The 72,089-nt window shown below is 33.3% G+C and overlaps 1 protein-coding gene across 1 annotated transcript; it reads left to right on the top strand.

The window, feature by feature from the left end:
• Nucleotides 1-38,434: 38,434 nt before the first annotated feature.
• Nucleotides 38,435-70,552, top strand: EPYC (epiphycan; the record flags this gene model as incomplete). Its single annotated transcript, XM_081310934.1, has 6 exons — nt 38,435-38,599; nt 59,378-59,552; nt 63,415-63,573; nt 64,631-64,833; nt 65,359-65,454; nt 70,382-70,552. The coding sequence occupies 6 exons, from the start codon at nt 38,435-38,437 to the stop codon at nt 70,550-70,552; spliced, it is 969 nt and encodes a 322-aa protein (XP_081167060.1).
• Between the last annotated feature and the right edge of the window lie 1,537 nt (nt 70,553-72,089).

Below are 72,089 nucleotides of genomic sequence, written 5' to 3'. Positions count from 1 at the left end.
ACTGCCCGCATCCATAAATGTTTTAGGAGATCTATGTCAGGACCTAGGGGCTTATATACATATGGGGGAAAGTGCCCTCAAATTTTAAATACATGTCTATTTATATAATAAGATATATATGAGATAAATATTTATTTTAAACCATAATATGGATATGGGATTGATGGATAAATAGATAGATATGAAAAATTTAAGGATTATCAGAGCCCTGCATTGGCTAGGAGGAGGGTAGTAAAGTTTATTTTTTAAAGGATCCATTTTTTTTCAGGTAACTGCATCATAGAGAATGTGTAACTGCCAAACTAATACAAGGAAAAAAAAGAGTGACAGAGTGTTTATGGAATTCCAAAGAAGGAAAGAACAGAAAGCACAATGACAAAAAAAAAAAAAGTTGAAAGTGTACAAAAAATAGTACATTTGGAGCCATGTACAAAGGTAATGATCTATCTTGAAAAAACACACCAAGTTCCACATCCAGTCTTTGCCATTTATTAACTGTTTGCTCTTTAATAAATGTCTTAATATTTCTAAGCATTAAATTTTCATCTGTAAAGCTGGGTATAATATTATCTATCCCACAGAGTGGCTGTGAGGATTAAGGAGATAACAGATGCACAGTTTTTATCATCAGACACACAGAAAGTATTCAATAAATGGCAGATCAGAATTTTATGTTTAGCAGGTACTGCAAAACAGGGTTTTTTTTCCCCCTACCAGACCATTTTACAAATAATGAGAAATAAATAAAGAACATACCAAAATTGAAGGTCTTAAATTTTGGTGTAATGGAAGGGTAAACAGTCAAGTGAACAGAGTGAAGGAATGGGGCTGGTGAAACACGAAGTTGTATAGGAAAAGAAATGGAATCAGCAGGGGTAAGTAATTGGGAGGAAAAGACAGAAGAAGACTTGGTGGAATGAAGAACAGGTGGCAGGACAATTAGGGTATACATGAGCTGGAAGGAAAAATGATCTGAGCTTGGGAAATTATAGTTTAAGATGTCTTAAGTGGTTCAATGCTGAGAAATGAGGAGCTTCTGTGTGGGATCATGGAAAGGAAATGCAAAAAGGGAATAAAAGTCACCAAGGCCAAGGGTCCAAAGAATCCCATTTTTGCAAGAATCTTCTATTCAAATGCTCACAATTTATTTTAGCAAGCTGGAGAGACAGTGCAAAATTAAGAAATTTGAACAATATAACTTGTTCAAATATTTTAACAAATACCAATTGTTCAGATATCTTGTACAGTGTCACATAGCTGTTGAAGGGCAGATACAGTATTCAAAATCAAATAGCCTGGTTTTCGATTTCTTCTTCTTTTTTTTTTTTTTTTTTTTACCATGGTGTTATTACTCTTTTGATTAAAATTTACCATTATTATTTCTTAAAAGCTACAAAATGATTTGAAAATTGCACACACACACACACACACACACAACAATTACTTATTAAAAAACCAGTTTTAAGTGAATGTATTTTATTGAATAGTATTTTGTATAATATTGGAAGCATTGCACATATTCAATGTAATTTATGACTTAGCCAATCAGTAAAATGTCATCCTTCCCCAAAACTCTAAGAAAACTTTTTAAATTTTTACATCAGAAACAAAGATATATTGCTGAGAATATTTTTATGTCAGGAAAATTAAAAAATATATACATCCATATTATAGTATTCAATACTTTCAAGCAAATCTGAAACATAATTTGCAAAATCATAAGATTATTTTCTATAAATTCGTATTTATTGTTCTACCTTTGGAAAAAATATCAGTTTCCTGTGAAATTTAGCTTGCTGAACAATTCTAGTGAAGAAAGACTCATTGAGTTCTTAAAAGTTTCTGAGGACAAGTTAAAAATGTCCTGGAAAAAGATCAGAACAGTAATATGACTTGCAGGACTGTTATTTTGCAAAATCCATCAGAAAAGTTATCCGTTGTGTATGTTACAGTGCCAGGTTTGTATTCTAGGGGACAAAAGCCCTGCCATGTTTTTCATTCTCTGGCCTATTGCTCGGATTATAAATGATATAACAAAGCTGTTGCTTAGTGAGAGCATAAACCTAGGACATTACTCAGATTCAGAGGGAGAGATACTGCCTTTAGAGAAATAGAAAGAAATGGAAGAAACATTGTTTCTACATTAATACAAGCTCCTTCTGCAAATTTATTTTATATACAAAGTCTTCATGTAGTTAGGGAGAAAGAAACAGAAAATGATTTGAGTGACTTTAGTACCACCAATGCATTAAAGTCAAGAATGGTGTAGTATAATTAGGAAGAGAGCAGAGAATACAGACATACCTATATAAGATACAGATATACCTATCAAAAATATTTAAATGAAATTTTTTTGATAGAAATTTCTGGTGTTTACCTATACCATTTTTCTCTTTCACAGGCAATTAGAGGAAGAGACCACCATCCTCTAGAAGGAAAGCAAAGAAACCATAATATAAGCTCTGGCCATTTTGCAATGAGCATTGCATGGGCGTGGCTCTCTTTTCCCTTTCACTGCTGTGGGACAGAGAGACCTGCGTTTTCCAAGTTCAGGAAGGTAGTCAGTCTGCTATTCTATCAATCCAGCTCTCTGGAAGATTATATGGGGGAGAGAATTTTGGTTTTCCTATTAAGCCAATGAATTTGTCTTATTGTTATTATAGCATCATAGACTATCCTGAATGGTTCATTCATACCTTTTATCAGCAACACAAATTAATAAATTCAAAACATTTATACAATCAGCATATCATTTGTAATTTAATTTTAAATTTCTATCTAAATCGTACATGGGCTTGGTAAAAATCGAATAGCTAGGAGAAGCTCCCAGTGAGAATAATGATTTAGTACATCAGTTTTTCTATCTGAATCTAACTGTCTGGAAAGAGTCTCTTTCAATATTTACTGCTTTAAATTTTTTTGTAGTTTTCTCTTATATGGCAAACACTATGTTTTTTTAAAGTATTTTTTAGCTGTCGATGGACCTTTATTTTTGTTTATTTGTATGCAGTGCTGAGAATCAACCCCAGTGTGCCTCACATATGCTAGGCAAGCCCTCTACCATTGAACTCTAACCCCAGCAAACAATGTTTTTATCTCTCTTGGCTTGCAATTTTAAGTAACTTATATTGAACTCTATTACAGAAGATATATATATATATATATATATATATATATATATATATATATATATATATATCTTGTGTTTTGGTAGCAAATACCTTATTACCTCTATTTTTTAACTTAGTTAATAAACATTGAGAAGTGAAACCTTTTTATTTGTTGAAATTTCATGAGGTTGCCTCAGCTTTTCTCTATGTGTTGATGATGTCATTAACATTCTACCTCTTTATGAGGACCTCTCAACTTTTCTCTGTGTGTGATGAGGTCATTAATATTCTACTTCTTCCTTCTACCTTGTCATTTTCTTTTATCAGATACAACTTTAGTTTCATGGTCAAATTTGCTCCACTGTATACTATCTTAAATCATGTTGAAATGTATACCAGTTCATACTATCTTATACCATGAATTATGTTTTCCAGGCATTTTATGTAAACCAATCTTAAATACAAAAGTCAACAAAAGGACAGTTTATGGTATGATGAGTCTATCAATATTATCCCCATCCCAGGTTCAAATAAGAGACAGTCTTCACCTTTTCTATATCCAATCTATAGCAAATATTGAAGTGAAACCTTGTCCTGATTCACCGCTGAAATCTTGTTTCTGTCATCCTGAAGAAAGGGCGTGAAATCTGTCATCCACAGTTGATGTCATTCTCAATTCTTTTTGCTGTTCCTATTTATTCGTTTTCAAAATTTTTCAAATGACCTCAGCAGGATACTAGGAGAAATCATACATGGACTCGGTAAAAATCAAATAGCTAGGATAAGCTAAAAATTTAATGTCCTATAGGTGTTAGAAATCTTCCACTGGAGTACCTACTTGGGGCCTGGATGAGGAGGGAGAATGTGTGGGGAAGTGTTAAGCAGTGGAGAGTTGAGAATGGAGGTATGTGGGTTATCCAACAGAACTGCTGCATGAAGGGAAAGGTGTCATTTAGGGTCCTCTGGGCCACTTGACTGAGAAGACTAAAACTAAATGATTTTTAACTACATTTAGATTTGCATATGTAGAGGTAGGCATTCATTTTATGTTTCAAAGATCAATATCCTTTAGTGAATATTGCTTTTATGCTTTTAGTAACATCTCATTACTTCACCTGGTCTATATGAGCAACACTGCTGGAATGTCCCATTGATGATACTCTATGAACACTCCTGTACCTCCTCTCCCTATGCTTTTATTCTCTATATGCCTAATCACTCTTCTTCCCTTTAATTACAAGATTGTGTTCTTCAAGTAAATATTAAATTTACCTTGTTGTTCCCTCCTCTTTTTCCTTCAAATCGTCAATGCCAAGCAATATATACTCAATTATCATCATTTTCCAAATTTCCAAATTTCCAAATGTGGAATTTTTATTTTTTTCTATTTTCAATACAAATTTCTATTTTCAGAATACAAATTTCTTTGATATGATGGGTGCATTAGTTTAATCTGGTTGCCATGAAACAATAACACAAGTTGGGTGTCTTAAAAAACACAAGTTTATTTATTTATTTTAATTTTAATATTTATTTTTTTAGTTTTCGGCGGACACAACATCTTTGTTTGTATGTGGTGCTGAGGATCGAACCCAGGCCGCACGCATGCCAGGCGAGCGCGCTACCGCTTGAGCCACATCCCCACCCCCACAAGTTTATTTTTTCACACTGCTGGAGATCCGGAAACCTAAGGTCAAGTGCAGTTTCTTCGGAGGCCACTCTCCACAGCTTGTGTGTAGCTGCCTTCTCACTGTTTTTTCCCAAGGCCTTTCCTCTGTGTGCACCATGGAGTCTCTCAGCAGTAACATTTCATCTTCTTATAAGGATGCCTGTCAGGCTGGATTAGGCCCTACCCTAAAGAACTACTTTCAACTTAACATAGAAGATTGAACTTCAACATATGAATTTTAGGTATGCAGTTCATCCCATAACAGTAGCCATGTTTGAATATGTCCCACCCAAAATTTAGGTTCTGAAACTTAATGGTCAACTGATAGCATTAAGAGAGGAGATTAGGCCACAAGGACTCTTCCCTAGTGAAGAGGATTATGATCCTCATAAAAGAAGCTGCACACAGCTAAACAGTCAGCCAAGTTTCAGCTTTTGGCATGTTGAGGACACAATGTTCCTCCCCTCAGGGGATGCAGCCAGAGGACTCCAGTTAGCAGCAGAAAGAATGGGACCTCACCAGCTGGCATCTTGTTCTTGGACATCTGGCCTCCAGAACTGTGAGAATGAAGTCCTGTTCTTTGTAAATTATCCAATCTTAGGTTATAGCAGCACAAATGGACTAAATAGCATTTGAAATATGAGATTCCCCTTTCTTACTTGATTAAGTATATTATTGGGAAATTAGTAAAAATATATGATAATAGATTATACATGTGGCTTCCTCACATTTTGCAGGACAATCTGCAGCACTAATTGCTATATCTTTAGGAGTGAGCCAATTGGTTCTTTAAAAATGGCTTAAATGTGAGACATCTCAAATAAAGGAAACCACCATAACTACTAGGTTCAAGCCCCAGTTATTAGCCTTACAAAATATATCAAACTGTAAGTATAAACATGCATAATTTCTGCTAGAAATGAGACTGAGTGAAGTGTTGTATAAAACTGGTTCATTGCCCATGAAAATAGAAGCTTTTTTTTTGCTGTGGACCTCAGAAATAAGCCTTACAAAGAATGAGTGATCAGATAAATTCTCAGCAATACAAAATGACCAAGATAGCTCAACAACTTCTAAATTATTTGACAGAATCATTTGGTTCCAAAGAATAATTCCAAATGTTCAGTAAAAGATCTCAACAGAATAAAATGAGAATTGCCACATCAAAGCTTCTATGTTTGTAAAAGAAACAGCTGTGACTAAGAGGCCTGAGGGCAATGTATTAATATTCAAAATCATTATTCTGAAATGGAGTTAAGAATTTGAATATGTTTGCAAAAATATAATAAGCTCACTCCTATTTGAAATGATCTTTACAGATGCCATGTAAATATGTACCAATCAGCTTTGCAATTAAACACCACATAATTAATTCAGCAACTTCATGCCAAAAGTATGTTGTAATTCCACTTGGTTTAAATTGTGCACCGTGGTAAATGAGAATGAATATTTCAGAATATTAACCCATTTAGCATGTTCTCTTATTTGAGTGTGCTTGCACATGTGTGTGCACGTGTACACACACACACACACACACACAGAATAAAACAATGTGAATCTGGAAAAAATTATACCATCTCTTTATTGGCAAGCCCAAAGAAAAAGATCAGGAGAAAAATAGTTTTACATTTAGTTTCTCTTATGCACACAAGAAAAAAAATGTTGGCAAAAATTGTTTCTTTGTATCATTTGTTACAAGCCTAAAATTGCTTACTCTACAATAATATGGCAGAGATGTCCAAATGTTATTCCTCTCTCTGTTATACTAAATACAAGCATTTTGATTCCAGATGGTACATATTATGTAATATCATTTATCAAATGTCACATGACTCCAGGCACCTAAAACTCTTTTGCAGAGAAACATCAAGGCTCTGGGGTTTCTTTTTCTCTTTTCTCCCCCTATCTTTTTTGGGGGTGTTGGAAATGGTATTCATTTCTGGCAGTGAACAAATTCCATTAAAAGTGTCCTTGAAAATAATAAATATTCAAAGACAATTAATCTTTTCTTCCTAGGTGGAAAGTCAGCCCCTTTACTCACAATTCTTTCACTAAGCATTTATTGATCTATAAACTTTCTCTAGATCAATGTGAAAGGCTTTGAAACATAGTAGCTAAAATAATCACCAATATGCCAAGGATAGTAAAGAAAGAAGTTGATCTAATTTGAATAGAAATTAGTATATCAAAAATTTGATGTCATATCTATATGAAATTTTAAAAAATAAAAATTATAACTTGAAGTGTTACTAGAGTTCTAGATCCTAATAGATCAATTTCATGTAATCAATCAGCTTGTTGTCTGAGAGGATGATTTAGTCACTGAGGTTATAAATAAGATCAAGAAGAAAAATACTTTTAAAGAAAAAGTGTGGGGTTTTTAATCACCTAATGTAAATTATACAGTATATAGATAATATTGTATGTATGTGTGTGTATATATATATATATATATATGTATATATATATATATATATTTATATATATAATACAAATTGATCAGAAAATAGTAGTAGTAGTTTTAACTTCATAAATAGCCCAATAAAATATTTATAAGTAGGACATTAAATATTGTTTCTAGTGTGAAAACAGACATAGAGATTGAAGAGTAAGCTAAGGCAAAGAGGTTTCAGACACTTGAACATCTAGCTTATTTCACCTCCAGGGGACATGCTATAGTTGGTACCAATACAGCCACATCACTGATCTCTTACACAATTCCAGGCTACTGGATTTTAATTTTCTCATTTTAAAAATGTGATTAATAATCAGTTCTTTAGAGGAAATGGTCATTTGACTATATCCAAAATTATTCTCCAGTTGCATTTTAAATTTCTCACTTCTCTATAGAGACTGCAAAGGCTAACTCCTTATTTTCAAATTCTGCCTTTGTCCTAATTCTATTATCCATAAATCAGATTTTGAGACAATTATTTGGGTGTGAGTAATTCATGGAAGTTATCCCAGAAAAAAAAAAAAAACTGAAAAGTAAGTGAGGCAGGAAAGCCAATACATGATGTGGTAATGAACAAATTCCATTGTGGGCAACTGGGAATGAATTGCCATGGGGAATGTAAGAGAGTACAAGGTATATCTCATGGTAATTCTCAGGGAGGGGTGAGGAAGCTGAGGTTTCTATATAACTCCTCCCACTTCTACAATTTAATGTTTCTTCTCTATAAAATGGGCAACTGAGCATTACTGCATCACAACCATTGGAGATAAAGGCATTGCTTGAAAATGTTGTGTTAAAATATGTCCTTATACAGTACTGTGATCTTTTTTTTTTTTTTGTATCAGGAATTGAACTCAGGAGCACTTAACCACTGAGCCACATCCCCAGATCAATTTTGTATTTTATTAGAGACAGGGTCTCACTGAGTTGCTTAGCACCTCGCTGTTGTTGAGGCCGGCTTTGAACTCTCAATCCTCCCATCTCAGCCTCCCAAATTTAACCTTGTATTAAAAAAAACTAGATTGGAAGATTTTTATCTCATCCTGGCCTTACTAAGAGCTAATAGCAAAATGGAATAGTCTCTCTATCTTAGACTTAGAGTTTTGTCATTTGAGAAAGCTTGAATCATTGAAGAATCTAAATATTCTTCCAGTTCTAAGTTCCACGGGTCTTTAATTAAATATAATTTATGAGGTTTATAATAATTATATTCTTATTTTCATTAGATCCTAAGAACTTAATGTCACATTGACTTTTTTTATCATTAAGTAGAAAAGAGAGTGTCTTTCCAAGGTCAGAAAACCATCTGTAAAGTGAATAAATTAACATGGCTAAAATAAAATCTCTCAACGGGAGAAATCAAATGATCTGTTAAAGTGATTGGACAAAGCTCACACATTTTCATGATAGTGTATATAGTACCAGAATATTGCCTCCGGACTGGCAAAGAGGTTTGTCAATGCTTCTTTTTAAAAGAGAGAGAGTTGAAGGAAGGAATGACACCATGTGTAAGTAATAAAAATGCAATCCCAAACAAACCAGATCCTCAAAAACCTTATGATCAAAATTGCTTCCCGAACTACCCTCTTATTGATGCCAGATGTTAATCATGAAAACAGAAGATAAAGAACTTATGCTGAGAGAAAGCCCCCTTTTTAACAGTAAAAAGTTAACTTAGGGAAAGAAAGAGACTGTGTACTTTTGGTTAGGCAATAAACCTTCCTTCGGAACATTTTTCCATTGACGACCATAGTTTATATAGTTAAAATCCATTCTGCAAAATGAAATTCATAATTTTTGGATAAAGTCTTAGACTGATAGCGGTTAGCAGCCATATGATTAAAGAAAAAAGCATTACATTTTAAAAGATCATTTTAAAAGATTTCTGAGAGCTTTTCCCTTTTGCATGTTTTATTTTTCTACTCTGAAATTAGTTCCATCTATGACCTCTAGCTACATTTCTAAATCCTGCCTCTCTCTCATAATCCAAAAGCACATTTTATGGATATTATAATATTTTGACCTAACTGCTACTTTAATACCCAAAGCTAAGTACACCCAAACCTAACTTCCTTTTCCTGAAAATTCTTTCCTCTGTTTTCTTTTAATCATTCCTTCATGAATTTAATCATCTGTTTACTCAATGGACATTTAAGAGTCTAACAGAAGATTGATGTATTGGATTGGAGCTAAAGTAGATACAAAGAAGATAACAACATAGAGCCTGGTCCTGAGGTTTCTAGCAAAGAAATGTCCTTTAGAGTGGGTGAAACACAGTGAAGACATGCTATCATTGGTGTTCATCAAACCCAGAGCTTTTCTCCCACTCCAAAAATTCCCAAGAAGGTGGTTCAAGTACAGTCACATGATTCAAATCCTGAAAATGTGTGAATGGTCCCAGGCCACAAAGTAAAGTCGTAATACAGCACAAGTAAAGTCAGAGATGAAAAAATGGGCGGTGCACCATATCAAACTCTAGATCCATATTTCAGAGTCCATGTTCATTTATCCCCATTCTTTGTAAATTGAATATCTATTGTATTTTAATATATTAGACTACTCAGAAAAATATTATGATTTTACTTTAATGTCAGATATAATTTTAAATAAAGACAATTAAATATTGTTTTCTGCTTATGTCCACATTTATCATTTCTGGGGTTCAACATTTCTTCCTTCACCTTCAAATATTTCTTCATTCTGAAAACTTCTTTCACCACTTCTTACAGTAAGGTTCTACTGATCCCAAAACCCCTTTTGTATTTATTGATATGTTTTTATTTTATCTTTATTTAAAAAATTGTTTTTCTGGACATAAATTTCATAGTAAATATCCTTTCAGCACTTTAAAGATCTCACTTCAACACCAGCTAATCTCTATTGGTATTATGTCAGCTGTTATTTGGATTGCTTAATCCTTATAAGTAATGTATAATTTTTTTCCATCTATATTTTGGATACTTTTTAGCTTTGATTACCAACAGTTTTACTGTGCCCAAACTGTGCTTCTTTTTTGTATTTATCTTGCTTGAAGTTTGCTGAGAATGTCAAATATGTTTGTAGATATCTGTTACCACATTTGGGAAAATTTGGGCCATTTACGTTAACTAGTTTTGGTTTCTTCAAACTTCATATGAAGAAGTTAACTTAGCTCCCAGTATAACTCACTTTGTAGAAAAGGTCTATGGATAATAAAGCTTAAGTGAGGAAATAGCTTTGGATCCTTAATTCAATAGAAGCCAACTCCTAATGAAAGAGAAACCTATATGCATAGAGAAGAGGCCATGTGAGGACAAAGCATGAAGATGGCTTTCCATAGCCCAGAGGAGATGCCTCACCAGAAACCACCCCTGACAGTATCTTGATCTTGGACATCTAGTCTCTAAAATTGTGAGAAAATGAATTTCTGTTGTTTAAACCACCAATCTGGTATTCTGTTAAGGTAGCCCAACAAGTGTAACATACCCTCCAATTGTATAATATATGCCTATTATTTCTATTATTTCTCTTTACCTTTATGGATTCTATTACATATATCTTGGGTTTTTTGATATATTCTCTATGGTCACTGAGAATCTTTCTATTCTAGTTGAATGTTTTCTTTTCATCTGTCCTCAAACTTACTTTACCATATGCAGGGACATTTTAATAGTAAATATTGTTTTTCTCAGTTGTAAAATTTCCATTGAGTCATTTTATTTTTTATTTCAATCCATAACATTTTAGAGTTTTTATTTCTCTACTGAAATTCCTTATCTGTCTATTCACTACGTATATATTTTGCTTTAGATTCCCAAATTTACTTACAAATATTTATCTAAATCCTTATATTCTAATTTCAATATTTTGAGTATTTTATCATAGGTTTTATTAATTTTTCTCTTGACTGTGGGTCACAATTTCTTTTTTTCCCTCATTGCTTACTATTTTATTACATGGTGATTATTGTGAATAACATTGTAGAGCCAACTTTCAATTTTTTTTTTCCTAAAGAGTGTTGATTTGTTATTCTCATAGGAATTAAATTGAATTGATTCAGATTCAAACTTATGGCTCCACTGAAGAGGAAATCAACTGAAACTATGCATCTCTCACAGTCTTCCGGATGTCACTTCTCACTGAGTTCTTTGAAGTTTCTCCTACATAGGAAAAAATTATTTTAATGGTGTTTATGTAGAGATTTGGGGCTCTTCTCTCCACAATTTCCTCTTATAGAATCTCCTTACTATCCCCAACCTTGTAAAATTTTGGCTGTGTACTGACTTGAGAGCAGCACAAAATGAAAAGTAGATGCAGTTTCCTTCCTTGTGGGTTTACTCCATCTAGCTCCTGCCTGCTGTGGTCACTCTGTTTTATCTGAATATTGTATCCAGGGTTTACAAAGTTGTTATCTGCATGAAGGTCAGTAATACACAAGTTACTCTGCCATTACTGGCATTAGGGTTTGTAGGAAGGTTTTTAATAATAGATTACATTGTATTTTTAATAGATATTGGACATATTAGATGCTCTGTTCCTTTCTCTCTCTGCCATCTTTTCTAAGTTGTATTTTGTAAATATGTGTTCATTTCATAGCTTTTTGATACTTATTGGCACAGATCCTGGTCATTTAGTTATACTATTGAGCAACAGATCATAGATAATGGTATCTGTCTTATCTCTGGGCTCTTAGTTGTGAATTCTGTATTACTGTCTTAGCAACTATTTCTTTGTGTCTGAATTTTTTGTATTCCAAAGCCATTTTGATTAAATATTATAAATTTAATGGCTGGTATGAGTTAAATCACTAAGATCCAGTATTTGACATAATTCACTTTTCTTACACATTGCCATCAAATCAATTCTTTCACATAAAAATAGCAATTTCCTTATTTCAAATGTTTCCATAACTAGCATTAATCTATACAGAATTATTCAAGTTATTGCCAAGTAACACGGGAAATAATATCAGGGTATGAATGGATAGAAGGGAAATATGAGCCTAAGACAGGAAACCAGGTCTGAGGAATAATGGAATCCGCTGTAGTACCCAGCCTCACAGAGATGGGAATTCCATTGTAAGCAGCTCTGGGTAGTTCAGTAATGAGCATTTTTAATGTGTTGTTTACTGTCTTCCAAACATCTGCTCTTCAGCCTTTTCCCAATCTATGTTCATAATAGCTTCTGCTTCCTCATAAATTTGCTTTCCTCATGATTCTTCACACCTTTCTTGTGTTATGCACAGCCTCTGTCTTTGTTTATTTTAGGCTTCAGATACCTTTGCCTATTAATACATATACTCTGTTTAACTGAGATTCTGTTAATTACCACTAATAAATATCAAAACAAATTAATGTAAAGAGAAAATATAATTAGCTGATTTACAAAACTGATAATTAAGTTTACTATTGAATTTGGAAATGTTTTTTGCAGGCTTATAATATTTCCCTCCTGCCTCCCTCCCTCTCTCTCTCTCTCTCACTCCCCGTCTCTCCCTGTCTCTCAGACCAGCCTTTTCCAATTATGTGCCATAATGACATTACCAGTTCTCAAGTTACATCTCATCTTAATGGTCTAATTGGAAGATAACATATATTCCAATAGGCTCAACATAATACCTCCAAAGAGGACAGTGATGGTCTTTAATTGGAATAGTTTCATTAAAAGCCCATTTCTACATTAATCTTTGTGTTTTACCTATGGCAGGGACAGTGCCAAGCTTTCTGAACTATGTCTAACAGGTTTTTCATAAATCAGATCATTCTGTTAGTAGGTGAAGTGTGGAAAGAAGTACTGGTTATTAATACAAAGAAAAGTAGATAATTATATTCTGTAGCTCCTGGTTCAGATAATGACAAAGAATATATTGTAATGCAGAGCATCTTCCTCTGAGCATTCTCATCCACTGGTATATATATACTTTTCTGAGATGTAGCATTCAGTCATGGTCTAGCAGTCAGTGTTTATGTATGCTATCACATTGTAAAACCTAACTGTAGAGGGTAGTCCTGTTATAAAAGTGCTCAGTGAAACACTTCCTTAAAAATGTCTCTGGGCTTGGCAGGAGTCATATTTATTACATCTAGCTACATAATTATTATTTCAGAATAAAGTTAGTTGGTTAGATTTCCTATATAAACTGTATATTTGTCATTCTATTTAACATGACAATAAATCTGAGCCTTAACACGTATTACAATGGAAGATAAAAGAGGTTGGTATTTTTGTAATTTGGCAATATCATATATGCCTCTGTTTGATAAGGCTTAATTATTTGGATGGATTGGAGAAGCAAGATGAGAGTTGTAACCAACAAATGTTTCTATAAAGGAACTATTTAAAGCCTTGATTTAACTGTAATTCATTCTTTAAAATTAAACAATTCCAGAAGTTATAAATCATTATTGAAACCAAAGATAATATTTATGTAAGAATCACCACTTAGACATGTAATGTGACAAAATAAATCCCAACCAGAAGGGTGTCTATTTTACTAAAGCCCAATGTGCCCTGAAATTCTGAATGACCTCATAACTGCATATTTTACTGTTTATAAAAAAAGTCAATATTTAAATAAAATTAGCTAATATTTACTGGATCCATAAATATCTTGAGCCTAGTCCTGGGTACCATCACACAGTAGAAGAAAGGCACACAAAGAGTAAAAAGAAAAGGCAATATTTTATTATCTGCTTTTAATATAAGATAAGATACCAAGTGGGTATAATTGTGCTTCATACTTTCAAATACTTTCAGTCCAACAATGGGATAACAGATGACTTGGGTGTGAAGCCATATAAAAAGTAATATTATATTCAGAAAACAAAACACAAAACAGAGTGAATATTTCTTTCTGTCTCTAAGCCCAGGAAAGGCTTAACTTTGAAATCTAAATTCTAAATTATATCTTTAATAATTCTAAATGTTTCCTAGTAAAATTAAAGGAAATTCTTTATCCTTAACTAAAAATCCTTTTGCATTCCTCACGGTAAGAGATATGACTGGACTGATCTACTTACTTATCACAAACACCTGTGTAAACACAGTATATTTCATAAAGTTCATAAAATGTGAACTCTACTTCCCAATCCTGTTCCACATGTTAGAAGTATTCCATGTTTCTTACCTTCCTTGAGAAATAACCACAGAGGAATCAAAGTGTCGCTACAAATATTCTCCATAGTGCTTTTAATTTGGCTGTGTTTAGTACAAGTCTTTTAAAACAGCAGTAGCGCCAATTCTTAAGTATAATATTTGCAAAGTATTCATCTAAATTTTATGTATCATTCCCTTCCACAAATGAGAAATGAATAGTGATTATTGAATGGACCCTGAGGCTCCCAACAGGTGGCCTCTGCTGTATTGGCATACCCAAAGGTAACATCTGTGATATAAATGGTTTTCACTTTAGCCATGATCTTCAACTTCATTTTATTTTATAAGCCTAGTTTTAGAAATTAAGAAATATGAGATCTTCCAAACCTAGGCAGGAATATCTGTGCATACATTAGTTTATATTCACTCATTTTATATTTTATATTTGTGAATGTATAAATGCATTTTTGAGAATTTAGAAAAAAATAATTCAATACTTTATAAACAAATAAAATTAATAAAATATTGCTGGTTCATAAAATTGCGTAGTGTTTAAAGCTCACCCTGTACTTCTGACCCTTTAGCTACTTTTTCCCTTATACTGAGATTTCTTGAATATTTGTTCTTACTACTATGTCACTGCAACTTTTTGCCAGTTATCACCAGGAACATCTTTGTTGCTAGTTTCAGTCATTTACTTAACCCCCACATCCATGTTAATCTTATTCCCAATATCCACAATCTACCTCTGTACTAACAGAATTGCAATTTTCTTTGATGTAGCAATGCCTTAGCCTAAACACACACACACACACACACACACACACACACACACGAAGTGCACACACACGTACACACCAAATTCCCTAGCATTCAAAGAAGCAAAGTTTGTTCTTGTGACATGACTGTCCAGTGAGACATAAATTAAAGATTACAAAAGATTTCAAATCATGTTTAGATTTATCCATATAATCATCGTATCCATCTTATTTTGTTGCCTCTTCTTTCTGTTTGTAAAATCAACAGAGGTGGATAACTTTTTTATTTTCTATATTGACAAGAAGGGATTTTTTAGCATGTCATATGATATAACCAGTCCTTCACTGGTAGGACATCTTTGCTTTATTTATCTTTGATCATGTTATTTTCATTTCTTTAGTTTTGCGACATGTTAATACTCCTCTATTGTTTTCATTCCTCTCTGTTCCTGCTTGCTGTTGGAGTATTTTCTTTTGCAGTGTCTTCATTCATGTACTGATATTATTTTATTTCTATTTTACTGAGCTCTGATGAATCATGTGACAGATTTTCTGTTGTCTGTTTCTTCCTTCAGCACCCATAATTCTGCTTAGCTTTGTGAATTAAGTGGAATTAGGACAAAATACTACATTTTTAATTACTTAATCTCTCTAAGCCTTAGGGTTTTTTAAATTTTTAAAATAGTAATAATGAAATACATTATAAGAGATTTAGAGACAACTAAATATGTGAATACACTTATACAATTGTAGAAGTCAGGTTTTCTAGAGGAACAGAACCAATAGCCTGTACGGGTAATTATAAGATGGGATGTACAAGACTGGTTTACAGGATCACAGAGTGAAGAGACCCACAGTGGTCATCTGCTGGCTGAGAACTGGGGGAACCAGTAGCTGCTTAGTCCAAGAGGCTGGAGCTTCAGATAAAAGGGCACAAATGCCACAGCTGCTGTCTGAGGCTGAAGGTGTGGGAGCTCTCTGCAGAGGTGCTGCTGGTTCTTTGAGTCCCTGTGTTCAAAAGTTGAAGAATCTGATGTCCAATGTTCTGGGCAATGCAATAGCAAAAAATCCCACTCACTTAAGAAGAGATCTTGTGTGGGGGTGAGCTTCAGTCTTCTTCTGTCTGTTCTATGCAGGTCTCCAGAATGGTGGACTGTGTAGCCAAAATTCCTGGTCAGTCTCCCCTACCTGAGTTCCCTGATGTGTATGCAGTTGTCTCTGGAAACACCTTCATGGACACAACTAAAGTGTGCTTTACCAATTTTCCAGGTGTCTCACTCCAGTCATGTTGACAACCAAGGTGCCAACTCAATCAAAATATTAGAAGGACTGGCACAAAATAGGCATTCAGGAAATGATATTTATTAGCACTTTATTAAGCTGATTGCTTCTTTCATATTTTAGATATTTTTATAGAAATATAATCAACGAGAGAAAATAATATAGTGAAGACAAATTAAGACATAAGGTGTCTTCCTAAAGCTCAATTGGAGACAATGCAAGAAAGTTGAGGTAAAAGGGTCAGAGTTGTAACCCAGTCAGTGGATTAATTTCCTGATACAGATTAACTGAGTGATAACTGAAGACAAGTTGTGTGTGGCTGGAAGGGATAGGTCATTGGGGGCATGACTTTGGGGTTCATATTTTGCCCCTGATGAGTAGAGTGTGTTCTCTCTCTCTCTCTCTCTCTCTCTCTCTCTCCTGTTTGTCATGGCCTGAGCTTTTTTCTGTCCTCCACGCTCTTCTGCCATGATGTTCTGCCTCACCTTAGGCCCACAGAAATGGAGTCAGCTGTCTACGGACTGAGACCTTGGAAACCTTGAGTGCCAAATAAACTCTAAAATTGTTCTTGTCAGGTCTTTTTGTCTCACACAACAATGAAAAATCTGACTAAAACAAATCATTTATATGTTTTCTTCAGGTTAAATTGTTTAGTCAGCTAATTTCCCTCTGAATGACTTTATATCCCATGGTTTTAGGCATGAAGTATTTTTCTATAACTGAGCTAAATTCTTTTCCCATTTTCATTTTATTCTTTTTTGATCTATGAGTTATTTAGAAATTTATTTCCTAGTTTCTAATTACCTTATAATATTTTTTATTGACTTGCAGCTTACTTCTTCTGGTCAATAAATATACTCCACACGATTTATCCCTTTAAAATGTGTGGTGATGTATTTACAGCTCAAAAATAATCAATTTCTGTAAACATTACATATGAAATTAAAAATGACATGTATGCTGCTGTTTTGGGGATACTGTATTTGTTCTGCATTTGTTGAGGTTGTGGAAGACTTTGCAACGAGCCCCAATTCTCTGCATCTCCCTTGTTTCCATCTTTGCCATGACCTCATAATGATAGAGTGTATCTTCTCACCCATGTGATTTTCTTTGGTATATAGTACATGTGCATAACTGAGAATGTACAAGTTTGGAGGTTAGGTTTTTAGAAGTTTCCACTGGTTCTGTACACTTTTTCCATTGACATAAGATGAACACAGAGCAGCTAAATTATTAATACCAGGTAAAACAAAGTCACTCTGGAGTTACTCCAGGTAACCACTGTTCCATGAGAATAAATAACTGATTCTAAAAGATCCTGAATTCTTGGTGGACAGCAATTTTGTCCACATCTTCTATATTTCTATTAATATTTATCTTTTTTTTTTCTTCATCAATTTACAAAAATGCATTTAGTCATTACAAAAATTAGCAATTTTTAGTCAATCATTATAGATTTTGTGTTGACCCCCATACTACTTTTTAATTACAAAGAATTCCAGATATACTGAAAAGTTCAAAGAATTTCACACTAAATATTCTTATACTCACCAGAATTATTTTAAAATTAACACTCTAATCTATTTTCAATTGTGAAATATTTATCAAATATACTTTCTAGCCATCCTTCAACCATTTTATTATTTAATACTTCTGAAAATAAATTGCAGATATAGTGTACTGCTATTAATATTTTATTAGTATATACATAATAATTTGTTACATACATAATAATACATATGTGTTATATATATTATAATAGTGTTGCCTAGAGTTCAATTTTTAGTTTTGTCTTTTGGCTAAAATTTCTTTATAGAGAAACACACATATCTGTGCATCAAATTCTTACCAAGATATATAGAATATATTAGTCTAGAAAACTTATTTGTGTACTTCTGAGTCTTTCTTCTCAATCCCTTTTGACTCTCCACTCTTCTGAACCTTTTCAGGATTAATTTGTATTATAGTCTGAATGTGTCCTCCAAATTTAATGTGTGGAAACTTAATCACCAGTGTGGAAGTGCTGAGGTGGGGCCCTCATTGATGGCCCTCATAGATGGGATAAGTGACCTTGTAAAAAGGGATTCGGGTACTAGATGCTACTCTCTACCTCCTCCCATCTTTTTTGCCATGGGACAAAGTGGCATTTGTCCCCCACCCTGGAGGCTAGAAGCCAGAATATACAATACCAAGACCTCATCTTGGAGGAAGTGACCAGAACCTCAGGGAAACCTGGATTTTGGACTTCCAGGCTCTAGACAGTGAGAAATAAATTTTTGTTGTTTATAGATTACCCAGTCTCAAGTATTTTGCTATAGGAGCACAAATAGTAGTTTTCCTCTTCTAAAATCTGATATGAATAAATTCATAGAGTATATATCCTTTCTATAAGGCTTCTTTCATTCAGCATAATGACTTTTAGGTTCATCTACATTTCATATCAATAATTTATTTTAATTATTATGCAGTATTGTCTTTTAAAAATATATCTATTTTGATCACTTCCACATTTGCTTATTATATGTTTAATCCACTAGCAATTTATGGAATGGTCAATATGCTTAGTTTTAGATCTAATCATTTTATTATTTATTTAGTTTTTGCTTCTCTGTTCTTTTTTTATTTTTGTTACTTTAGTATGTTTAAGATTTTTGTTTTAAGTTGAGTGCAGTGGCACATGCCTTTAATCCCAGCAACTCAGGAGGCTGAGGTAGGTAGCAAGGCCCTAAGCAACTCAGCGAGACTCTATCTCTAATAAAATTTAATAAATAAATAAATAAATATATTTTAAAAAATTTCTGTTTTATCTATTTATTTAGTTATATATCTCCTCCTTGCAATGTTTAGGGGTTGCTCCAATGAGTTAGAATATGCAACCTACAATTTTCTTCAATAATTCTGAGTTTATATTATATTTTCTCTATTTCAATAACTCATGTTTGAATTAAATATTTTCAGTTAGCCTAATTATTTGAAAGAGTTTTTTCCAAAGGATGGGCCAATGTTATATTCCAAGTTGGTGGAGAATGTTTTTATACTCTAGATTTCTGTGTGTGAGAAGTTTTTTAGCTCTTACTTCTCCAAAAATATTGAGGTCAGGAACTGGCATGCAACTCACAGTGATGTGAATAGTCTCTCATCTCCCCTTTGACTGATGTGCAATGTGGGTTTTATGTATGATTTTCCATCTTCTTCTCAAAACCAATCCAAACCCAAGGAAGTTCTCTCCTTCTCTATGAAGATTTATTTTTCAAACAACAGCCAGTTGTTTTCGAATCTTAGGATTATGCCACCTACTTAAAAATAAGCAGTGTTTATGGCTTTTTCATTGAACACTCAAATCACAGGTATATTAAATAATAATTTTCCTCATCCATATTAAAATAAATAATTCACTCTTCCAGTAACTCATTTCCTTTTTCTTTACCTATTTCATTTTCTTTATAGGACCAACTTGGAAGTGCACTCAATGACTGCCTCAACTGTGTCTGTACCACAGTGCATAAAACCATTTCTGACACTTTTGACAAGCTTGTTGTGATAATGGGAATTCAGAAAATACCTGTATAAAACTAACATTTTCACCTACATAAAACTAGTTTTTCTTTAAAGTATGTTATGCTTCCAATTGGTTGAATGAGGTATAGGTTTAGACAGCTCACACAGATTTAAATTTTATTTTTAATATGTACACATGTGCACACACAATAACAGCACCCATGATTTCACAGAAATCATTATATGTATATGTATATGTATGTATATATGTGTACATATGTATATACATATATAGTTAAATTTTTAGAATAATCAATTTGCATTTGATTCAATAAAATATTAAGAAGTAGTATGGTTTTATACAGATATGATATAAATCACTAAAATGGTTTGGGTATAATAACAGTTTGTCAAATTCTTCTTTGATTCATATATTTAAGCAAGACATCACTGGGTCACATCAGACTGGGTCTATAAAATAAAATGTTATTATACAAATTGCAAGACTCTGATCTCCTGCCTGCCCAGACATTCCTTTCCCAGCACTTCTCTCCCCAGATATTCCTGATTGAGATCTTTTCCTGCTGTCTTCACTGAATAGGAGCTCATGCATCTCAACCAGGCAGAGCACAACTGTTGAAGTAGCAGGGAACATGCAGGGGAAAGGAGGCAGATGTTCTCAGTACTCTCTTGTTTTAATTGAATTTAGTTTCTTTTTAGTAGGGGTGGCCGGCTTAAGAAAGATAGGCAGAGATGAGATAGATTTTGAATAAATTCTAATTTTCTCTTTTTCCCCTGCTTTTCCTCATCCATAGGTTCTCTTTCCCCTGCTGGAACTGCTCCCAGACAGCTCTGTTAAAGGCATGTAATTAAAGCTCCCCTACACCTTACTCCATATTTCCTCCTCTCCCACTCCAAAAGATAAATTAAGTATATGAATGGTCACATTTCAGAATAAGTGGTATGCTCCAATGACTTATTAATATGCCAGGAGATAGAGTAGTTTATAATGAAGTTGTACTTAAATTCTTACTTCTTAATGTTCCTTGTATGTGAAACTCCCTTAGAAAACCTACCAGGATGAGGAACAGTGGTCAAGATAGAGTGTTAGCATTCCTAGGACATCTACCTAAATAACTCAGAGAGCAACAAAAATTTAAACACAAGTCTTTGTGAATTACAGAATAATAACAATAGCTATCAATGTTAACAAAACTATTATTTGACAAATACTCCCTGTGCATTGGAATCTGTGCTACATACTTTTTTATCCAATAGATCACTCAAATATTCAATCCTCATGTTCATCACAACAAGGGGTATTATTTTGTCTATTTTACAGAAAAAAAAAAGTCTGAGATAAAAAGAAATTAAGTGAACTTTTCAAGATTTCATAATCAGGAACATTGAACTCAGAGGTCACCTAACTTCCTAGCAGAGGTTCTTCACCCTTTGTTAAGAATGATATGCTTTGAAACTTTCAAATGAATAGGAGTTAAAAAGGTTAACTTTATGTGTCAACTTAGTTGGATTGTGGTGCACAGTAGTTTTGACAAGTAAGAGTTCTGATATTGTGGTGAAGGAGTTTTGTAGATGGAATTGACATCTATAGTTAATTGACTTTACATAAAGGAGATTACCTTCAATAATGTAGATAGGGTTTATCCAATCAGCTAATGAAAAACTCTGGTGTGCCAGGGAAAAGAGAATTCTGTCTCAAGACACTAATATAGAATTCTGCTTGAGTTGCCAGCCTGCCAGCCTGCCCGAAACTTTCAGACTTAAAGATGCACCAACTTCTGCCTGAATTTCCAGTTTACTAATCAGATCTAAAATTTTAAACTTGAAGCCCTCACAATTGCATGAGACAATTTCTTAAAGTGAGTTTCTAAAGACTATATACCTACACACATATATTTCATTCGATTTGCTTCCCTGGAGAACAATTACTGGCATAAGGGGGCATTCACAACTACCCTCAGTTACATCATGTACTTAGCTACTTCTAAGGTATTATGTTGGTCATAAAGCTGCTTAAAATAGATTTAGCTGTAACAGAACCTACAAATGTCTTCCTGTGTTACACAGTGACCATGTGGACGATTATAAACTAAATTCTTCACATGCACTTTTCAGAAGTTCTAATTTCTTCTATGATTTAAAACTATACTTATCTTTAAATTTTAAGCAACATCAAGGATATCATCTTACGTTATAAAAGATTAGAACATTTCCCCCAGCCCACTGCTGGTCTCCAAAAGCTCCATGCTCCTGCTCTCAAATTCTCCTTGATAAAGTTAGATTTATTAGCTCTAATGAAAAAACTGCATACACCTTAAGAGGTATTTAGTACTACACATTTTACATTCTTCGTTGAAATGTAAATTCCCTATGACTGTAGAGTTTCCAAGATGCTACGTGCAATCTTGGTAAAATTTGTTGGTGTGCAAAATGATCCACTCTTCTTCTTTCTTGTTCAAATTCTGAATCAATTAGTGTTGGCAGTAAATTCCAAGATGCTCAGTTAACTTAAATGAATAATTCATTAGTGCAAATGTGTCCCAAATATTGCACAGAACATACAATCAAATAAATTGTCATTTATTTGTAGTATGAATTTTACTAGTTATGCTATATTCTATATGCTAAGACTGGAAATACTTAATAGTAATTATTGATAAATACAATTACATTGTATATAAAACAGGAGAGCAGAATATCACATTTGCTATTGATATGGTAGCCAGTAATATGGATGAAATAATTAATTCTTACCAGAGAGTTTTGGTTTTAACACTGATATGAATAGCATAATAAATTCTCATAAAGATGATTTAAGAGCTCTGTTTTCCAGGTGGTACAATTGAATAGATAATTTATTCAGATATAGTGAGGGTTGACAGTCAATAACATTTTTAACTTAAGAACTAAATATTTTTTTAAAATAAAAACTGTATAAAATAAATAAAAATGGTATTACATGTAATTAAAATACTTATAGATGAACATTATTGATATCTGGGTATATTTACTTCCAGCCTTCTTTGTAGTATGTTTGTATATATGTTTACACAGAATGAGATACATATATACATGTGCAGATTGAAGAATTGATATTTTATTCTCTCTGCTGCCTTCTGTCAATCTCTCCAGCTCTGAAGCTTATCATGTTCCTTTATTTTTGACCCCCTAATAATGATCATAACATGCCTGGTATGTCAACATTCAGTAAAATCTTCTTAAGTGAGTGAAAGATGGATTATTATGAAATGATGAGTAGGAGGAAAAGTTAGTTAAACTTACTCACTCACTGAGTGGCTAGAATGGTACTTCATACAACCAAGTGTTCAGCAAATGGTACCAGCTTGAGGACTGACATAAGATGTACTGAATTAAACAATAAAAAATACAGCAGGATACTATGAAGGAAAATAATAGGAAACCTATTTCAATTTTGAGGAGTCATGAAAGCTTCACTGAGACAAATGATTAATGGGAATATTTTTTTTTAAGAAGGAGAAGCAACACATAAAAACAAAGGGAAGGACACAAATGAAGAATGTGAGATGGAAAAGAATTTGTTCATTGGACTGGTGTGACTTGATATGTGTGGGAAATGAAGCATGTGACTGGTCAAGATGGGGTGGGCAGGGCATGAGGCCATCACAGAAACATAACTATGGCTGCATTAAGGAGTTCATGTTTAAGTCTAAGTACAAGAAAGAATCAGTGCTTATTGTAAATGGCCAATGAACACCAATAGAAAACTTAAAAAATAACTATAGTATAAAATTATGCACTTCAGACAATTTAAGGAAGTTAAAACCATATGCAACACATTAAGTAAAAATATAAAATTTTATAATTCTTTTCAGTGAAAAGTTTCCCGGTTGTTATAAACTGAATGTCTAAATTTTCTCACATAAATCAGAAGCACCTTTGATTCCTGAGATGTTTATTTGGTGACATAAATTATAAGAAAAATGAAGTTGGTCTTTATATGTGGTGTCTACATTAACCAAATTCCATACCCTCACTTTTTCAAATATTTTGTTAATTACTAATAAACCTAGTACATAAAATCACTTTCAAACTCCTTTTCTATGGTATATTTGTTTTTAATATGTAACTATAATTTTCATTAACAATTATGAGATGATATGATATTTTTAAAAATTGAAAATTGAAAGATTATTATAAGATTATTTATAAGATAAAATAAGGAGAGACCAAATTTATTAGCAACTTGTAAAAAAATATACTAAATATCATCTCAATTTACAAACTGAGTAAACTTAATAGATGAGGCATACAAAGTGTAAAGTTTAGATGTTTAGAATCTGGAGGTAAATAGTTTATTCACCTCCACCAGCTGTGAACACCATGCTGAAGATGTATCATTTTGTAAGCAAATCAATAAATTAACTTTAAAATTTAGAACAAGTGTTTTAACCAAGTTAGACAGCATAAAGAACCGTCAGTTAAAAGAAGACCAGATATTAATCATAACAGAGCCAACAGACATTGGAGTTAGAAAGTGTGGGAGCAAATCTTTAGGACTGTTGACATTTACATGCATGTATAGACCTTGAAAGTCAGAAGTCAAAGAATATTCTGTAGTAAGAACATCATGAATGTACTCTGTGATACAGTTTTCCTGCTTTGGCACAAACCTCTTTTGATTTAAAATGTTTTCCTTAACAAGAAAAAAAATATTTGCTAAAGGATACAAAATTTATTGGGTTTATGCATAAGGCACACAGTGTGTGGTTATACTTGTAGACTAATGCAGAAACCCTACATTAACCAGAAGTAGTGACAGTGGGAGTCATAGTAACCTTAACAATCACTTCATAGTCTACCCTTAGCCCAGTATAATCCTTTATATATAATCTATGTTCTAACTGTACCCAGAAAGCTTCATGAGGGCTCATGTCTCTAGTACAGTTCCTGTGATAACAGTAGGAACTTAAAAATAAAAGCAAATTCGTGAACAAATGAATACACTCATTTGTGCTTTTGATATAAAGTAATGATACTGAAAAAAATAGAAGTTTTAGACCTAGAAAAAATAAATCAGGTAATACTAAGACCCTCCTGAACATACTTCTCCTATTACTGCCTTGCTTTAGTATGGAACATTTGTTTTAATGAAGGAACCACTGTTACAAAGTCCACTGTTTACGTTTCAATTCACTACTTTTGTTGTATCATTCTATGGGTTTTGACAAGGGCAGAATGTCCTGTATTCACCACTACAATATTATATGTCCGTATCAATGTCTTAAAATCCCCTCTGCTTCACCTATTCATGCACAACCACCCTTTCCAAACCGTTGTTCTGGCAACTGTTGATATTTTACTGCGTCATAATTTTGCTTTTTCATAATATGATATGGTTGGAATCATATAATATGTAGACTTTTCAAAGCTCTAAGTTTCTGACCTATGTCATTCTCTCTCTTTAAAGAACTTTTAAAATTTCTTGCAAGGCAGATCTATTAGGGGCACATTCCATCAATTTACAATTGTTTAAAAAAGTCTTTATTTTTTTCATCACTTTTGAATGATAACATCAGTGAATATATAAGTACATCTTGCCTAGTTTTTCAAACACAAAAAAAATGTTATGCTTAAAGGCAAGAAAAACCACTTTGAGGAGACAAATTAGGCATCAGAATAAGATTCAGGTATGACACATATTTTGAATTATTAAAGAGAGGATGTAAAACAATTATATTTAATTTGTTAAGAATGTTCATGGAAAAGTTGACATCATGCAAGCAGATTGATAATGGAGGGAAATTCTAAAAAAAAAAAAGATATTTCCAGGAATCTAGGATTTGTGCTTCCCCCCAACACCAACAGTTTATATATTTTACTCTCTCCTTGCTTTTGTGTTTTCTATTTAAAAGTTTCATGCAATTCCTATTCTTAATCCTTTAAAGATAGGCTTCTTCACTGTTGAATTTTTTCAAGATCTTTCAAAGATTTTTTTTTTGTCTTTGATTTTGTGCATATAAGATATACCTAGGTATAGACATTTTTGGTATTTATCCTACTTGATTGTCTGAGTTTCCTGGATATGCAGATTGGCATCTGTCAATATTTTTTAAAAAACTGTAATTATTACTTCAAATATTTCTTCTTTTTCTTTCTATATTTCTTATATTTCTGGTATTTTTATTATTTATATGTTACATCTTTTATAATTGTTCTACTGTTTTTGGATAATCTATTCCTTTTTAATTCTTTCCCTCTATATATTTCACTTTTTAAAGTTTCTATTGATGGATCTTCAAGCTTGCTGATTATTTCCTTGGCCATATTCAGTCTACTGATGGGCCCATCAAACATATTTATTTCTACTACAGTGTCTTTGATTTCTAGAATATCCTTTTATTACAAATCTGTTGTTGCATGTTAGATACTTTTTTATTAGTGTTTCCAACATATTAACCATAATTGTTTTAAATTCTCTGATATTTGAAAATATGTGTTTCTGAGTTTTATTGGGATCCTAGTTTGTTTCTTCAAACTGTTCTTGATTTCTACAATGCCTTATAATTTTTTGTTGAATATCAAAAGTTTGGTATGATGTATTTAGTTATAGTCACTGAAATAGTCAAGCTTTCAGTGTAAGGCTTTATGTAAATCTGGTGAGGAGTTGGGCTATGTTTAGTGTTGGGTTTCCCTAAGAATCCCACATTAAATAGAGTCTGTCTGGAAGCTCTATCAATTGTGATCTCTCATTTTCATACCAAAGTCTTGTTCATGTTGGTGTTAGATGGTAAGGGGAGCAAGTACTCTATGTACACATGATTAAATCTCAGATTTTAGTACACCTAAGTTCCTAGGCTACAATCTCAGAGTATCCCCTAGACCTTTCTTTTTTCCCCTCCCCTTATGTGAGACAAGAAGGCTAGAGTGGACTGGTGTTGGCTGATTCTATTTCTTCCATGTTGGATAGGGCTCTGTTAGGGGTAGATTATCATGGCGTGAAGCTTGTTGTTACTTTTTTTTGGACATATTTCAAAATGTTTACTAAATATAATAGAAGAATGAAAGGATCAAGAAAACCCAGAAAATAATTAAATTTCCTGGAGTGAAAAATCATGGCAAAGAAAAAAAGGAAAACGAGTTTCAAGGATACTATTATTTCGGAAAAAAAGATCAATTAAACACAAATAATAATTTAAAAGTATAATAGGAATTCACTGAAATTAAAAATAATAATATGCAAATAAAATGGAACTTTATTCTTTAGAAGAAACTGATAAGAAAAATAAAGGCCAAGTAATCAATTGGTGATGTTATCAAAGTTAGAGTTCTCAAAAACACCTTATGAGCCCCCAGAGAGGAAAAACAAATATCCTAAACAGTGGAAAACAATTAGCAGGGCTTTGGAAATTTTCAGTCCAGAACTGCCAGTAGACAATGAAGCAATGTCTCCCAATGTTCTAAGGAAAATGTGAGTCAAGAATATCCTACCAAACAATTTGTCCTTAGAATAAAAAGGTCACAGATATTTTGAACATGCAGGGACTCAGAAAATAGCACATAAGAGTTTGGTAAAATCTGGAAATGAAAAGAGCTAAAAAAAAAGAAAATTTTCAAAATTATACTGAGCTTATGTGGAAAAAAATCAATATTAAATATCACTGGGCCCATATCTAAAGTCAAAAATCAATGACACAGTATTGTATAATGGGACAAAGATAATGGTATAGATCCAGAGCCAGAGTTTTATACTATAATTTAAATTATGAAACATTTTAGTTATGCAATCTTGAAGAAACTAACAACTTTTACACATTATATACAGTTATTGTGAAGATTAAAGGTGTCAAAACAGCCACACGCTAGACATTAAAAAGCCTCAAAATATTTCAAAGCACATAAACAGTGTGCATCCAGATATAGGAAAAAAACTGTCATCAATCCCTGCAAACCAAAAATATAACAAAAATTGAAAGTAGGATGAATACAAATGTAAATAAGTACTTCTAAATATGAAATACTTAAAAATAGTTTCATTTTTCCTTAAAAAATTTAAAGGGATATTTTTGAACTAACATTTTTGTGATGAAGTATCTATGTGATTTTCATCACTTTCTTCAGTTAATTAAAATTCAACATTTTAAGTACAATAACATATTTTATTATGTTTTATAAAATTAATCTGGCTGTCAGCATTATGTCTCTTTTACCTATAAATATGCAGACATAATATTCTGGGTGCATTTACATAGTGATTACTTCCTTTTACCAAAACAATTAAAATACTTGAATTTTTATAATGAGAATTATATAAAAACAAGAGTTTTTTTTTTTTTTTAACTGCAACATAACAAAATTAAAAAGGAACATTTTGAAACAAAAATCACACTGGTAAAGTGAGCATTGATGAGAGATGACAATAATTGTCATTTTATTTATTAATAAAGCATGAATAATATAAAATGTTATGTGGAAAATATAATGTGCCATAAGCTAACCATGAAGCAGAACTTTCAGCAAAAGAGACAATAGCTCAGCCAAAATAGCTTCCAGACAGCATCTGTGATCAGGTGCAAAGAGCTATTTCACTCCAGATTCTTTGGCTCTTTTTTTCTATTCCCTGCTGTGAGTTGCTCTCCATTCTTTATTCAGTCCACTGAAGATTATGGAATAAAAGCTTTTGGCCTAAGCCCTGAATCAGTTTATTTATTTATTTATTTATTTGAATTTTTTTTTTTTTAATTGAATGCCTTCACTGTATTGTGGGCTGGCACTACAGCATTTATCAAAATCAAGTAAAATAAGTTTTCATGGAGTTAACATTTGGATGAAGGAGATAACTGATAATTTGTGCAATGATGTCAGATAGTTTTAGATGTTATAAAGGAGTCAGTCCTATTTTAAATAGAATAGCAGGGATTAAGTAAGAAGAGGTCCCACCTAAGTAGAGCTTGTAATGAGGTGAGATGTCAGCCAATTAGAACATTAAGTTCTACCAATGCCTTTTTTTTAAAAAGAAAATTTCAGTGATGTGTATGTGGTTTGTTTAGAACCAGTAACACAAAGGGAAATATTTGGGGGGTGTCTAGAATGAAGACTGTCCCTTTTTCCTGGTGGATTTTAACTTGAAAATATGTCAGACATAGAACAGCTGTAGCCATCTATTCCACTTGGAAGCTAAGCTCTGGGTAGTACCAAGGAAGATCCATGGAAAGAGAAACCTCTGCTTTACTGTTATTTAGGAGAATGAATTCCCCTTTTCCTTACCCAATTTTATGTTTGGTTTTCTCTACTTTTAACCAGAAGGAGAAGTAAATGGTAAAGAAACATCACAAGTCCATGTCATTTATCTTTGTATATAATTAACACACACACACACACACAGACTTAGCAGCAAATAAAAGTAAAGACTTTCTTCAAGAAATCCATAATCAATAGCTTGCAAAGTATCTCTGGACAGCTTGACAGTTAGAACAGAAAAAGATTCATTAAATACAAACAGAAAAAGTAATTTAGTACTTTAGTCAAGAACCAGCTATTGCTACTTAAGTAAAGGTAACCCTTTATAGCCCAAGAAATTTATAGCTGTGGTTAAGTAATCATTTACTAACTCATTAATGGAGCTAAGCATTTATTGATAGATCAATTCAAAGAACCCCGAGCAATGGATTGTGACTCAAAGACTATTTTGGACACTAAGGACACAACTGTGAATTTGACCAATAAGATTTATATATTATGGAGTTTGTATCCACTTTGGATAGACCTGTGCTATATACAAACAGAGAAAGATAGGCACAGACTGTGGCAAGTACTATGAGGAAACAAATGTGATGTGAAGGGAGAGGGTCTCTTCGCATGTACACGCTCTGGTTAAGCCTCTTTACGGTGATATTTATGCAAAAACTTACGTAGATTTAGAAGTGAGGCAGTCATTACAAAATAAGGAAGAAATACTTAAATTTACCCTGCTAAGAAAGCAATGATCTGTCATTATTCCTAAACAGAAAGATCATCTATAAGTCTGCGGCCCAGCAATGGAGGCAGAGGTGCCTGATCTCAGCTTGAAATAGAAGGCAGGTCAAAGCAGCAAGGGACCTCTTCAGATCATGGCTCAGTAGTCTTAATTTTACAAAAAGAAGTATGAAATAATTGAACATTTTTTTAAAAAATTAGTTTTTGTGTATTTACATTTTCATAAATTCTCTGGATGGTATTTGGATAATGCATGATACAAACACAGGAGGAGGAGCAGACAGTTGCAGTAATATGTTTTCATTGTTGTTGTTTGGATATTCCAGATGGGAGAAGGTGGTGGAAAGAGATGCATTTGTAGTAGAACTGATTTATTTTGACGGATTGGATGAGGGAGGATATTAATAATAACTTTTTGCTTTGGGATAGAGCCAACTAGGCAGATGTGATATCACTTAAAATGCAAAAGGCAGGAGAAGAACCAAGTTCAGGATGAGGCATTTCAGGCACATTGTGATTTTCCAATCAGATGTTGCTATGGTTTGAATATCCATGTTGAAATTTAACCCTCATTGGGAACCATGAAGAGGGTGGAAATTTAATCCGAGTATAGCCTTTGGAGGTGAGACCTTTGGGAGGTAATCAAGGGTAAATGAGAACAAAAGACTGGTTCCCTATATAATGGGACCCTGGCTTTATAAGGAACAGATAAACCTGAATTAAGACTTTTTGTCTTGCCATGTGATTCTCTAGACCACAGTGGTCCAGGGAATAGGGTCCCAGCCAGCACAAAGGACCTCACTAAACTGGGGACATTAGTGCCTGTCTGTAATTCCAGCTATCTGAAAGGCTGAGAGGGTCACAGTGAGCCTGGGCATCTTAGTGAGACTGTCTCACAATAAAATAAAAGGGATTGGGAGTAAATAACATGTCAGTGGTAGAGTGCACCTGGGTATCCCTAGTACTGAAAAATTAAAAACAAAAGTTTTCAAAAGCACACTCCATTTTCTCAAACATGCCTGTTTTCAGAATATGAACTTTATAACCTTTTTTTTCTTTATAAATAACTTAGTTGGTGGTATTCTACTATAGCAGCAGAAAATAGATTAAGACAATGAATATCCCAGTGAAGATACCAAATTCCAAGTAGTCAATGGTATAGAGGAGTCTGCAGTTGAGAGTGCAATATGGGGACAGGGGTGTAAATATGGAAGATTTAAACAGAAAATGACAGTTTGGTGCTGTGGTTAAGAACCTCGGCTCTGCTGCCAGACGGTCTCAGCTTTGATTTTGGCTCCATCTCTAACTTGTTGAAATCACTTAATTTCCCTAGACCTTAGTTTCCTCTTGCATAAATGAGGCTAATAAACAATGACAGGCTCATAATAAGTATTCAAAATGTTAGTTTTCATTAACACGGTGATTGTTTTTGTTATAATTATACCATGGAATCAAATGAGATCACCCAAGAAGAAAGGATAAACAGAAAAGATTAATCAAAAGACTGAAACCTGAGGCACTCTAAAATTCAGAGGCCAGATAATGAAGATGGCAAAGGAAGGAAGTGAGAAGGCATAGCCAATGAGGTAAGGAAAAAAAAATTAAAGCCAACATAGGCATCTGAGACACTAAGACAAACCAAGGAACTACAGAGAGATGAAGGGGAAATGGAATCACAGGAGGGGAAACAACCTATGAACAGCACTTATTTGGGAATTTTTTTTCCTGTAAAAGGAGACACAGACATAGTATAGTTTTAGAATAAAAATTTGGAGTCAAAGAACATTATTTAAAAAAAAAACATGCATAATTCCAGAAGCCAAAATCATTTAATGATTTGGAGGCTAAACCAAGTCAATAGAGAACATTTTAAAAATACTACCGTGTTTTAAAATAATTTGATTTTAAATTCCTTTAGATTTAGTATGTGATTCTGCTTCTACCATGTTCTATTGACCCGGGGTCAGTTCACTTGTTTTACATAGTGACAGGAGTACACCAGACCCTGAGCCCAAAAGAATATATCTAATTTCACAGAACTGATCTAGTGGAGGGGGGAATACTGAGAAAGAGGAGACCCTGAGAAAATGAAAGAGAATAAAATCCCAAGCATCATTTGGAGAATAAATATTTTTAAATTTCTGCACAAGTATAGAAGGGAAGTCAAAGAAGAGGCATATTTAGTGAAGGTGGTTTGAGTAGTAGAAAGTCAACTGTTTCTTTGATGGCTTCTCCATTTTTAGTGTTGAGGGCAAAACTCAAGTCATAAAATAGTCATCTTTGTGTTAGGGAATCAACATCAGAAACAAAGTAGATCTACCACAATATGAAGCTTATCTCCAAGAATTTAAAATGAAACCATCCACTACTATGTGTGAATTTCACCATTAATATAAATAGCTTCTCAGATGTAGGAGGGAAGAAAATTGAGAGTTGTATTCAGTCAAGACTGAGGTTTTCCCAAGTGAGTAGGACTGAAGGAAAAAGAAGAAAGGGCAGCAAGTGTTTGACAGCGTCTATGGAGTGAAGATCTCCTGAGATAGAAAAAGGAACAGTTTCAGCACCACCTTAGCAAAGGTTGTGGAATGCCTGGTAAGGATACTCTAGAGGGTGTGGCAATGAAGGCAGGTAGCAAAATAGAAATGTGCTAATTTCACCATACATGAAAAGATAGAAGAGCCTGGCCACCATAATGGATAGATCATGCACTTGGAGTGTCTCATCACTGGGGAGAATAGAAGCTGTGTTTGTAGAGGGGATGAATGAGCAGGGTCCAAGTATCATCAAGAAGAAGAAGGCTTGTCAAACAGAGGCCAAACAGCCAATGACAGGGATGACACTGGGGGTAACAAAGCCACATTTTATGACTTCCAAGATAAATATAATTTTTGAAAGAGTAAAGAGAAGAAATATATCCCTTGGAAGAGAAAATATTGAGAAGAAAATCTCCACATGCTTGAGCTAGGTGAATGAGAAGGAGCAAACAGACACAGCTTTAAAAGAAGTGCAGAGGAAAGCTTTTGTCAGGAGGCAGCCAGATTCTCTCAAAGTCAAGGAAGTGCAGGAATGATTTCCTAAAGAAACTGAGGACAAGGTGAGTTTTTTGATTGCATACCAGGTTTGAAAGATTCCAGGAGGAGATGACTGGGTTAAATGAAGTGGCACAGGCCACACAGCACATGTGGGTTTGCAGTGATGATGGAGGCCTGGAGGTTTGGGCCACCTGGTGAGTGGGCCTCCAGGGCAATATGGAGTCACCCTAAAAGTCTCTTTAAGAAGGAAACTGAACATTGCAAGCAGCCGTTTTATTACTTATCATCATTAGGGTGGGATTTGTCTACACCTCCTGCAGTTCTAAATGATGTGGTGTTTTGGGGGCAGGGACAAGGGCAGGAAGAAGTTGGCTCTCTCAGCATGACTGTTGCTCTTTGCTCATCCCTGCTCCAGAAGAGAAAGAAGAATCATTAGCAGAAAACTGTTCTGTTTACAATTAATTTTGTTGCAGCAAATGGGACAGTTTTACAAGAATTTTGTAAAGAGGTGCAACCAAAAGATTTTGTAAAACATTTGGGAACTTAAAAGGAAAAAATAAATAAAAAGAGACAAGAAAACCATAGATACTACTACTAGTCATAATAACTGATCCCCTGAGGGTTTTGATAACCATGCTTGGGCTCTAGTAAGAAAATTATCATGTGAAGGGAAGATATTTCCCAGGGACAAAATAAGCTGGAACTTGTCATTAATCCTTCTTTACCACTCAGTAGAGATTAGGTCCTCATGAGATTGTTGGAACCTTGAGCTCTCCCAGTTCAAAATAGATTTTAAAATGTTGGAGAGAGTCCAAGTAAGACCAAGAGAAATGATGTAAGAAGTTATCATTTTGCATAAAGAAAGGTGAAAGTCTTATTTAGTTGGAAGAACAAAAGTTTGAAGAATTAAAATTTGTTTTCATCTTTTAATAAGACAAGTAGTTTGACTTTTAAATTGACATGAAAATGGGACTTCAACTTCATTAGTAGATAGTGTTTCAAAGCCTAAGGAAGACATCATTTCAACACCAAAAATTCAACAAAGGATAGTAGGAAATATTTCTGGAAATAATTTTATATGATAAACTAGAGGCTTGCAAAAAGCAAATGGGACATATCATATATCCCACTTCTCTGTCACCTGAAAGTATGCATAAAGAATTAGATTAGTGAAAGAGGAAAGAAAAATAAGTGTCAGGTATTTCAGGGATATTCTATTAGATGTTTTTATTATAAACTATCAAAAACTCCTAAAAGCTAGTGACAGGTAAACAAGCCTTGAAATAGAATCCAAGAAGCCAAGAGCTACCAGAACCTTTATTAGTCACCATATCCCTCATATGGGGATTCAACCCACAGAAAACCCAACTTGGCTTTTACTTTGTGTCACATGTAATTCTGGATCATTTAAAATCAGAGTCTCAGTTTTACAATCTGTGAATAGTGATTCTGCTTAAGAATGTGTTGAGAAAAATAACAATAATATATGAAGTCACTTAACTCAATGTGAGAGCTTGTTGCTACTTAGAACTGGCTAATTTAGGAACACGGATTTAGGGCTCTTTCCAGCAATGCTTCTAACAGTGGCTTGTGTATGATGTGGTGAGAACTTAAAGATGTCAGGATGAAGTCCCTGCCTCCATGACCTCCTCATTACTTTTTTGAGATGTCTGGTAAGCCTCAAGCCCTATTCACTATCACTAGTTCCATTCTAAATAAAATTGGTCCCCCAAACACTAATGCACACTGAGAACTGATCATTTGGAAGCAGGATTCGTTGATGGGTATCAATGAATCAGAGTGTTAGAATAGACCAGATAGATAAAGATGTTTTGGGGACAGGAAAAGTTGGAAGAGAAGTAGAAAGGGGAGTGAGAGAATCCAGAAGACCAACTTTTTCTCACCCAACACTTTGTGCAGAACCAAACTTGCTTTCAAAATTCAGTGTACTTACTCATTGTGGTCCTGGGGGAATAATTCTTGATGCATAGTAAGTACCTGAATCCTAGATTTATATAAAATACACCAGAATGTATGATACAGATTTCATTTTTCTCTAGAACAGTGTAAAAGTGAACAATAGAAATGCAATACACATTTTTCCTTCTCCATAACTGTAATAAAACTCAGTTTCACAAACCACAATAGGTATCAAGAACCTATAACAAGTCTTGAATTCAGAGAGGAATTTTTTTTTATGTAATTTGATTTGTTTGGCTCTGGTAGATAAAAGAGTGAAGAAAAAAGAGCCTTTCTTTCCCCTCAGAACACTGGGATCATATTTAGCCTTTATTTCTACATATTTTGAGAATTTTATGCAAAAGGTTCATTGTTCATTGCTATCAAAGCATTCCAGGCAATCAAACTAATTTAGGTATCTTTTTTTACATACCCAAAATTAAACAGGTAAAGCTTTTGTAACATTTACTGAATTTCAACTAACATTAATGAAAAGTGAAGAAGGTAACTGAAAACATGCAAGGTTTAAGAAAATTATTTCTCATTAGAACATTTATGAAATGCTTATCTATAGTACCCCTACATATATTAACATCCTTTCATAATTGTTGAATTCGTTATAGATGAGACATATTAAAACCAACGTTTTCCACTTAAATTTTAAAAGGTAAAACATGGGCATTATAACTTAATTAGCATAATTTTGGGAGCTTTATATACTATGTAATTTGGATTCTGCTGCTTAGTTTGGGTGACTATAAACTAATTTGGGGTTTTTAAAGACTGAGAAGGATTTCTCAAGGTTAGCTTTTCCAAACAGAAAGTTGAGTGTTATATTCCACCTCCCACAGACCAGAATTCACATCCATTGGTCAGGGGCAAATACCACTGGCTCTACATCTTCAGTCACACTGCCATTTCACCAAGTGGGAGCCAAAGGTAAGTTTTCACACTTGCTTTCTTCTTGGGTTAGAGACTTTTTTTCCCTTGCTATAACAACCTTTAAAAAATAATTAACCTTGTTTTAATATCTCCTTGTAAACTCTGATCCAATGAATATGGTTTTGTTTTGCTGTTGATGTTATATTTATATTATTCTTGGAAAATCCAAAATTCTGAATTAGGTTAGGAATTAATAACATGGGGAAAATTGTTTACCTTAATACTTATAACAGATGCCAATAAAATTCTAGTAATTTCCAATGTATGCCTTAAATCAAGAGCTCTGACATAGACCACAACTTTTGGCAGTAGATACAGGCACTATTGATTAATATTGATTGAAATATTATGCAAAGGGAGAAAGCAATGATAATTCAGGTGTTGAATGTGATCATATAGCATTATGTATTTAGAATTACTTTTTTAACTAAATATTTTTTAACTAAATATTCTAAATCTTTAAATAAGCATAGATTTTCAAATTAGTCTGGAATGGTTCAAATTGAACAACAAATTCAAATTTCCAACTAAGAAACTACATTAAGTATTAATTTAGTTTTTAAAATAAACAAATAGATGCCCTTCACATATTTAAGGTTCACCCAGATAGCCTTATTGCTGATAGTTTTATGAGACAGATGAAATGCAAGTAAACTCTGATATTCAGCCTTTTATAATTACACATAGAGTATGAAATGATATCAGCAAGTGCATGATTTCTTTGAACAATGGAAGTTTCCAGAAATATACAAGGAAAATATTGTTTCAGGCTAGTGGCTACTATTAGTGCTTCCTACTTGAATACTAGAGAAGAGTTCATGGAAGATTTGTAAATCATACTGTTTTATTAAGTAGGACTTTGTTGGTAATCACTGAACAGTGCCAAATCTGCAATCCTGCAAAAGCCAGTGAAATAGAGGCTGAGTTTATCCAGTGTGAGTAAAAAAAAAATATTTGAAGAAAGTATAGGAGGGATAAAAAGGAGCTCCTTGTACTGCTTCTTATTCTCAGAGGAATTTCATATCCTTCTGCCTAAACCTGCTTCATAAAGACTTTCTTTCAAGTCACTGAAGGTCAATTTGTCTGCCAATGCATTCAAGTTTAAAAGTAATATTTATCATGAATTCCCTTTTATATGCATGCATGGTACTGACACCACATGCACTGTTCTTACAGTGAACTCAAGAAGTGTATCCAAAAGAGTAACATTAATCAGTGACATGAGATGGGAGGGAAAGGGAGAGATGAGGAAAATTGCATGGAAATGAAGGGAGACCCTCATTGCTATACAAAATTACATATAAGAGGTTGGGAGGGGAATGGGAAAATAAACAAGGAGAGAAATGAATTACAGTAGATGGGGTAGAGAGAGAAGAAGGGAGGGGAGGGGAGGGGGGATAGTAGGGGATAGGAAAGGTAGCAGAATACAACAATTACTAATAGGGCATTATGTAAAATTGTGGATGTGTAACCGACATGATTCTGCAATCTGCATTTGGGGTAAAATTGGGGGTTCATAACCCACTTCAATCTAATGTATGAAGTATGATATGTCAAGAGCTTTGTAAAGTTGTGAACAACCAATAAAAAAAAAACTCTAAAAAAAAAAGAAGTGTATCCAAAATACAAACTCTTTAAAACTAAGACATGACTGAAAAAAGTTTTACAATACTTTGCCTGCTGAATAATTGATCATAGGTAACATGTTTGATAGACCCAACTGAAATGTTTAAAATGAAGCCTGAACTAAATGCATTCAAAGGACTACATACAGAACTAAAATAATTAAAATTATTAAATCTTGATTGAACCCCCCTGAAAAAAATTTTAACATTCATGTTATCATGGAAGATAAAAATGGTGCTTACTAAAGAATTTTAAAAAGGATTTTTCTAATCCTATGTGTGTGCAGATCCTTCTCTAAGGGAATGTTGCCAAATAGTGAATTTAGACATGTATTCCAATTGATTCCACATTTAAAACTTTGATAGCTACTAAGAATTTAAATAAAATGCTAAGGACGGCAGGAAAAATAATTTTCTGCTCCATTTAGTTAAGAACATTTTGAAAGCTATTGCATTAAATATTAATTTATGTATTTAGATACTCAGAATCAACAGAGAATAAGTGAAAGTTTTCTTACTATTTTGTTTTGGAGCAAGATTTAGGCTCAAATGTACAAGAAAGAGTTCTTCATTGTATATCTGTAGACTACTATGCCTCATTTTCCTCAACTGTCAATGATGTGACCGTTGTAGTCATCATCATCATCTTTATCATCAACTCTATATCCCAGAGTTGAGGAGTCTTAATGCTTATGGAATTATAAAACTCTTGAGATACTGTAAAGTATTTAATGAATAAGTGTCTCACAATCTTTCTCCATCCTATTTTCTCCATATCTTAAAATCAGTCTTTCTAAAATTGAAAAAATCTACTGTGAAAATGTAATTTTTTGAATTAATTTGAACAGCTGGTACCAGTGGTCCTCCAAAGCCATCCAATTTCATGTATTATGTTTATAAATTGTTTATAAATTATCCATATAAAGAAAGCAACCAGCTTGAGACCCTTGATGCTGACATTGATTTATCATTTCTATTTGGTAAAAACCCTTTCAAAGCTATTATCAATTAAATATTTATGCATTTTAATATTTTATGACTAGGAGAATTTAAAAGATGAAAATGTTAGCAAGACTTGTTCTGGGACTTGTCATCTTTGATGTTGCTGTGCCTGCCCCAACTCCAGTGCCCATCAACTATGACTCAGAAACCTATGATGCCACCTTGGAAGACCTGGAAACCTTATACAATTATGAACACCTTCCTATTGATCAAGTAGAGGTAATTGATTGTTCCCACCCTTGAGACTTGTAAAGGCATCAAATGAGAGATGATTGAGGTGTGTTCTCTTCAAATAGATTTGTGCTAATTTTTAAGTGGAGAAGTTTTATGTTAATAATTTCATAGGAATATTTTCTACAGAATATATTCACTCTTTTAGGATTAGCACTGGGACAATCTTATTTTCTTGCAATTTACTCTCTTTTCTTCAAATCTTCTCACTAAATATTTTTTAAAAAGGAGTTTCTGTCACATTATAACAGAACAAATTGGAAGAAAAGATAGTAAGCCAGGGTAAGAAGGGTTACAATAACATACATGCAGTTTAGAGGAGAGTTTGGAGCAAAGAAGTTGTGAGACTAAAACAAATGAGAAAATAAAAAGAAAACAGAGAAAGGCCCATGGTTTGGAACTACACTGCCTCCCAGGAGTATGTGCTTCTCTGAATGACTGACTATCTCCCCCCAAATCGTGTAGGTACTAGCTAGGCTGCAACCCACTGCGCAAATCTGATGTGACATGTTATAATTAAATTCTGGACTTTTTGTATAACTGAAGGATACAGGATAATTATTGTGAATCAGAAAGCAAACAGACCTTGAAATCCTGGACTATGATTAATGTATAGCATTGACAAAAACTATCATTAAACAACAAGGGAAATTACATCACCTTTAAAGAATCATAACACAATGTGGGCAGTTTTTCAAGTGTACATCTTAGAAAAATTACTTTTAATAACATGGGATAAAATATTTTTTAAAAATCATCATGTTTAACTTACACAGAACTTAGATTTATCTTTATAAAAGAGAGAATACGGATTTTCAACATTGTTTATGTTGCCTTTAAAGTGAGTCAGATTTTCACAATATGATGATCTTATGAGTCATCTTATTTTTCTTTTCTCTCCCTCTCTCTCTCTTTCTCTTCCTCCTTCTCTGATCCTTTCATTCTGATTATTATTGCTCCTACCCAATCTTTATCTCTTAGGTCTGCTTCCTCTTCTTAATAAAACTTTACGTTCAAAAACAGATCAATTTTCATCTGTATATTTGATTGTGATTCTTTTTTTCCCCTAAATATTTATTAATACTCCTCCCTGTTGAATTCACTTCACCATTTGGTTTCTCTTATGTCAAAGTGCTTTATGAGATTTATGGTCATTACCACCAATCTTTCTCTATGTAGATTCTATATCTCTAATCTAAGACATCAATGTGGAGTCAATGTAGTCAACTCATCTGTCTTGCTCCTTTATAATTATTCATTTAAAAAACCCTTCAGTGCATGTATGCATTTATTGACCACATTAAATATTTTACTTCCAATTTATTTACCATTCTATAGAAAAAGTAAGCTATAAGTTCAAAGTGGTTTGTTTGATGGTTTCTATTAATAAATCCTTTGAGTAGAGATGAGAAGTGGATTCAAGGTTTCTATTTGTTTGTTTCAGTAGACCAAATGCACAATAGAAGAAATACTGCTTGGGACCAAAGTTTTCTAGTCAAAATTGGGGAGCAGTTGAGCTTTGCCTTCAGAACTTTTTAACCTGTTCCTTGCCTTGCTATCAAGATCAATTTTATTGCCCATGAAGCCTCAGATATTCTCAGGAGGTACTGTTGTTTTTGTTGCTATCAAAAAATTGAAGCTAATAAACATATCTATACAAAGAAAATTATTATAGGCCTTTTCCTTGGAATATGCATATTCTGAAATAACAAATTCCTGCAGGATACTAAATATGTGGCAGTGTATCATTATATGCCCCAGCCCATACCCTGTACAAACATTCCTAAATTGGCACAGAATTCTTCCTAGAAAATTCTAGCTCTAGTAAAATTTAGTATCCTTAATAGTTGAGGGCTCCAGACCGTCATAATAATTCCTATGGCTAAACAAAATATATTATTTATTCTTGACTTAATCCCTTATGGTGAATTCATCAACAGAAAACTGGTTTATAGAAAAATGATGACCTAGATCTAGATATGAATATACAAATACTATAATAAAAATAATGTATTTTTTTTAAAAAACTATACATAAGTTTTTAAATGGAAACTCGAATTTTAAAAATCTTGCAAAAAGAAACCGAACCTCTCACCCACTACCTATGGAAAACAATAGAAAAGCAATATGTCAGAGGTACATAAATGACTTGCAGAACAAAATTTAGAACTTCAGTTTATATATTGACAAAGTATTAATATATATTGTTTTGTAGGCAAAGAGCTAGTATAAAATTCCATATGGAAGACTGTGAAATAAAGCCAATGTATGTAATCATATGGGTAGATTCTAGAACCTAGAATTCCTATCATGAATTTCTTGAATCTAATCTTAGAAATCCATTTTTCTGTCTCCCGGAAAGCTAATTTATCTCATCTTTAGGAATTAAGGCTATTTGTTTCACATATTCTTGATCCTATATGAAACTTCTGCCTCAATATGACAATATGCCCATATTCGGTACAGTTGGTGAAGAAAGTCATGGTAAATAAAGCACATGGGAATGATGGGATTATCATATTGTTTAGTTTTTATCCTCAATGTCAAAGGTATATTTCTGCCTATTTTAGCCTTGAATTTATCTTATCTATAGAAAATGAACCTTATATGCTAAAATTGTTAATTAATGGGATAAAATGCTTCTAAAATATATTTCAGTTTTTTTCTTATACATTATAAGACTTGGTATCTCAGGCCAAAGTAGTAGGTAGGCCCTTTGGTTTAGGCATTGGCTGATTAATCCTTAAGACCTTTGAAATATATCATAGGCAGAATTCTAAGATGTCCCTTAAGAAAGCACATCCTAAGCACATTCCTTATATAGTACTTAGCATCATGGAAACATTGAGATTTACAACTTGTAATTAGGATATGTTCATGTTGGAGTTGAATTTAAGAAACAGAGATTACCTAGGTGGGCCTGACATACCCATGAGCCCTTTAAGTAAGCACCTGATATCAGGGACAAAATCCAAAGCACAAAAAGACATTATTTCTGGCTTTGGAGATGGATATATTGAGGATAAAAGTTAAGGAGAGCAGAAGGCTTTTAGATGATGGAATAAAATTGATACGCAGCCATCTTATCTGGACCATAGTTCTAGAGATAGAGGAAAGATGGAGAATTCGACATATCATCCCAGCCATGGACATCAAATTAATTTGGGCCTTTTGAGATCCTGAACAGGCCAGCCCTAGACTTCTGACCCACAGAAATTGTGAGCTAAAAAAATGGATATAGTTGTATGTTGCTGAATTTATAGCAATTTGTTATGCAGTAGTAGAAAACTAATATACCATATAATAACTTAAATTTTTCTCAAAATCAAATTTTAATTATACTGCTCCAAGTTTGTTGTTTGAGAGCCCAGTAATTTAAACTAGTCAATAGGACAAAAAACTATTAGCACCAAAAAACCACTGTTAGAATCTCAATTGTGGTTTTCTGATTTCTGCTGGTAGTGATATATTCATTACCATATCAGTTGCCAGGAAACGCCAGTGAAGTATTACATTCTTTAAAAATTGTATGCAGCAATAGTATGCAGACTACTTAATGATTTCTAATAAAATCATGGATCCATTGAATTATTGGTTAAATTCCAGCTTTAGAATTAACAATTCCATTATAGTGCTGTATACTACCCAGTGGATAAATTTACTGGTATGCAGGAATTGGTTACAGATGATATGATCAAAATATGAACTTTTTTTCTGACAAACAATCCTGAGTGAACACTTATTATGTGTTAGGTACTATTGGGCATTCGCATGTTATCTCATTTATTTATCACATAAAATTATTAGTGCTGCCATTATTCCCTTAGAATGAGGATATTTAAAATAAGAGGAATTAAGTAACTTAACTAAGATTAAACATAAATGATATACAGTCATGGTGATACAGCCTTCTTATATCAAAGCATAATTTCCCAGCAGGGTAATGAAAGCTGCATTATCCTCCCTCCAATTTCTACCTTTCAAATTGCTCTTTTAACTTGAATTTTTTTTAATTGAACTGAATGCCATGTAGTCTAACATTCCTAAAAGAGAAAGAAGAGCATTCTGCTCTGTGTGCATAACATGAACTAGAAGTAACCTTTTCAGATAACTGACACTATTATCTAATTATTATAAGGAGGAATGACTTAAGACTACTTTATTATGAATAATTATGAATAGGCATTCTCCAAGATACATTTAAGTTCTGGAAAATGGCCTAAGTGATCTAAGGAAACACTATTTTTTTTCTATTTGTCTTAAGGGGTTTGTCAAAAGTCATATTTTTCAAAAGTCAATAATCTTTGAGTGGTTTAAGTTGAGATTGTGCTTTTGATGGAGGAGATTCTCTACTGATTCCATTTTTTTTTTCCTTTAGCTTATGGGATGTTGATAGTCTATTTCTCTTAGGTTGGAGACGGCTTCAAATTGTTTACTAAGAAAACCACTGGATGTGCCCATGAGTAGTGTCTTTTCCCAGCAGTGTGCTCAATGCCAATATTAAAACTTATGGAGCTCTTCTGAGAGATGTGCACTAACATTTCTCCAGAACAATTTCCTTGACTCCATAAAATGAAACTTCTCCTCAACCATACTCCATTAACCTAGCCTTATATAGTTACTTTTACTTAATTTCACCTATAGTATTCCTATATCTTCAATAAACATCAAGAAATATTCTACTATGGAGCCCTATGGAGCACTCAATTATATGCATGGTAATGGAGGTAGAGGGTGTTTGTTTGGGGGGCTCTGTATCATGTAACTGATTGTGCTTGTCATTTTAACCTTGCCTTTTCAGGAATCTGGAGCCCAATTTTTACTTCATTCTTTCCTGGTTTCATACAAAGTCCTCCACTTTTGTTTTCTTACCACCCTCAGTTCTCATGAATAGTTTTTGAAGCATTATCTTAAGTTATTTTATAACTGACGCATGTGCTTCCTAGAATGTGATAGGGTATGCATTCACAAGTAAATAACAACAATGCTATATAAAGGAACTGTAATAAAAAAATTTCTACAGGAAATTTATTGCATGAGGGATATTTTTCTGGCTGATACTCCTCCACTGATCTTCAAATTGAGGCCAAATTTTCTTCTTCATGAAGAGAACAAATGAATAGATTGTGTAAAACTGTACTTATAAAAAATTACATTTGAAAAAATAACACTGGGATACGATGAAGCTATGTAAGTTTCTTCAAAGGGATGCAAATGAATTTGACACACAGTTTTAAGAATGGGAGAGAACTCAATGAAATCCATTGTACCAACCAACAACTGAGGAATGGTCCCTTTTTTTCCTGTGATCATTGTAATGTGGTATCATTAAAATGATCTTATTGGTTCACTGTAATACCAGAAATTGCTTAAGAAGAATCCAGCTAATTCTGGAATATTTATAATTACAAAGTTCATTTTACATGATTACATATAAAAGGGATCTTCACTCGAGATTTTATGAATGTAATAAATTCATATAGAGCTTTATTAAAATTAAATCACAATATCAACACTTACCTCTATACTTTAAGAACAGAAGTACTTAAATTACTAATATTTCTACTATTTTTTTCTGGGTGACAAAGGTTATATAGTACTTTTATTTAGAATTATATCTCACTTTGGCCAATACGTACAGTGTATTTTAACATATCAAACATATGGTTTGCATGTTAGGCACCTCGTAATGGAGGGAGAAATTTTAACTCTTATCAATCTCTATTAAATATTGTTTTCTGAATACAGTGAAAAATAAAAGCTAATCTCTCATCATTAAAGATACTGTGGAGGAAGTGAGAAAAGAATTTTGTTGATGCACTTTTTTTTTTTAAAGAGAGAGGGAGAGAGAATTTTTTAATATATATATATTTTTTTTAGTTTTCGGCGGACACAACATCTTTGTTTGTATGTGGTGCTGAGGATCGAACCCTGGCCGAACGCATGCCAGGCAAGTGCGCTTGAGCCACATACATCCCCAGCCCCTGTTGATGCACTTTTAATGTTGCTTTCTGATAGACCTTCCATGTGACTGTTTTAAAAACATTTGATTCTTATTTTAAACTATTTGAAAACTTTAAAAATGAAGCAACAAAGAACATACAATAATGAAGACCCATTGGGGGGGGGGACACTGAAAACTTTTTCAGTGACCTCTTTGTATTTGTATTATATGTTATTTATGAGAAAATAATCATAAGTGAATTCACACTAACCCTGGAAAGAAGATATTATTTACCCAGTTATTAAGAATGAATGAGGACCATAACATTATTCAAGGTTATTCAGCTAGTCAGTTTCACAGTAAAATTTAGGCCAGATATTTTTTTTTTTTTCACTCCAAAGCAGACTTTGACATTTAAAGCCTCCATTATTTTTCTGCTTTTTTTTTTTCCTGTAATTTTGACATCTCTTACCTGTCTCCAATATTAAGATTTATTTTCTCTGAAATTATGCAATATAATTTCTAGCAATCAGAAAACAGCAATTTTCAAGTGATTTTAATTGATACAATATGGAAAGATCCTTTAGCTGTCAGACTATTTGAGAGGTAAGATGGTCATTCAAAACTTTATGTGGTTTTGTCAGAAATAGGGCACAATCTTTGCCAAACACATTCTTTTCTTCCATTTTCAAGATAAAATAGAAAATAAAATACAACTTTTATGGCCAGGTGTTCATGGCCACATACTTTTAAATCGCTAATATAGATCACTCAAATAAATTTGAGCACCACTTTCATGTTTAAAGCAGAATTCCATGTGCTTAACATAATTACATGCCACATGCAAAACTCATAAGAGTACACCTTTAGTAATCTTGGCTGAATAGTATAGAGCCTTTTAACAGCTTCAAAGCCAATTGTTGATACAATGGTAACAATGAGGAATAGTTTCAAGACTTATTCAACTGTGTAAAATAATTTGGAAAAACAGTTAAATTCAAAATTTCATTACTTTAAGAAAAACCTTGGTCTGTACTTAAGTTAACCTGCAAATGATACAAAGGGTTTCAAATACTTTCCCCCCCAATAATAAATAAATACAATGGAAAACAGACCTCTAATTTATTTATTTAAGTACTTATTTATTCATTTATTTAATGTTATCTGCTAAAGACTTGAGCATACTGGTCAGGAATTTTACTGGCATGATAGTTGTCCTCAACTAAATAAGTAGGTGAAGATATTTGTTTCTAAATCTGACTTTGCCTGGGCAAGCAGACTGTTAAACGTGTACAATGTACAGAATGGAAGGAAAAACGATTGCATTGGGGTGTAATCCATTTCTTTGTTGGAAACCTTCTGTCACAGTGCTGAGTAACACAGGCTCTGGAATCAGAGTCCATAAATGTGGGTCCAAGCGGATCACACCAACCACGTGACCTCAGACAAGTCATACAACCACTTTGAGCCCTGGCTTCCTATTTATAACACACTTTTTAAGGATTAAATAAGATAAGCATGCTAGCTGTTTAATACAGGGCTTGCTTTAATATGTAAATAACTTTCCAGTGGAATCATTCAATTAACAGCCACTGAAGCTTACACACTGGTGATGACAAATGCCTTAATGGATGGGGTGGGATTTTAGCCACCATGAAAGAGAACCTCCCTTTGTGTTTAGGTTCAGTTTAGAATTTAGCAATCTGCTGCTGAGAGCCAGGATTTGGGGTGGATTCATTAGATCAAGTCCCTCTTATTATTCTCTACTCTCAGTCTATTAGTCTTTGTTTTAATACAATGGAGGAAATGGGAAAATGATACATGTAAAATACACATACACAAGCAAGATATAATTATGTTTGGAATATTTATAAGGGTTCACTCAAAATATGCATGCTGGGGAATTGTGTCCCTGAATCTCTCATTAGTCAAAGATATGATATCTAATCTGAGACATGAAGAATTTTGCTTGTGTGATTATCTCCCACCTTTTCTAAATATAGCATTTAAGGGCACTTTGCAGAAACACATGTTGTAATATATACACAAATACATAAAGATAAAAATATAAATATGAATTCAATGGATCTATTACAAAAACAACAGAGAAAGTATATTACTATAGACCATATTGTATTATATCTCAAAAATATAATAGTTTACATTATATATTGCATGTTATATCACATCATGAGATGACAAAAAGAAATTAATTATGAAAGAAAAGCAAGGGAAAATAAAATTTGGGACCATAATATGAAGCCAATAGTCAGGCACATATTAAAATGCATACTGTTTTATATTGTGACCCATAGAGATATATATAATATTGAAGTTTTTCTAGGAAATAAGTGTTAGACTTTCAGGGACACACTTCAGCTATGCCTTGCCTCATTTCAGGATTGTTTGAGATGAATGAAACTTAGACAAATAGATCTCAAAATATACCCCTTAATATTGATAAAGGCTAGCTTGAAATATATGACATAAGTGCAAAGCATGTATGGACTTCTAAATAGAAATCTCCAGAAATCAAACTTCCATCAGTGGGAGAAAGTGCTGATCAACCCTGGGTCTCAGGACAAAACCTGTCCCAGTAAATCTGCTACATGGGATGTGTTCTTGGCAGGCAGGCAATTTGCCCAAAAAGGAAGATGAACAGAATAGTCATTCTTTTTCCTTGATGCCCTATTCTCCAGGACGTTTTATCAAGGCATTAGGCTCAGCCACTAAGTCCAGAGGGGCTTTCCCTTCCAAAAGAGGAAATCAGACCATTTTTAGGATAGTCATGTTCCCACATTCATTGACCTAGGCCCATACCCATCACAATTCTTAAGTATGTACATTTTGATTCCAGAAGATTTTGAAATAGATCACAGAACACATCAATGAATCTATCTCAAAGTCCTCTCTGTCCACAAGATTGAGAGTTCACTCTTTCAGTGTAAGTTCTACATACAATTATATTGAGACAAAAAGAGCCCATGAGAAGTTCTGCAATGAAATAAAATGCTAAACAACGATATTTCATTATAATTTCAGAAATGTAAAGATAACACAAATTTATAAATTAACCCCTACCTCTATGAAGTTTTTGAGGAGAGACTAAAGACTACAGATTAATGCCTGTCATGGTTTGAGTGTATCCTCAAGAGTTCCTGTGTTGACAGTTGCATGAGAGACTTTAAAGAGGTGAGGCCCAGAGGAGGACAGTTAGATCACTGAAGGTGCTGCCCTCAGAAAGAACTAATCCAGTCCTTGTGAGATCTTGGTTGTTGTCACAAGAAAATTTTTATAAAAATGCATGATATGTTCCTTCGTGGTCTCTCTGGCTTCCTGACTCACCATGTGATCTCTTTCTTTTGCACATGCTCCAAGTGCAATACCATTCAACCTCCAGGACCTCACCAGAGATTAAGGATATAGGGTCTCTTATTCGTGAACTTTCAACCTCCAAAACTGTGAACTAAATAAACCTTGCTTCTTTAATATCACTCAACCTCAAGTATTTTGTTATAGCAATGAAAAACAGACTAATACATCTTGCAAATATACTAATTTTGTACAGATCTTAAAGGATTTGGGCAAAAAATTAGATTTCTTGCCTTATATGCTTCTTGCCTATATAATTCCTCTTCCTCAATTCCTTTGCTTCATCTCAGTTGGATGGATCCTTAGTGCTTAGGTCAAGCTGGATTCTTTTAGTAACTACTATCTGAGTAGATTCCTACAGTTATAGTTCATTCAATGGTACACAAATTGTATTACTTCATTACCAATTTGTCTATAACCTTCATATTTGAAGCCTCAACCATACACACAATATTACCATAACATGAACCCTACCCTCATCATTATAAAGGACAAATTATTCTTTATTCCCTAAAATAGTTCTATTTAGGCAAAATTATATTCCCAGAAACCAGTAGATAGTATAGCCAGAGAACCAAGAAGAGACTTAATGAAACCTGAAGTCAGAAGACACACACAAAAAAATCTCAGTTTAGCTTCATTCAGATGTTGATAAGTTCATATCCATTGCCTTTGTCCACAACCCATATACTCAACAAACTTTGGTTAAACACAGTGTCATCATTTATTTTGACTTTCCCAAAGTTTGTTGAGTGTATGGGTTTTGGACAGAGGCAATGCTCTATAAGTGTCATCCTTGACCAGGAAGACCTGCATTACCTGAGAGCTAGTTAGGAATGCCAAAACTCAGGTCCCACTTCAGACCAAGGAATGAAGCTAGAGATGGTACCCAGTGACCAGCGATTTACCAAGGGCTCCAGGTCTTTTTGATTAACCCTAATTGAAAAACACTGAACTAGGAACCCCTACCCTGATTTGACAACATTCTCTTCTTTTAGAGTAGCACTCGAGATCTTCCTGATTTCTAACAGTGTATAAATATATAATGGTGACAATCCAGTCACCAGATCTTACCTGAATATTCTTTTTCTTTCTGCATATCCCAAGTCTTTGAATTCCCAATTTCCTGGCAAGTCCTGTGTTTCTGGCACCTGAGGCTGCATTGAGTGTGTATTCTATCAGGTGACAGACTCATGGTCAAGAACTTTCAGCCAAGAGCATTCTCTAGATGGACATGATGGCTTTCCCACTTGCCTCCTGTGATGGAACTCAAGAATTCTATCTACCAAAAATGTACCCCATTTTTCATGTTTTCTTTTTCTTTTTTTTTTCAGCTAGGGATTCAACCTCAGCAGATTCCTGAATAAAGATGCTGTTGGTATTTCTAAAGCCAGTGCCTTGGGGAGAACTAGTGAAAAACAACCCTCTACCACATTCTCATCAAGTCTTTTCTAAGAATTTCTATGTCCCAACATTTAATTAGCATTTCTACCCGCCCCCCCCCATCCTATTCTGTAGGATAAGTCACTCTCTGTTGCAATTATTCTCTTCCTTGGCTACATATTTGAATCACTTTTAGAGCATTTAGAAATCTGAAGGCCTAATCCACATCCCAGAACACTGAAACCAGAATATTTCTGGATGAGACCCAGGTTTGTGTTTGATTTCCTACAGTTGTTCTTTTAGTGTCACTTAACTGAACTTTTACAAATTCCTAAGATGCATGTTAATTCAGACATTTACTTTTCTAGTACTGTTTGCTAGGTAGGAGCCTTCCTTTCTTTCATTTTCTCTTGTGTTCTTGGTCAACACCTTTGTTCTTCTAATAAAGTCCTTTAGATGTTGTCTTGTGGCACCTTCTCTAGAGAAAGTATAGTTGAGAATATGTCAAAAGTTTTGTTATTAAAAAATAGGAAATTCTTATATACCTAAGTAAGATAATTCTTCTTCTATGTATTTTCTCATTGGTCTAATTTCTAGTCCAGGATTGGACTACCATTGTCCTACCTAGTCCTCCATTAATCTGAGCAATTTCCATTGAATCTGGCTTATTCACCAAATTCTTCTTCTTACATCCCTAGGACAAGTTCTAGTAAATCTTGCCTTGAGTTTCCTAAAGACAGTGAGACTTATCCTGTGTTGTTTAAGATTCACATCTTTACAAAGGTATTGAAATAACTCAAAAAATTATTGCTTGGTGATGGTTTTTATCTATCAAGTTGTATGATTTTTGGATTGTAATATCAAGATGGCCAATGAGAGATGCAGAAGGGTGAACCAAAAAAGAAAATAACAGTGCTATCATACCAATCTCCCTTTTTATTTTCAAGGTGGGTTATAAAGAGTTAAAAGGTATTCATGCAAATATATAGTATATACTCCATTCCTTGACACATTTCACACACAAACACAAAACAAAACAAAACAACAACAACAAAAACCCAACAAAATAAAAACAAGGAACATGTATCTAAAAGGTAGTAAGAAGGGTAGATGAATCCTTTCAAATGTATTCTCCTTGGAGTTATGATATAAAACTCTGATTAAAGACATAAACTGAAAACAAATCAAGGCTAATGCATTAAGGATATTTAAAAAAATATCTTCCAGTATAACTACATTGAATCTGAAACAAATATAAAGAGAAAATAGAGAATAAAGGGATTAGTAAATTTAGGTACCAGAAAGAAAAATGGAAGGTCCCAGAGGCTAATGTTGTCAAGGCCAATAAATCACTATTCAGCAATCTTCATTCATTGGTAGGGTGATTTCTTTCATGCTAACGACTGCAAAAATTTCTAATAGTCAATAAATGAGGAGATTCTGATCCCTTTGTAAAATAACCCTTCTTTTGCCTCATGGTATCATAGGACTGATTATTATTTAGAGTCCCTTCTTTGTTCTGTTATACTTTGTGCCTCAGTAAAGGCTATGTCAGGAGGAACAATTTGCTTTGTGTTAGAGTTGGAAAGATTGAAACTTAAAATGTTTTTAAATTACACCATCAGAAATAAGAGTTGAAGTTTGGAAACTTCCAAATACATTGGTTTTTCAGTCCAACTTTTTGTTTTTAATTACTGTGACTGACTCCTTCCTTTACCCCTATCTTAATGAGGTTACTGATTTTAGCCTACAATAAATTGTCTAAATTGTCCTTTTGGCATCCTTACTGGAGGAACAAGGGCAGTAAGGGGACAAGGGAACATGATCTACCTCTACTATTAGATAATTTTTCTAAAGCATTTGCCAAAGTGCCCTACTGATATTCTTTGGAGACATTCAATTAGAAATAGATAATATAATTTGAGAAAACTAAGATATTAGTAACATTTTAAATTTCTAGAGCCTAAAGAGATGATGGTGAATGGAGTGCTGAAAAATCTGGGATTAAAGTGAAGTTGAAAATGTCTTGGGCAATTAAAAATGGAATATTGCCATTTTCTGACAGCAATGAAAAGGAATAAGAAAATAAACATGTGTGCTTGCATACACATACACACACACACACACACACACACACACACACACACATAATACTGAGGTCCCAAAGAGATCAAAATTAGAGGATATGAGTAAATGAAACCTTTAAGTGAGCTATTATTTCTGAATTGAATTTTTCACTCAAACACCACATTTAATACAAAGAAGTATTACATTTTATATTTACAAATTTATGAAGAATATCCATAAATTGAGATAGATTGAAGAAAATACTAAAAAGAAATCATTTGTGTGTCCTAAATACATGATAATGTAGGAAGTCAGCATCAAATATTATAATGATTTTATTCTATTTGATGTAAACAAAATCTATTAACTAATTTTTATATTCAACTTGCAGACATTTATTTTATAACTTCACTAATTTTAACTTAAGAATAATATTAATCATAAATGATAAGATTTAAGAACTGAATTAAAATAATGGTGACTTCAACTTTATGGTATAGTATTTTCAGTAAATACTACTCCAAATAGCTAGTACCATAGAACAGTACTTATAGATGAGAAATCAGAGAAGATATAGAAAAAAGAGGTACATTTGTTTTTTCTACTGTGAATGATATATACTACATAATTCAACCCATAAAATATTAAAAATTATTCTTTCAATGTAAATAGGAGTTGGATAAGAAAAGAAAAATTAGAAGTGTCTATATTCAGACAAGTTACATTAGCACCTGTAATAACTACAAGATACCAGTGACTTAGTATAATAAAATTTTATATCTTTCTAAATCATGACTATCCAGGGAAAGAAAACAGCTTTACTTTGCTTCATGTAGGGATTCAGAGATCTAAACTCCTTTTATGGTATAACTTGACGATCTTCAATTTCAGATTTCATGGTCCACTTGAAGTCCAATGGTCTAAGGATATCTTTCACCAACAGATTTAGGGAAGGGAAGTAATGTAGAAAAAGTAAATTTGCTCTTCACTGACTTGTACCAGATATGCCATATCATTTCCTCTTTCATTCAGTTGGTTAGAACTAGCCAAATGACCTAACCTAGATTTAAAGAAAGCAGAACCTATAATTTAGCTGAATTCTAAGATGGAATGGAATTCTCTCACCCATCACATTGAACCAAGTTGCAGTTCCATTCTGAGACAATATTCATTTCTCATAAAAATAAGATAAAGTCATTATAGATTCTGATTGTATTTTGTAATCATCCTAGGTCAACATTAAAACATATTTTTATCATACTTTTCAATTTCAGGGAACAACCAAGTGCCTAGTGTACCATACTCCAGGGCTACATGGCCTTGGTAGGGTTTTTAGCTTTCAGGTTTAGCAACTGAATTCTATGCACACAATCAATTGTGATTGGATAAGATTCTAGGTTTATGAATGGTAACAACCAAGAATAATATTAATCATAAAATACAAACAGTAAAATCCACTTGTGAATTTATCATGTGAATAGGCATTTCCCAAATAGGACAGTGTTCACTTGTTCTCAGAATGAAGAGATATGAAAAGCTGGGTTATTCAGTAGAATTTTACTTGGCTGAGTACAGAATGAATTTCAGTGAAGCCCTTCTTCTCTGTGTCAGAGACGATATCCTTAGTATATTGTTCATGTTCAATAGATTTCATATTTCTTTCCTCCAGACAGTGCTGGCCACAATAACAAACTACTTTTCCATAAGCCAATTTTTCTAGGCTTTATTCTCTTCAGTTTACTTTTTCTTTCTTCAGCTGTGTTATCATCACTAATGCCCTAGAGACAAGCATTAAGAAATAGCTTCCAAGGGCCTGGCAAGGGTCATTTCCTTTCATGGTGTAACTCTGAGATCAATTTTCCATCATAAGAACAACTTAAGTTAACTTCAGATTCTTCAGTTAGGGATGTCGGGGTGACTCTATTCTTGATCTTAAGTGTATCTACATTAAAACATACAGTATATTTCCTACTCTGATAGGAACAATTATATCCTCATTAATCAACAAATATCAAAGAATTAACAAGATTTTGGTGTATACATGATTTAATGTTCTCTGTCTTTAGGAGCTATCTGGATTGTCTAATTTTCCAATTGTACATACAAGCAAAGAAAAGATTAAAAGAATGTTTACCATTTCTGACTAAAAAAGTCAAAATTATGGGAATATGGTTGAGACAAAGAGAATATGAAGAAAACAAAGATAAACATAGGGAAGGACTGTTAATGGGGGTGTAGAGTTAGTAGGTGCTAAGGTGTCCTAAGTTGGGGTCATTACCTTAGGACATATTGTACAAGTCCATTGTACCAATCCTGGGGAACATCCTTTATGTAGAAAACCTCATGAATGATGCCTCTTACAGTTGCACAATGGAGTGATTCTAACCCTAGATGTATAGTTCCATCTTTCCCTCAAATATGCAACATACCTAATCAATATTATTGGATCCACAGTGGATTGAAAACTAGTTTTATCAAAGGAAGTCAAAGCACACCTCTACTTTGCATATGCAATGTTTGTACCTGCAATTAAGGTTCACTGGCAAATGTGGAGACACCTGAACCATAACTAATCTATTTTCACACCTGCTCTTTCATGTTCCTTTAGTTATAATATTTTCTTACTCTGATTACAAGCAACCTTTTAACGTATTAAAAATTACATTATTTTCTGTACTGATAAGGCAATACTTATCAGGAAGTCTGTAATTGCTAGGCACATTGGGGTAAGAGCTGAGAATTTAATGATGAAATAGAAAAAAATATCATATTTTCTTGGAGAGATAAATGTTAATTAAATAATCACATATATATATTATATATTCATACATATACATATATATGTATATATAAATTCTTTAACAATTAAATTTTACTGTATAACAAATAATTCCAAATTTTATTGTCTTAAAATAATTACTTAGTTCCCATTTCTATAGTTCAGCTATTCAGGCTCTTCTGTGCTTCTGGTTTTATGGTTGCACCAAGCTCACTCATGTTTCTGCAGTCAGCTGCTGGGTGGATTCAGGGCCTGATGGACTGAGTTATCCCCCTCTGGGATATCTTTTCTCTCTACCACACCTTTTCTCACCTTCCAGTATTCAGCTTTACCTTATTTCTGTGATAAATGGGAAGAAAGCAAATGGAAATTTGCAATGTTTCAAGAAGTCTCCCCTCAAAACTATCATGACTTCAATATATTCTGTTGATGAAAACAAGGATGTAAAGTAATTTGCTCAACATCTCAGAGATTAGACTAGATTCAAATTTACTTAGTCTGTATTCTTCCTCTGAACCAAGATGTGATAGTGGTTATGCAAGGTCATTGTCACTTGTGATTATTAAGAAAAATAAGAAGGCACTGAACAATCTGCAGTGGGGTTGACATGGTCAGTTTTGTCTTTATACAGCTACATTCTCAATGTATATGGAAGAATATCCTACCTTGTTGGAAGTCACTGTTGCTGCATTCCAGGCAAGAAAGGTGGTAATTTAGATTATGGTGATACTGGCAAATGAGGTAAAGAAAAATAATGCTATTAGCATTTAGAAAATAGTAACAACAAGTAACATGGATAATTGGTAGTTACTTAGGCATAGAGCTTTCCATAGACATTGTCTGGTTGATTAGATAATTATAAAGACAGGCAAACTTTCCATAATGTACAAATTCACTTATATATTCATAATTGTAGGAATCAAATTGGCTAACTTGAATTCCTTCTTAGTATTTTTTATCATACATATATATTGCATTTCACTGAGATCCTCACTGAGCACTGAGGTAGCTGCACATTAGCAGCTGAGATTAAAAAATCAATAAAATAAGCCACATTGAGTTTTATTAATTCAAACACAATACTGAATGGCACAAGCTATGATTGTCAATATAGGGCTTTGGTCCAACAGGAAGTCTATGTTGCAGGGACTTTCGTGAACAAAGCAGTCAGGACGAGGTGCTATTACTGCATGTGTTAGTTTTGCATAGTTTCATTCTAAAATTAAGACAAATAAATTAAGTAGGCTTATTGGTAGTGATGGGATTATATGGATGATTTAGACATGATTTTTGCTGAGGGATAAATGGAGCCAATCAAGTTATTTTTAAACTAAAGTAATTCTAAATATTATTGTCACAAATGGTGCTGAGTACTTTTAGAGGGATTCTTCTACAGACAACATTGATTATTTAAAAAATGAAATTCTTAAATACTTTTCAGTAATATTGGTAAGAACATAAATATTGCTGATACAAATTGTGGTAGAATATGACACAAGAAATGTAACTGGATTATTTTCTATGAAAAAGTTTGTTTCTTTAGAGGACAGAAATGCAGTCTAAGACACTTCAGGGTCTTTTCAGCTTCCTTTACTGAAGATTGGTCTGAGGTGTTGGACTACCTATGTGGAGTCCCAGCTGTGCATGGTACAAAAGCTGGAGGTGGGTGATGTGGGGGGCGTTGGGAGACTGAGGACTTCTTTTCTTGGCAATTAGTTCACTAGGCTTATATTTGCTGAGATCTCACTTTGCCCAGGTCACTCTCACTGGGCTATAAGTTTCTTATTTCATGAACATATAATGTGCTCCTAAACATTCTACCCCATGACATGAATTACATTTCTAAAGCCTGGTAAACAAGAAACTAGGAATACAACAATTTGCTGCAAACCACAAACAAATAAAACATACCTTGAGGATACCAAATCTAATCTACAAGTGCATATTAAAGTCATAGGTAGTAAGAACCTTTTTGTATGATATTTCTAAAGTTCAGAGAAATATAATGGACAGATTAAAAAGTCGATTGCATTGAAGCAATTCGGAATAAAATAAAGAGGTAAAGAAAAGAAGATAAGGAAAAGCTCAACCAATCATGATAATTTATATAAGAGGGTTAATTCTACTTATATTTGAGAATTCACAATTGTAGCTTCAGAAAAAAACGGTGGAGATGTTTTCTGGTCATTTGTTTTATGTTCAGATTTAGGTGTCTGCATAAAACAGTGTAAGCATAAAAATATGCCACATGGACAGACAGGTGGCCATGATTCCTTGACCTGATTTGCTTTCATTGCTTCACAACTCATGTCACAGTATGAAGATTGTTAAAAGGGGAAAAGGCAGAAGCCCAAATAACTTCTATTTCATAGTAAGAATAAATGTTTCTGCAAAGCAAAAGACTCTCTGGGCACAGTACAATGGGGTTACAGTTCTGCAATTTTGCAGAACTGAAAACACATTCTTTTTCCTTGGTTTTAAAGGTTCACTTTATTTTCAAGCAAGCATGAACAGAACAGTTTCTGATAAACACAAAAGCTGTGTAGCCTCATTATGTTGGATGACAAAAGAGATCTTACAGCTTCCCATCAAATCAGTGGAAAAACAATTATCTGTAGAAAGTATGTGCAAACGTTTTTCCCTACAAAGTTAAAGATTCAAGGCAATGTGTCTGGAATGTGCTTCTCCCTTTAGGCTGCCTCCATTCCATCAAACATCTGTCTCAATTTCCGCCCTTGCTGGAGCCTCCTTTTGGTCTCTCTGCAAATCCATTCCTTCTGAATATGCCTCATCCTGACCCTGCTGATGGAAACCATGTGTCTCTGTTTAAGGAGAAGCGCCCAGTCTTCTCAGCTGGAGATTTTTGGCCAAGTTTTAGACTATCTTCATGTATGGTGTCCAAAGTATCAAATACAGCATAGTCTGCTTTTGGTTTGATTTTGTGCTTTAAATGTTTAAAAGTAACCATTCACACATTTATTGCTTCTTCTCAGCAAAATCTCTAAAGTTAAGCATAGAGCTTTGAATTAAATATATCTTGGATAAGAAAATTCTTTAGAAAAATATACCTCAGTAAGTGCTTGTTGATTGCCTATCATGCTACAGCCTATAGGTACAAAGAATAAAGACACCTCAAGAGTTTGCCAGTTAGAGACTCAGATATCATAAAACTGGTGGAACCATTACAATACAGGGTAGGGAAAGCTGAAATAGATTCTATGAGAGCACAAAAGGATGTTTAGTGTTTCTTTAAAAGTATTAGATTTGCCCATGTTTACAATCTCCTCATAGTGGAAGACTTGTATTAAGAAGGCAAAGGAATAGACATCAAGATAAGTGTGTGTTGCTGGAAGTGAAGATTTATTCTCAATACAAACACTATTCTTTTTTTTTTAATTATCCTTGAGAGTAGAATGTATTTTGGCAGCATATACATAAATAAAGCATAACTTACTCTATTAGGTTCCCACACTTGTAGTCATACAAAATGTATATATACATGCCTGCCATGTATACAAATACAAGGTTAGGAAAGTTATGACCAATTAATTCTACTGCCCTTCCTATTCCCCTCCTCTCTCCTCTCCCTCTGTTACCCACTGTCCAGTTAAATCTATTTTTATTATTCCCCTCCCCAACTTCCCCTGTTTTGGGTTAGCATTGAGAAATCAGAGAAAAAATTCTGCCTTTGGTTTTATGGGCTTGACTTATTTCACTTAGCATGATATTCCCCAGTTCCATCCATTTACTAGCAAATGCCATAATTTCATTCTTCTTTATGGCTGAGTAATATTCCAACAGGTATATGTACCACATTTTCTTTGTTCATTGATCCATTGAAGGACATCCAAGTTGTTTCCTTAGCTTGGCTATTGTGAGTTGAGCTGCTAAAAACTTAACACCAGAAAAATAAACAACCCAATCAATAAATGGGCAAAGGACTGAACGAACACTTCACAGAAGAAGAAATATGAATGGCCAAAAATATATAAAAATATAACGTCTACAATATATTAAAAAATATATAAAAATATAATATCTACAATAATTAGAGAAGTGCAAATTAGAACTACACTGCAATTCTCTCTCATTCCAGTTAGAATGGCAGTTATAAAGAATAACAACTAACAATAAATAATAAATAATAAATAAATGGTGAGGATGTGGGGAGAAAGGTTCACTCATGCACTGCTAGAGGAACTGCAAATTGGTGCAACCACTGTGGAAAGCAGTATAGAGATTCCTCAGGTAACAGAATGGAATCACCATTTGACCCAGTTATCCTACTCCTAGGTTTATACCCAAAGGACTTAAAATCAGCATACTATAATGGATCAGCCACATCAATGTTTATAGCAGTTCAACCTAGGCATCCTTCAACAGAGGAATGGATAAAACAAACACTATTCTTACAAGCAAGAATTCATTGCATAAAATATTCCAGTAAAGAAGGATGTAAATAAAGCAAGTGTAATATGAACAAAATCTAAATATTTTTGCCATTTTATACATGATGACGATTGTCAAAGATCTAAGAAAGTTCAAGTTTAATATAGTAATATGTTGTTTGTAGTATCTGTTATTAAAATAATATAAGGAATGTGAGAAACAGCATATCACAATCAAATCATATAGCTTTCTTGTCACTATACATTTTATTTTAGTAGAAAGGATGTTTTTAGTAAAATGTCATCAGAGGAAATATAAATTGTTGGTGAGAAAGAAAATATTTGAATCTAGGAATCGAAGAACTAAAAGGAGAAAAATATATCTCAATTTCTTATTAGGTATTATCTTCTAGAGAGTAGAATTAGGGCTGGAGAATGAAGTGGGACTTTTGAATTTTACTTTGCACACTTCTGTATTAATCTGAATCATTCACAAGAACAATTCATTCTCATAATGCTATGTATTATTAGAAAACAATGAATGAGTTTTTTAAACCTACCCAATGAACAAACATAAGATATTAAAAGAAAAGAAAGAGTATGAAGAGCAACAACAAAGAAAGGTATTGGAAATAATTTCTAGAATTTAAGGAACAAAATTAATTAAAAACAACACCTAGCAGAACCAAATGTGCTCTCCCAAGGAGATGGCTGGGCACAAGGCACTGAACCCCAGGACACCAGTGACATCTGGTGGCAAGGATGGACAAATCTGAAATTTGGGTCTGCATCAGGGGTGACTGGTTGCCTGATGAAATTCTGCTTTTTCACAGATTGAAAGAGTCACAGTGATGCCATCTGGGAGCAAAGAGCTCCTTACTCCGGCCCCACAGCCAGGAGAGTTCCAGGAGGAGGAAGGAGAGGAGGAATCCACCCCCAGGCTGATTGATGGCTCTTCCCCACAGGAGCCGGAGTTCACAGGGGTTCTGGGCCCCCATACCAATGAAGGTTGGGCATATCAATGCTGAATTATAATTGAGAACACTTTATCATCTCTCAAAACTGCCGAGATCCAACTTCACAGGGAGCCTGGAAGACCCAAGGACAAAGCCTGAGATAGACCAAGTTTGAAGCAAGAGTTATACATGTATTTCCTATTCAAATATAAAATAATTTTTTTTATCATTCATCTCTAGCCTGAAGGAAAGGATCAAATAACAAAACACTTGGGATGGAAATATTTGTCTGGCATCATAAGTGAAAACCTTTGTTGTGGAATGCATTTTTAAGAGTAAACTGGGTTAGCAAGATGAAACCTATGACTCTGAGATTAAAGTCAATGCAGTTCAGAGTGATAAGGTCACTATGATGGTGGTGATAAAGACTATAATAATAACGTTTTGCACTAATTGAACACATGTTTTCTGTAGGCCATGATGCTCAGCACTTCATATTGTCCCATTTGACTATTACTGCCTCTGTGGACATGCTGGCATTACTTATTTCATTAGTGTTGAAGAAACTGGTAACTCAGGATAGTAACTTGCCACATGCCCCCAAGCTCTTGGTATGCTGTGTTTAAAGCCAGACTGTTGGAATTCTTTACTATTGGAAAAGAGGCTTTTTATCCTCACTCAGTTCTAGGAAACAAGAGAGAGGAAAAGACAGTGAAACATTCCATAACATGAGACACCACTTACAATGACATGAAGGTGGAACCAGACACTTTTAGTTAATGAGAAGGTTTTCCTCAAGAGAACTCACACCAGAAAGATTTCACACAGAATTGTGTAGTGAGGGACTGTGGGAAAAAATGAGAAAGGGTTGAGGGTTTCTGTACATTAATTTTAAATGGCCACTGTTCTCACACATATGTCTGTCTAGTACAGGGAGACAGACATAAATGCTATCAAGTCTCACAAGTGTTTTGAGAAAAGCCAGTATCAAGTACACTGGGAGATGAAACGAGGGGAGGACATAATGACATAAGGCAAGATTCAAAGCAGTGCACTGAGAGTGTCTTGGAGAAATAGAATGGCCAGATTATATGCATTCAAACCCCAGTCCTGCAACTTGTTCTATATCCAGTCTTGAGCAAGGCATTCAGTGTTTTTATGCCTTAGTTTTTTCAGTTAAAAATGGTTTAATAAGTAATAGAATTGACCTTATAGAGTTGTAGCCTCTGATATATCCACTAAATAGCAGTTATTAACAATATTCTTTTATTGATAGAGGGGTAGATTCATTTTTTAACTGTTAATGAATTTCTCAGTGAACAATATGGTGCTGTTAAGTACAGGTACTAGACACACAGCATATCTCTACACTTACTAATCCTATGTAAGTAAACCTTACAGCTGTTGAGAAGCTCCTCATTCCCCTCCCCTCTCCCATCAATCCCTGGTAACTACTGTACTACTCTCTGCCTCTACAAGTTTTTAACTCCTAAACACTACTTCACCAAGAATATAAAAAGTGACCATTTATCAAATGCTTCCTATATGTCAGCCACTTAAGGTGTTTTATGTACATGATCTCTTTGAAGATTTTCAGAAACAGTACATACTAGTGAATATTTAGAACATAAAAAAATCTAAATATATTTACTATTAATAATTTCTGTGGGAATATTTTAAATCCATATAGGCTGAAACTGTGAGTGGAAAAACCAAAATTAAGTTATAACAGGTGTGACTATATATGAATTACCCTCAGCATTTATTGATAAATTAGCAAGGCCAAGAAATATTAAAAAAATCAAATGCCTTACTTTAAAAAAATGTGGTAAGTGGAAAATGTTAATGTATAATGATTGGAGAAATTAGTAGGTATCAAATATTTTACAGCTCCCCCTTGAAGGAATTTGTTCTGACTTTCCATTGTTAATTTTTTTTTAATTCCTGAGGTTATTATAAGATGTTTTTCTACCTTAAGATTACAATTCCTTCTCTTCTTGCAGGTTTCAAGCTCCATGGGGTTTCTGTCTGAGGATTTATAATCTCCAGGACAACATCTGTGTAGCCTACCTCCCTCTACTCCTAGTAGAACTGAGCACCTGTCTATCCTCCCACAGTGGGAGATCTTCCCACTGTACTTTCAATACCATTCCCACTTCTCCCTCAGGATCCCTTTGATATTCCACCTTTGCTCTTCGGGAACTTTTCCTTCTAGTCCCTCCCACTTTGATCACTTCCCTGCATCCAAAGAAGCCCAAACATTTCTTACATCTACTCTCATTCCTTATCCTATACCACCACAAACATCAAGAGCATTATCTACAGTTGCTGTCACTTTTCTCTTCCCTCCAACGTCCTCCTGAACAAACTACAATCTTCTTTCCAACCTCATCACTCAACATATTTTATAAAGTCTCTCATAACTACTGTAACAACTCATCCAAGAACAATTCTTAGTCCTTAACTAAATGACATCTCAGCAGCCTTAGACTCTTGATGATTTCATTTACTTCAAACATATGTCCAGGGGGCCCCAGATAGTGCCCTTCCCCAAGTTTCATCCATCCCGCTTGTCACAGCTTCTCTATTTCCTTAAGAAGTGTGGCCTTCTCTACACAGCTACTAAACAAACAGTGGAGGAGGGGAGGCAGTGAGAGAGACAGATAGAGATAGAATAGATAGATAGGCAGAGAGGGAGAGACAGACAGACAGACATATATTGGCCAGTGTGTTGAGATATAACACAACCTAGCCATCTTCAGGTCTGTTTCCGTCCTTATAGTCACTCTTCTAAGCTACCATCATGTTTTGTGTAGAATACAACTCTGCTCACTCTCCCATCTGCTGTGCTTCAGTCTTCCACCACACTTTCATGTAGAATGATCTCTAAACATGCAAATCAGTTTGCATAATTCCCCTGATCACCCTTAATATAAGGAATAAAACCTGCAACACAACCTACCAGGCCCCTGCATAGTATGGCCTACCTATTCCCTTGTTCTCTGAGCTGTGCCTACATGGACCATTTTTCAGTCTTTCCAAAGTAGAAGGACTTGGCACATGATGCTTCCTTTGCCTGGCATACTCTTCCCTCCCTTCCTGCACAGCCAATTCCTTCTCTTCCTGTAGGTTTCAAGTCAATTATCATTCCTCCAAGACCTCCTTCCATTACTCCCCACTAGGGCAAATCATCCTAGGTTTTGTTCATACATTTCATCCCATTCATTGCCATTATAATCTTGCTTGTTTGTATGATTAACATTCATCTCACATAGCAGATATAAAATAGAACTGTGTCTGTGCTTACCACTATTTCACCAGCTAGAACAGTGCCACTTACACAAAAAGGATTCAATAATATGTATCGAATGAATAAATATTAATTATTATATCTTTTTTTGCAGCACGTTTGTTTCAATGGGATACTTAAATATGGAATTCAAACTCTAATACAAATATTATATGTGATTTTAACTTTGTAAAATATAATTTTTATATTTTGAAGATAGAATTTCTAATAAATATAAAATTCACTATAATTTAAAGAAATAAAAAAAATAGAACATAATCATTTCCTACTCACAGCTAGAAAAGTGGACAATAAGACTTTTGGTATTCTATAAGAGAGGTCGTTAAATTTAATTTCATAAATAGTAAATATTTGGCAAATGCCCACTACCTAAAAAAATACTCTTCAAATACTCCATAATTTAAAATATACTTTAAATATGTTGGGCACAGCTTTAATTGATATACTTGACTTTAATATTCCCTTTATAGAAAATTATGAGAGAAAATATAAAATGGAACATAATGGTATGTGTGAGATTCTAATCTTATTTACTAAATATAATTAACCACATTATTGGGGAAAAATAGTTACTTTCACATAATTATTTACCTTTACCTTTTAGACTTTCCAACCTGCCTTCTGTGTACCTGTATAAGCACCACAGTGTACTGTGATGACCATGAACTTGATGCTATTCCTCCACTGCCCAGGAAGACTGCCTATTTCTACTCTCGATTTAACAGAATTAAAAAGATCAACAAAAATGACTTTGCAAGCCTAAGTATGGATGACAGCATTAATGTCCTTCTTTTCTTTTCAGACTTCCCTGATGATTTTGATAATATAAAATGTAGGCATGGAGAATGAAAGTTGAATGCCAAAATATGACTCATAAGTCAATTATTTTTCCCATTTAAATATTTGAGAGATTACTTTAATAATGATAATAAAAATGAATAACTAATTGCTATTATAAAACTATATAGTTGTTAATATTTTCAAGTGAGCCATTTTCAACTAAATATAAATCATGAGTAATCATATTTAAGTGCTAGAATGTATTTCATTGTGACATTAAAATAAAATGTCATGGCTGTGTATTTACGAAGATTTGGTGGTTTTGGCAAAGCTTCCATTAAAGCATAGTAGTTTTGTGATTGATGAATGCAAGCCAAAATTCTGACTTTACGGTTGTTGCCAACTTAGAAGAATTTCCGTACTTGTCGTTGTAAAACATTTTAATCACTTGAAGATTTTTTTCAATGCCTGTATTTTTGGCTATTAGAATATCTGACACTCTTCACTGAGAAAAACATCATTAGTAGTAAAATCCAAAGTTTTTGAAGAGTAAAGAGTTGGAAAAGTTATTTTAAATATAACATGTAAATCTCATTGCTAAAGTTAAAATTTCTTATAAGCACATGAATACACATTGTGTTTGGAGGAAACAAACAAGTTTTATAAAATAAGTAGAGAGATAATTATGTTTTTAACTCTCTATTATTAATTAAATTCACATTTACATTTTGGGGAGTGGGTGCTGGGGGTTGAACTCAGGGACACTTAATCACTGAGTTACATCCCCAGCCCTGTTTTGTATTTTATTTAGTGATGGGGTCTCACTGAGTTACTTAGAGCCTCACTTATGCTAAGGCTGGTTTTGAATTTGAAAACCTTCTCCTGCCTCAGGCTCTGGAGCTGCTGGGATTAGATGCCTGCACCACCATGATCAGCTCATATTTACATTTTTAATATGTGGGAAATTTTACATTCATATTTTACTTGAGGAAAATCATATTCAAGATAATTTGATTACTTCCTTCTTTCTTTTCATCTAGATGATTTAAAAAGGATTGATCTAACATCAAATTTAATATCTGAGATTGATGAAGATGCATTCCGAAAGCTGCCTCAACTGAGAGAACTTGTCCTGCGTGACAACAAAATAAGGCAGCTCCCAGAACTGCCAACCACTTTGACATTTATTGATATTAGCAACAATAGACTTGGAAGGAAAGGGATCAAGCAAGAAGCATTTAAAGTAAGTTTTAGGTTTCATATAAAGAACTTTTATTTTCCCATCTCATTTGCTGTCAATTAATATCTTTTTTATTCCTATAAGAGTTGAAATCAGTTGGCCTGTGTGGTGGTGCCTCAGCTCTTCAAGGTGTTTGGCTGGAGGAGATGAAATATTGTCTAAGTTTTGGGCTTGTGTTGGAGAGAAATGCTATTTCTCCATGCCTATAAAATCAAGACAAGTCTTGCTGTGTCTCAAAGTCTCACTGTAGAATGTCTTCCATGGGAATCACTACCTTGCTTAAATTGAGAAAAGCAGACAACAGAGAGAGGTTCTTCCTAGAGATGGAGAAACACTTTCAATTTTCATAAAGAAATCTTTGCTCACAGCCAATTTTTCTAAAATTTGACTGGATCTCCTACCACCTCAGCTAACAAGGCCTGAATAGGCAAAATGCTATTTTAGCAACAGTTGCCTAGAGAGGGAATGAAGGGTACAGCTGTGACACCATTAATTTCTACTCAGTCCCTTTGTTTGGACTGTTTTCAGGATATGTATGAACTCCACCATCTCTACCTCACTGATAACAACTTGGACCACATTCCTCTACCACTTCCAGAAAACCTGCGAGCCCTTCATCTCCAGGTAGGCTTCTGACAGTAAGGTGAGCCTCAAAGCTCCATGGAGAAAATCAAATAGAAGGAAGTCAGGACACAAAAATCTGTCCCAAATGGCCTGTTGACACACTATGATGATTTTTTTTAACTATTTTTTTTTTCTAGAGAGCACAATTAGAGAAAAAAAGTGTGTCCTACATCTGAACACAAAGTATTTATACATCCATGGTCCTATCTATCCCATTTGATTTCTATGTGGTTCTACTGCTGCTCCTCCTTCTCCTCCTCCTCTTTCTTTTTCCCCAGTACTAAAGCTTGAACCCAAGGATATTTTATCACTGAGCTAAATCTCAGCCTTTTGTTGTTGTTATTATTATTATTTTAAATTTTGAGACAAGGTCTCATTACATTGCTGAGGTTGACCTTGAACAAAGGAATGTGTAAGGATTAGATATGGAAGAGAAAAGAGAGAAAGAAAAATTGAACCTGGCTTCTATTTTTCAGGAAAAATGTGAACTTTAGCTTTTAAGTTTAATATCTTATATTAAATTCAATCCTTAGGCATTCCCACACACTCAGAAATCACAAACATCCACTTCTCTGCATAAAAAAGAATAGTTGGTTCTTTTCTTTCATTTTTAACTAACATAATTAAAAGTTTGGATTATTTTTACTCCCATTAAGTTATATTTGATCTTTGAAGGGATGAGTGAAAACACATTTTCAAAACATTATGATCTAATAGTTTCTAAATATATTTCATTTTCATCTAAGTGATTAAAATTTTCTGTAATGAAACATTTTTGGTTAAAAATAAATTATTTCTTATTCACATATGACTTTTACTCTACAGTATAATCAACACTCTTTCATAATTTCATCTGTTCCATAGGATAAATGTGCAGAGAAGACATCCATTAAGTGCTCAAATAAATGTCATAGTCCAATCTTATAAATTTTTAGCACAAAAAGCATAAACCACTCCAAGTAGAGATTTTGCTATGCAAGAATAAGTGTCTAGTTCTTGTATTTTTCTCTATGGATTCTATAAATATTTACTTCCATTTTTTTTCTTTTTTTTCTATTAATGAGTATTATCTATTATATATGTGTGTTATATATCATATACATGTATACTTACATAATCTTTCCACATTTTAGGGTATTTGTGCATATCTGTCTTGGTCTTCTATATTTTTCTCTTTTGTCAGTTTGTCTAATAATTTTCTTCTGTAATCAATATCATTTAATGTATATTCTTTCTTGCCCTCATTCTGTTTCTGGATGACTGTACTTTCTTTCTTTCCCTCTTGAAAGGTGTATTTCTGTATATATTAAGAGTTCTTGCCTTGTGATAAAATGTATGATTTTTCAAGGGAAGCCTCAAAATAAATTTTGAATTTTATTTTCCAATTATTAATTAAATATTATTGCTATTGTCTGAGATGATAATGACCCTATAAAGTAATCAAAATCTCTAATGTTATATTTGAATTTAGTGTGCTTATATGTACAAGATGATATGAAGTTTTAAACTATTAGTCTTTACTTTCACATTCTTATGTTTGGAAAGGTAAAAGTACACATTTTAAAATATTTTACTATAAAGACTACTTCAGCAACATCAAGAATATAGCTGTTTTTAATTTAGATTACTCTTGTGTCCAATCTACATGCACTTTTAATACTCATAAAAATTATCATTTGATGCATTTGGAAATGTTTGGTCAGCTGAAAGCATAGTAATTAAAGGTGAAGTTTCTGGCAAAAACATATTTTCTGGGTTGAATTTCAAGTACTAGTACTATCTAATATCTGAACTTCTCTGCCTCTGAGTTTTGTTATCTGAAATAGAGATAATATATTGTGTAGGAAGGCTGGGTGGATTAAATAAGATAAAGTTTATAAATTGAGTATTTCAATTACTGGTACATGATTAAAACTTAAATGTGAGGCATAAGTTTTACTTACAACATGTCTATAACCTATCAAAGGGAGCAGTAGAACTAACAGACACTAAATCTGTATTATTAGTCATAAATACATTATAACACAAAGTGGTTAATACACTAAGAAGGTATGATGAATCACACATTCACCTAGCAAAAGAACCCTAAAATTCATCAAATGATATCTATCAGAAATGAAGACACAAATAGATACTTCAATATTCTACTTTCAACAATGGTAAAACCAACCATCTAGAAGATCAATAATAAATGGAAGACTTAAGCAACACTAAAAATCAATTTGACTGACCAACTATCTAGAAGATCAGTAATAAATGGAAGACTTAAGCAACACTAAAAACCAATTTGACTAACAGACATTTACAGAACATTCCACCCCATAATATGCATTCTTTTAATGTGCACAAGGAATATATCCTGGGATAAAATACTAACAGACCACAAAATGAGTCTCAATGAATTGAAAAGAATTAAAAATAACACAAAGTATATTTTCTGATTCCAAATAGTTACATTAAAAACCAATCTCATAGATAACTTGAGAATTTCAGACATCTGGATATGAAATAATATTTTCCTTAAACAATGTTTCAAAAAAGAAATCCTCAGGAAGTTAGGAAAATATCTGAGAAAATAAAAACATAAAAACAACATATTAGAACTTATGGAATGAAGTTAAAGCAGTGCATAAAGGAAAATGTTTAGCCTTGAATTATTATTAAGAAAAACCATCTCTTCCATCTGGAATAAGTAGAGGGAACTGATCAAAAAAGATAAAAATAACAAGAATTAGAGCAGAAATAAATAAAAAAACAGAAAAATAATAGAGAAAATAAACAAAACTAAAAGTTGGAAATGTTTGGTCAGCTGAAAGCATAGTAATTAAAAATGAAGTTTCTGGCAAAAACATATTTTCTGGGTTGAATTTCAAGTACCAGTACTATCTAATATCTGAACTACAATTATCAAGAAAAATATCTCAAATTAATAAAGTCAGGAATGTAAAAGGAGACACTACTACCAATCTTACAGAAATAGAATAATAGGGAATACTATGAACAACTATAAATGTCAACAGATTGGATCAATAAAATGGAAAATCTCAAAAAGACACAGAATTGACTAAAGAATAAACAGCAATTCTGAATCAATATATAAAAAGCAAACTATATGAATGCAGCTATTTGTGAAGATTTTCTGAGAAAAGTCCAATCACATATGATTCTGCTGATTAATTGTATCAAGTGCTTAAATAATTAATACCAATATTTTACAAACTATTCCAAATTATAAAAAATGAAGAAACATTTCCTGACCCATTCTATGAGGCCAGAGTTACCTCAACAACAAAACCAGTCAAAGATATAATTGGAAAAGAAAAATATAGGCCCATATACCTTATAAATATAATACAAATATCCTCAGTAAAATATAACAAACAGAATCCACCAAGTGATAAAAATGAATACACAATAAAACTAAGTGGAATGCAAAGTAGTTTTTAAAAATGGAACTATGTAATATACCATATTGATAGAATAAAGGATAAAAGGCACATAATTATTTCAATATATGCATAAAAACCACTTGATAAACTACAGCACCCTTTTATTACAAAATCATTAAAAAACTTCTAGGAATAGAACTTCCTCAATTAAATAAAGAACATCTGTAAAAAAAATCCACAGCTAACATTATATTTGATGGAGAAATACTGAATATATCCCCCCTAAGATTAGAAACAAGAGAAGTTTAAAATACTGTTTAATCTCTCTACTTCTATTCAACATGTACCTCGAACATGGGCTAGACCAATGAAGAAAAACATATACAAGAAATGAGTAAAATGCCATTCATATTAGAAATGAAATAGCTTTGCTATTTTCAAATAACATGACCTTTTACACAGAAAATCCTAAGGAATCCAATAAAAATTGAACTAGAAAATGAGTTCATAGAGTGGCAAGTTATAAGATCAACATAAAATATCAATTGTTTTTCTGTAGAGAAGCAATAAATAATCTGAAAGTGAAATTAAGAAACATCTGTTTATAATAATCACAATTTTAACTACCTAAAAATAAATATAAAAAAGAAGTACAAACCATGTCATGTTAGAATTATAACACATTGTTGGAAGTAAAATGATTCAAGTATAAATGGGCCTATATTGGTGGATCAGAGGATTTAATATTAAGATGAAAATGCTCCCCAAATTGGGCAACAGATTTTGAATTCAACAAATCCTTATAAATCTACTAAACTTTTGACAAATAAAGTATTTCTGCAACACGTTTTAAAATCTACACATACATACACACACACACACATTTATTTTTAAATCTTGAAAATGTTTTTAAATTTGTTTGAAGTGGTGGTTGTGAAACTTTGTGAATATATTAAAAATCATACAAGTGAACATTTTAAGGGTAGATAATATGAAATACATTCAATAAAACTATTTTAAAAACTCAGTCCTGGGCCCTAAGCATCCTCCTGTTATTTTCTTTCCCATTCCTTTACTTACCTTCAGCCCAGCTGACTTAAAGGTAAAATGCTAAGAATAACATTCCATGCTGCCTCCTCAGGATTTTGAACTTCATATTCTCTTGAATTTCCTTTGCTTGGTTCCTCCTATGTCTTCTAGTCATTCTATTCTCAGTTCAATTGATACTTCTGAGAATATATTTTTCTCCTTTCTTCATAGTACTCATCATTTTGGGAAAAAAAACTTTTATTTAAAAATTTGCTCTTACCTACTTATAGCATCCTTTTTAAAGTATAAGTTCCATGAGGACAAGAGAATATCTCCTTTGTTATTTGATGCATCCTCATTCCTTAGAAAGTTCTTGTATATAGTAACTGTATAATATGTACATTTTAGTGAGGGAAGGAACAGAATAAAAACAAAGGTGAGGTAAAATAGACTATGATATCAATAAATACTAATGATATGCAATATATTATTTATTTTCATCTTTTTAGAATAATAACATTCTGGAGATGCATGAAGATACCTTCTGCAATGTTAAAAATCTGACTTACATTCGTAAGGCACTAGAGGACATTCGGTTGGATGGAAACCCTATCAACCTGAGCAGAACTCCTCAGGCATACATGTGTCTGCCTCGTTTGCCCATCGGGAGCCTTGTGTGATTTCAGATAATGGCTAGCATTATGATGCTCACCACAACAAAATATTTTTTTCTGCTTTCTTCAGAAACAAAGCTCAGCATGAAACTTTCAAATTGCATTCCAAAAGCTGATATGATTACACAAAATGCAACTCAAAGTGTTGATAAATATATGATGAAAATTTAGTAATTTAAGAAAACATCAGATAAGGAATAAACCTACAAACTATTCAGAAAGAGCAAAACTAAATGACAGAACCAATTTTATAGATATTCTTAAAAATCAATTATAACTTGCAACTGTTAGGAATGCATATGTTAATTCAAAATTAAGTATATAATAAAGAAAATTTTTAAATTGAACATTAGCTATTTAGCTAGAATTTAGATGTTTTTTCATTAAACTCTTCTACTCCTTTTTTAGTTTTCACTAACACATACTTTCTCCTATTTTGTTAAAGAGCATAAAGAAAAATAATAAATATGTTTGAAAATTACAGTGGCCTTGTGGGAAAATAGCTGTTATACTCCAATTATATACATAAATAATACATATAACTCCAGTTTTTGAATGATGATATTTTCATTTAAATTTTCTGTTAAGTCCTTTTAGACTTTTGCCCACATGACTGGTTATTTGGTCTATTTCTGTGTCTGCAAAAAAAGTAAAATATAGAAAATGGAAAAGAGATGATAATCACACCAGGAAATAAGGAATACTTTATAAGATGAGTTGAGCTTCTATAAAATGTAGAATATAGGAACCTGTATCTGAAACACAACAAAAGGATATCTATAAAGTGTGAGCTTCCTTTCAGCTGCAAAATACTAAGTTCCACTCACTGAAAATAATGTCTTCTTGATCCCTTATAAAGTTTTCCCTGAGAAACAAAAACTTATATAGAAGTAATATCTTCATTTGTACACAAATAGATATGTGTATGTGCCACCTGAATATACATATATCCATGGCACATGTGTGTGTGTGTGTGTGTGTGTGTGTATGAAAGCATGCATTTAAAGTACAAGTTATACTAACTACTAACTATTCTGAACCTTGTTATTTTCATTTTAAAATAGTTCTTGGTGATATTTCCATATCAGCACGACTCTACTGATTCTGAAAACTATACATAATTCCATTACAGAAATATATGTATTTGCACTTAAAACCATCAAAACTGTCAAAATTCTCTTTGCTTAAAAATAAATAATTTTGTGTACATGTAAGAATACATAAAGTAGAATTTGGAGTCAAATATTATTATTTTACATTTTAACAAATGTTACTAAATTTCCTTTAAAATATTACACCCACATTTTCATCTACAGTGTGGGAATGATACCTGATTCTGTACTACCTTACTATAATAGTTTAATATCAAACTATTCTACCACTGCATAATCTATTTCTGAATTAATACATTATAGTTAAAATGAGATAATTATCAGTACCTTCAAACATTTAAAAATACCCTATTTTTTTCAATGATCTCTTTTTCAATCAATTACTTTTCAAAATCTAAATTATCTGAATTTTTTCTTATTGCTCAACATCA

This window comes from Spermophilus citellus (genome assembly GCF_964194105.1).
Source record: "Spermophilus citellus genome assembly, chromosome: 10".
In the NCBI taxonomy this organism is placed as follows: domain Eukaryota; kingdom Metazoa; phylum Chordata; class Mammalia; order Rodentia; family Sciuridae; genus Spermophilus; species Spermophilus citellus.
This window is presented reverse-complemented; position numbering and strand designations above follow the sequence as displayed.